We start from the raw sequence: 72089 nt of genomic DNA, 5'->3' as shown, positions 1-72089 counted from the left end.
GGACTGTCGTTTCTCTTTACTTTTTTGAGCTGTTCTTGCCATAATATGGACTTGGTATTTTAGCAAATAGGGCTATCTTCTGTATACCACCCCTACCTTGTCACAACACAACTGATTGGCTCAAACACATTAAGGGAAGAAATTCCACAAATTAAATTAACAAGGCACACCTGATAATTGAACTGCATTTCAGGTGACTACCTCAAGAATCTGGTTGTGAGAATGCCAAGTGTGCAAAGCTGTCATCAAGGAAAAGTTTTGAAGAAACTTTGAAGAATCTCAAATATGTTGATTTGTTTAACACTTTTTTGGTTACCACATGATTTCATATGTGTTATTTCATAGTTTTGATGTCTTCTCTATTATTCTACATTGTAGAAAATAGTACAAATAAATAAAAACCTTGAATTATTAGGTGTCCAAACTTTTGACTGGTACTGTGCATAATTTTAAAATTGAATTCCACAATGAACTTATATGCGTAATAAAGTAGGCACTTCATACAAAGGATTGTTACCCTTAAACAGGATTGGCATGACAACAACAAAAATACTTTTTGTGATTTATCCTATACTGTCTCTAACACCATTACCCCTTAGCCACAGATGTGGGAAACATACACACTCTCCCTACAAACAACCACAAACTCAGGTGGTCAACAGTTGTTCCATCCCCGAGCCCAACTCCAGAGAATACTTGATGTGCTAATGGTTATACGGTTGTAGCTGTTTGAGAAGGCATGCAAAAGTGATGGACTTGCTTTGACAGTCATTTCTGAAGATCATTTATTTCATGTGACGTCATTTACGGCGGTCCCTCATTTTAAGGTCAATCGTGTTTCATGAAATGAACTCTCATATTGAGTTAATTATTTTTTATAAAAGAAACATTGAACATAGTCATATCTCTGGTAAAGCAGGTGAGCTGGTTCTACTCTTTTTTAGCCATTTTCTGAGGTTTTGTGATGGGAAACTGAGCATGCCAAGAATAACATGTCAACCCCGTTACCCATAGCTAGAAGTGTTTTAAAAATACAACAATTGTTAAGCTTGCATTCAACTGCCCCTCTCCCTGCTGCACACAACAAGCTTCCATTCCCCCTGTCACAAGGGGATTCATGGCTGATTTAAGATGAAAAACTCAACCCTGTTACTTTAATGTCACTTACTATATCCATTTTATTCTTTGCCCCTTGAGATGGTAAAATATAGTGTTTTATTAAGTTGAACATGTGCTCTTTATGGCAATGTTAAAATTAGGTGAATCGTTTATACTACCCAAAATATACTCTATTTGTGAAACGACCCCTGTATGACATCTCATTAATGCCGGTTGCCAGCTCTATGGTTCATACTGTTGTAAACAACAGTATCATTAAATGGAGTGTAAATGGAATGATGTACAGATTGCTCAAAAGCTGTATATATATGTACTATATATGACTCTGTACTGTTAATAGAGCTCTCTGTTACAACACCATTGCAGCATAAATACGAAAAGTTTGATCGGGCTACGACAGTAGGATTCCATGAGAGTTACAAATTATAACATTCACACTGCTTTGACTATTTGGATTATCTCTGTTTTACACTTACCAGAGGTACCTGACACCCACTGAAAAGGCAATATTGACCCTTGGTCCCCAGAGTCAACTTCGTCTGGGCTATTACCGCACAGCCAAACATCTGAGGGAGAGAAAGAGAGAGGGACGGAATGGGGATAGAGGAGAAAGGGCGGGAGAGGCATGGGGGAGAGCAATGTTCCACGGTCAAGTTAGTACAGTCAACATGCATGCTAGATAAACGTCTTCGATAGAAAGCACACTGATAAGGGAATGAAGATGGAAGAGAAAAAGACGGAGATTGCAACAAGGTTGGCGAGAACTAAAAGCAGCATGTAGAGACTTGCAATGGAGGTGATGGAAGAGTAAAGTACTTTCTAATCGAGAACATTCCATTTGAACCCAGGGTTGCTCTGTTCAGTTGAATGTTTCTGGATCGCACTCCAACTCTCAAGTCTCGACTACCATGTCAAAACAAATCTTTCACTGACTTGCCAAGTTAAATAAAGGTTCAATAAAAATAAAGGGTCAATGGATTCTTTCGGTAACAGCTACTCTGTAGAGCATTTCGATTATGCTCAACATTGTGGTGAGGTAGTTTTTGCTCCCAAGCACTTTCAAACACAGAATAAACAAATTCCTAGGAGATGTAAGAATGCATAAAACATTAACAACCCTTGAGAAAGAAATACATTTTGGGATAAAGTACTCACCATAAGGACAAACGTAGCAAAGGTCTTAACAGCGTATTCCTCACCCGTCTCTTCAGTCCCTCCATCCTTTCTACCCATCTGTACTAACTAAATCAATTGTTTCTTTTTCTAAGTCTCCCAATTGTTCTCTATCAATATTACCCTCTTAGATATCCGATTGTCTCGTCCTGGTAGTCCTGCGTCAAACCCAAAATACTTACAACTAAAGTGGTCATCGGTGGTTAAACTATCTGTTTGCAGAGGCTCTGTCCAGGTAACTCAGCTTGTCCGTCCTGTATGACCCCTCTATTAACGCAATAAGTATGTCACGGGGAGTAGGACAAACGAGCAACTACTGTATGTTTGGAACAACAGTCTACAACCATGTTAGATAAACTGCCTCCAGTAGGACAATAGACACTACAGTAGCCAAGCAAGTGAGAATGAGGTCAAAAACAAACTGCCGATACATTTCATTCATGTTTATTTCTTAAAACAGTTTAGTCTCTGACAATATATATACACAGCTCAAAAAAATAAAGGGAACACTTAAACAACACAATGTAACCCAAGTCAATCACACTTCTGTGAAATCAAACTGTCTACTTAAGAAGCAACATTGATTGACAATAAAGTCCACATGCTGTTGTGCAAATGGAATAGACAACAGGTGGAAATTATAGGTAATTAGCAAGACACCCCCAATAAAGGAGTGGTTCTGCAGGTGGTGACCACAGACCACTTCTCAGTTCCTATGTTTCCTGGCTGATGTTTTGGTCACTTTTGAATGCTTGCGGTGCTTTCACTCTAGTGGTAGCATGAGACGGAGTCTACAATCCACACAAGTGGCTCAGGTAGTGCAGCTCATCCAGGATGGCACATCAATGCGAGCTGTGGCAAGGTTTGCTGTGTCTGTCAGCGTAGTGTCCAGAGCATGGAGGCGCTACCAGGAGACAGGCCAGTACATCAGGAGACGTGGAGGAGGCCGTAGTAGGGCAACAACCCAGCAGCAGGACCACTACCTCCGCCTTTGTGCAAGGTGGAGCAGGAGGAGCACTGCCAGAGCCCTGCAGAATGACCTCCAGCAGGCCACAAATGTGCATGTGTCTGCTCAAACGATCAGAAACAGACTCCATGAGGGTGGTATGAGGGCCCGACGTCCACAGGTGGGGGTTGTGCTTACAGCCCAACACCGTGCAGGACGTTTGGCATTTGCCAGAGAACACCAAGATTGGCAAATTCGCCACTGGCGCCCTGTGCTCTTCACAGATGAAAGCAGGTTCACACTGAGCACATGTGACAGACGTGACAGAGTCTGGAGATGCCGTGGAGAACGTTCTGCTGCCTGCAACATCCTCCAGCATAACCGGTTTGGCGGTGGGTCAGTCATGGTGTGGGGTGGCATTTCTTTGGGGGGCCGCACAGCCCTCCATGTGCTCGCCAGAGGTAGCCTGACTGCCATTAGGTACCGAGATGAGATCCTCAGACCCCTTGTGAGACCATATGCTGGTGCGGTTGGCCCTGGGTTCCTCCTGATGCAAGACAATGCTAGACCTCATGTGGCTGGAGTGTGTCAGCAGTTCCTGCAAGAGGAAGGCATTGATGCTATGAACTGGCCCGCCAATTCCCCAGACCTGAATCTAATTGAGCACATCTGGGACATCATGTCTTGCTCCATCCACCAACGCCACGTTGCACCACAGACTGTCCAGGAGTTGGCGGATGCTTTAGTCCAGGTCTGGGAGGAGATCCCTCAGGAGACCATCCGCCACCTCATCAGGAGCATGCCCAGGCGTTGTAGGGAGGTCATACAGGCACGTGGAGGCCACACACACTACTGAGCCTCATTTTGACTTGTTTTAAGGACATTACATCAAAGTTGGATCAGCCTGTAGTGTGGTTTTCCACTTTAATTTTGAGTGTGACTCCAAATCCTTGACCTCCATGGGTTGATCAATTTGATTTCCATTGATAATTTTTGTGTGATTTTGTTGTCAGCACATTCAACTATGTAAAGAAAAAAGTATTTAATAAGAATATTTCATTCATTCAGATCTAGGATGTGTTATTTTAGTGTTCCCTTTATTATTTTTGAGCAGTGTATTAGAACAGATGAGGCCAGAGGTAAGCGTTTAGCTCAATTATGATAAGATATCCATGCTCTCTCTATTGCATCTCAAGAAATAAGTATGACATGAAGTACATTTTAAAATCAGAAGCCTTGGACTGTTGCTACACAGGCCATTAACACCACACCTACAGAAGTATCTGGCAATCATGAAGATCACATGAAAGTTAACCCATATTTTAGAGTACATGTAGCAATGCTTTAGTGCAGGGCTGGTCAACAATCTTCAAAATTACTTCAGTTTGTCCTCGTGCAGCAGCAAAAACGTAGGCGTTACACTTGTTTTCTGGACAGACCATTTAATTGTTGCGAGAAGTAGCCTACTTCTTTTGTACTTCATCTTAGTTCATAGAAATGGCATCAAAAGCTTCTTAGTGTGATACTTATTGAGGCAAAAGGGGTACAGAGTTCCTCTTGTGAGTGTGACTTCATCCCAAATGGCACCCTATTCCTTATATAGTGCACAAATTTTGACCAGGGCCCTCGACAGGTTGTTTTTCATATTCAAAGCATCACAATTTCATAAAACACTATCACACCTCTATTGTTCAGTCATAAATTCACATTGCAGAATCTGAAAAGGACTTTCAAAATATATATATATATACATTGAGAATTTGCTGGTGCCTGATTTAAGCTGAGCTCTTTCTGCAAACAAACTTGCTATTCACAAAAGGGTTACTTGACTTAAGTTTAGTCCATACCGTTTCCTGCCTAGCTTATCAGTGGTCGATTAAGAATCACACTGCCATGCTATATGTTTTACAATACATAAATACTCAGGTTTTTTGGTCATCAAAGTTGGTTCTAGCCTGAGTGCCAGTCTGTTGCACCATCATGCCAACTCAATGGCATTGGCAAGAGCACCATCAGATCTGGAACCAGGCTAAGTTGATCCAGCCTGCCCATAGATCGAGGCAATATAAACAGGCTTCATTAAATCCTTACCGAATATACAACCAACCCTAAACATTACTTTACTGCCATGTGCCACAATACAGTGAAATAATGTCTAAAAATGATGACCATCTTCCGAGCTCCAAATCAATAGGTATATCTCCAGCATCCAAAGAATTTGTGCATGTCCAAAAATGTGTTTTGCCACCTGGGGAAAACATTTGCTTAAAATACTGGTAAGTCCGTTGCACAAAGTTCTGTTGGAGGTTGATAAGGTATTTTACGTATCACATAATATACAGTTCTCCCCCATATTCAGTGATAAATACATGGCTGCCAACTTTGACCTAAACCGTGACCATGTACAGTTCTCAGCTTCAGGTTATTTTCACATACAGACCTATGATTTGACACAATTGTATGCAAATTAATACGATTGCAGTCCTAAATATGATCTGCCATAATAAGGCACCTATCCCCTATGTAGTGAATGGCTCTGGTCAAATGTAGTGCACTATATAGGGAATTGGGTGTCATTTGGGACATATATTTGAGTTTCTCCATGTTGAACATCTTGGGGAAAAACAGGGAGCACTTTATTGTGGACCAAGATACAACTTTCAAAAATAAGTAGACTAATTTCTACTGTCTATCATTTTGAGGTGAACTGTGCCTCAGGCTTCACAACTTCGGAAGAAAGAGCTTGTTTTTGGCTGAGTGGGAGACCGAGCAGGTGGAGCTAGAATCTGATCCAGCCCTCAAGCGGAGACTTGCGAGTCCAGATCTGAGGAGATGGTGTTTGGGAAATGATTATGGAAATCCAACAAAGAACAAGACTATCTACCTTTGTTACAACATCTTTATCAAACTGGAGCGTTGCAAAGTTTGCTATTTGCTAATATGAGGAGTTATATTTGAACCCAACCCTGAAGCACTTACAGGACCTTACGTCTAAATCTAAATAACTTGGCCATTTGACAATTCCATGCCCATACCTCTGTACACTTTTGGCCCCTGCTCTTGACCTCTTGACGCCTTTGTAACCCTTCTCTCCAAATATCATTGAACCAGAGAAAAGAAAGAATCAAAGGACATGATTACTGAAGAGAAGAGATTGAAGAAAGTATATATGCAAGAATGTATAATGCTGTAATTTGAGAATGATGACTGGGCAAGACCCCCCCCCCCCCCCCCCCCCCCCCCCCCCCCTTATACCTTAGAAAAACGTGTCCAGCGATCAAAGGGTGTGTTGGGGGAAACATGGGTCACCAGATGAAGGTCCCGATGGTCCTGAGGGTGGCCCAGTCGGCCCCTTTCAACATGAAGTCCCTCAAGGAGTTTCCACTGGACCCTCCGCCACCTCTCTCCGGCCTGACCTGGGGAGAGGGCACCTCAATACTGGGAACACCTGGCATGAGGGAGAGGTCACAGAAATTAATACAGTGTTACAACATTAAACAGTAATTACAATAAATGTTATTAGACCAGTCTATTACAGAGATGATGCTCAGTTGGTTATGGCAATTGGCAAGCATCAGTCAACAACTATGGAATCTGCCTCAGTTAAATACCTAAACCAGTAGTAATGGCATGGCTCATCTATAACCATATATTTTTTTAACCAGGGAATTTCATTCACACTACACATTAGAATCAGCACTGCCCTGTCAATATCAACTTTGTATTGGTATGTCCGAGGGTTGTGTTGTGTTTTTGCCATCATACAAACACCTTGTCATGCCAAAGAAAAAAGGCCAGTGACCAGGCCAAGGATGGCTGAGTGCTCCTACCCAACTGTCCTGGTCAAAACTGGCCATCGAATCAGCCTAGCGGTGAGAAGAACTCTTACATCTCTTTGAAAACCTGGCCAAATACCTCAGACTCCTGGATCATCACTCAGTTTGGGCCCAAGCTGAACCCAAACCCCCACTGATCATCAAACGGGTCCTGCTGGCCACCGCCACCTTAAGAACCATCAAAGTACATTCCATCCTACTTTTCATCTTCATCATGTGTCATGCCATCAAAGAAGTGGTCTCTGAGCAAGATTAGGAGAAGTGAGCAAGGAGAAACTTTAAGGATATGTTATTTTGCATCTAAGCAGTTATGCTTGTACAAGGAAGTAATAGCATTTTGCTTGTTTTGGGGGGACACAGCTACATCACAACCTACCCTTTAGCCCCACCTTCTGGTCAAAATCTTCTAGCACGAAATACTTATTTTGTGGTAGAAGACAAACCAATAAAATACTTATCATTAAATAGCTTGCTAAACATATAGCTAGTCATCTCAACTAGTTAGGGTGCTGGTTTAATTGGCTTCAAGACAGATTATTAACAGGGGTTATGCAGTGCCATTCATGTTATTAGCAATCTACACTGAACAATAATATAAAATGCAACAATTTCAAAGGTTTTACTGAGTTATATAAGAAAATCAGTAAAGGAAATCAGTAAATTGAAAAAAATGATTAGTACTGATCAATGGATTTCACAACTGGAAATACAGATATGCATATGTTTGTAACAGTATTTTTATTGGAATTTCACAATTTTCACCCATATTAAGAGATACAACAGAGACAAAGCACACAGAAAAAAAAAACAAGAAAAACAGCACCCACTTACACATATCTACACGTGTATACATATACATACATATATATGTATGTATATACATATTTACGTATATATATATACATATATGTATACATATATATGTATGTATATATACATATATATATATGAATATATACATATATATGTATATATATATACATATATATGTATGTGTATATATATATATACACATATACATGTATGTATATATATATACATATACATGTATGTATATATATATACATATATATGTATGTATATATATATATACATATACATGTATGTATATATATACATATATATATATATGTATGTATATATATACATACATATGTATATATATACATATATACGTGTATATATATATATATATACATACATATATATACATATACACACATATATATATATATATATACATATACACACATATACATACACCCATACATATACATACACTCATGCATATACACACATATACGCGTACGCACACACACACACACATACACACCCATACATACGTACACCATTTTCCTCTTCCCGCTCTGTGCTTCTCTCACCCCATCACCATCATTGCGTCTCTCAATACATACATTTTAAACAAACTTACAAACAGAAATTAAACAAAAAAGCTCAGTTTAAACCAAGAGGTTAGGTTCCACACATGGAACGTACAGTATAGTTCTGAAATACATATATCCCCGCCATTCTACGAGAATCCTTGCAGCATAATAGCTGATACCTCAGGTTCTAGGTCATTTAGATAAGGTTCCCATACTTTGTAGAACTGGTCTGTTTTAGAATGCAATGTACATGTCAGATATTCCAGAGGCACCCATTCAAATAGTATCTTATGCCAATCTTTAATAGAAGGAACCTTATCACTAATCCACTGTAAAAGGATGTTTTTCCTCGCTGCGAAGGTAAGGATGTTGTAAAGCCTCCTTTTACCCACAGAAGTAACATGCCTACTAGGGAGACCTAACAGTAAAGAAACTGGGTCCAATTCTAGATCAACACCTAGGATCTTTTCAATTTCTTGCAGAACACCAGACCAGTAATCTTTGTATTTTGGTACATGACCATAAACAATGTGTTAGGGTGCCTGTATCAGTTTTGCATTTAAGACACTGAGGGGAAGAGGAAGTGGGGCTAAAAGCATGTCTGCGATTTGGGGATATATGCAATCTGTGTATTATTCTTAATTGGATTGCTCTAGTACGATTACATATAGATATTGTTTTTGCATATCTCCAAATGTCCTCCCACATCTCTTCGTCAATAGTAACAGACAATTCTTTCTCCCACACTTGTTTCACCCTCTGTGTGTTGACAGCAGAAAAGGACCTTAAAGTATCATAAAACAGACTTACAGACATTTTCCTTTGTGGGAAAAAAAGCATTCTTTCAATAACAGACACATCAGGGTTACCAATTAAGGTGGTGCTCTTCAGAATATAATGTCTTACTTGTAGGAAGCGGAAAAAGTCCTGCTTTGGGAGTCAATATTTCTCGACCATCTGCTCAAATGACAACAAAATCTTATCAGCAAATAAGTCATTTAGCCTGCGTATGCTCTTATTAAGCCAAAAGTTAAAGCCAGCATCCAGCAATCCTGGACTGAAATCTGGGTTGTTAAGAATTGGGGTAAGAGCAGAGGTTAGTTTGGACCTTCCCAGGAAGCGTTGAACTGACCTCCATACTTTGAGTGTGTTAAGTGTAACGGGATTATTGCAGTGATCTTCTACAGACTTGAAACTTCTGAAAAATAAAAGATCCTGTAAGGGGTATTTTGAAAGAGAAGTCTCAATGTCTAACCAGATAGAGGAGTCATCATTTGTGATCCAGTCAGAAATATAACAAAGGTGGGCACACCATTGATAGAACCTGATATTGGGCAGGTCCAAGCCGCCCATAGAACTTGGCAGCTGCAATATTGCCATCTTAAGTCTTGGCTTGCGTTTACTCCATATAAAGGAACTTAGCCATCCATTTACATCCTTTATTACCTTATTGGAGAGTAGTACTGGGACCATTTGGATTGGGTAAAGTAGTCTAGGTAAAATGTTCATTTTCAAGAGGGATATTCTACCCAACCAAGAAATCGGGAGAGTTCCAGCGCTCCAGATCCTGTCTTATTGTATCAAACAAGGGAACAAAATTGGCTTTGTACATTTGCTGGAATTTAGGAGTTACAAATATACCCAGATACATGAAACCTGAGGGAGACCATTTAAAAGGGAAGGGGGGAGAAGTATTAGGTACAGAGTGTAGGCTACCAAGTGGCATAGCCTCTGACTTAGTTAGGTTAATCTTGTAGCCTGAGAATTCGCTGAATAATTCAATAATATTAATAAGAGCCGTAATTGAAGTCTCGGGACTAGAGATGAATATCAGGACATCATCCATTTTATAAAGTTGTCACCCAGACCAAATTTATTTAGAGCAAATAGGTAAGACCACTCCACACGATCAAATGCTTTCTCAGCATCTAGGGAGAGCACAAGACCATCCACAGCACTTTGTTGGTAAGCTTGAATTACATTAAGAAGCCGCCTGACATTGTTGCATGACTTACGGCCCTTAATGAAGCCAGTTTGGTCTCCTTTCACAATTAGTGGCAGTGAGTCCTCTAATCTTGTGGCTAGAATTTTAGAAAGCAATTTTCTATCCACATTCAGAAGGGAAATTGGTCTGTACGAGGAACAAGACTCTAGACATTTTCCCTTTTTGAGAATAAGTGAAATGTTGGCTTCTCTCAGCGTTTGAGGGAGTTGGTCATTTGAAAATGAGTGGTTAAACATATCACGCAGTGGCTCAAGGATCAGGCCATGGAACTCTTTATAGAACTCACTACAAAACCCGTCTGGTCCTGGGGCCTTACCATTTTGCAGATTCTTAATTGCGAACATTATCTCTTCCTTGGTAATACAGGCATTAAGGAGAGACCTCTGTTCTTCGGAGATACTAGGGAGCTCAATCTTACAAAAGAAGTTCTCCATTAATTTGGGTGCATCCTTTGGCAGTTCTGAGGCATAAAGGTTTGTATAAAATTTCTTAAATGAGTCACTTATCAATTTATGTTCATATAAATGATTACCATCAGAATCAGTAATAGTAGCAATTGACTGAGAGTCAGCTCTCTTTTTAGCTAGGTATGCCAAGTACTTTCCTGGCTTATCGCCATGTTCATATAGCTTTTGCCTGACAAATCTCATTTTCTTTTCAGCGTCCTGTGTTAGGAGAGAGTCTAACGTTGATCTAATGACTGATATTTCCTTTAATAGGGCAGGAGTGGGAGTTTTAATGTAGTCCTCTTTAGTTCCTAATTCACCCTCTAACATTTTTTGCTTTTCATGCTTTTTCCATCTCTTAGTAGCTGTGTATGACATAATCAGACCCCTGGCATATGCTTTACAGGTCTCCCAAAGGAGCGAGGGGTTATCTGTTGATTGAGAGTTAATTGAGAAAAATGCTTTAAACTCTGTAATAAAATATGATGTGAATGTATGGTCTTTAAGAATGGTTGTAATTCAACCTCTAATGTCTTGACCGTTGAGTTTTATGTCCAGGATCACCTCAGCATGATCAGATATGACTATGCTTCCTATCCTAGCGGATAAAACAGACTGCAAAGACGTACTTTGTAATCTATTCTAGTCTGACATCCATGAGGTGCAGAGAAAAAAGTGAACTCTCTGTTGGAGGGATGAGAAGCTCTCCAGACATCCGCATACCCCAGATCATCACAAATAGCTTTAAGTGACTTAGCTTGAGGAGAGAGTGAAGCTATACCGCTGGGAAACTTATCAATAAGGGGGTTCAACAAGCAGTTAAAATCTCCTCCAACCACTGCAGTGTCCGAGTTTAATTCTGAAAAGTCTAGAAATACCTTAGTGAGGAAATCAGGGGGGTGAGCAGAGGGGATGTAAATATTCATTATGGAAATGTTCTGCCCTTGTAAAGTACCATTAATTATAACAAAGCGACCAAATTTATCTTTCACACAATTCAAGACCTTAAGTGGTAAGTTATTTTTCACCAGAATTGCTACCCCTCTACTTCTGGATGTAAATGATGAGAAAAACACTCCATGACGCGCTGCTTGTCGGTGAAGTTGTGGAACTTTATAACCACCGGCCGTGGGCGCTGATTGGGACCGGGTATCGGTGCTTGAGAGCGATGGGCTCTATCCAGCTTCACACGACCAGCCTTAGTGTCCATTTGTAGGTAGCCAGGGATCCATTCCTCAAAGAATTTTACTGAACGTGTCCCTTCAGAATTTCCCGGGAGTCCCACAACACGAATATTGCATCTGCGTCCTCGATTATCCAAGTCGTCAATGTGCTCCGCCATTTCGCGCACCTGTTTCTCAAGTGCTTTTATCTTAGCGTCCATAGATGTAGTTGAAGTTTCCACTGCATCAATTCTTCCTTCCGCCTCAACAACACGTTCCACAACCCTCTGTAGTTCAGCTGAATGGCCTGCTATTGCTTCCAAGACCGTTCTTATCTTAGCATCGATCACTTTAGTAATGTTATCAGTCATCTTTTGAATCACCAGGTCCATTGTGCCTGGATCTGCAATGGTGCTAGCCTCGCTAACGTTAGCTAGCTCCTCATGCACATCCACGGGGGTGGTGGTTTTGGTCGACTTCTTAGTAGTTCTGTTGGGCATGTTGTCGGAGATTTTTGCGAAATAGCCGTCAAGACTCATTATATGGTAACTTATTTAGCCAATTCTACCACTTTTTCAAGCTAGGAGATTAATGTAAAAATATAAATTTACGAATGCCACGAGAGCTCGCTGAAACACCGTGTTCTCTCTACGGCGCCATTTTCCTCCTGCATATATGCATATGTTGATCACAGCTACCTTAAAAAAAAGTTAAGGGCCTGGATCAGAAAACCAATCAGTATCTGGTGACCACCATTTGCCTCATTCAGCACAACACATCTCCTTTGCATAGAGTTGATCAGGCTGTTGATTGTGGCCGGTGGAATGTTGTCCCACTCCTCTTCAATGGCTATGCGAGGTTTCTGGATATTGGCTGGAACTGGAACACGCTGTCGTGCATGTCGATCCAGAGCATCCTAAATATGCTCAATGGGTGACATGTCTGGTGAGTATGCAGGACATGGAAGAACTGGGACATTTTCATCTTCCAGAAATTGTGTTCAGATCCTTGTGACATTATCATGCTGAAACATGCGATGGCGGCGAATGAATGGCACGACAACGGGCCTCAGGATCTCATCACGGTATTTCTGCATTCAAATTGCCATAGGTCAAATGGAATTGTGTTAGTTGTCCGTAGCTTATGCCTGCCATACCATAACGGCATCATGGGGAATTTGGTTAAGAAAGTTGACACCTGGAAACCGCTGGCCAATATGATGCTGTCTGCCATCTGCCCGGTACAGTTGAAACCATGAAGAGTACACTTCTCCAGCGTGACAGTGGCCATCGAAATTGAGCATTTGCCCACTGAAGTCGGTTACCACCCCGAACTGCAGTCAGGTCAAGACCCTGGTGAGGACAACCAACTTCCTTGATGTACTGGACATCCTGCCAAATTCTCTAAAATGACTTCTGGTAGAGAAATTAACATTCATTAACAGCTCTGGTGGACATGTTTGCAGTCAGCATCCCAATAGCATTCTCCCTCAATAGTTTAGACATCGGTGGCATGTGTTGACAAAACTGCACATTTTAGGCCTTTTAATGTCCCCCAGCACAAGGTGCACCTGTGTAAAGATCGTCCTTCTAATCAGTTTTGTTGATATGCCACACCTGTCAGATGGATGGATTAGATTGGCAAAGGAGAAATGCTCACTAACAGATTTGTGCTCAAAATTTGAAAAAATCTTTTTCATATGTAAAGTTTGTAAGATCTATTATTTCAGCACATGAAACACTGGCCCAAGACTTTACATGTTCAGTTTATATTTGTGTTCATTATAGTTAGCTAGCCAAGTGGGAAGGTATATCACCTTCGGCCCTCCAGGTACCACGAAACAGATCAAATACGCTCATTTAAATCAAACGTTAGATGTATAACTTGGCTACAACCACTAGCATAAAAAACTAATTTACGCAATGAGGCTGACAACAGATCAGAACGTTTAGCTTAAAAAGTGTTGATAGTTTATTTCTTCACATTATAAGCGCTTGAATGCGCACATGGAAGTAGGCTATAAACTCGAATGTTCCAAAACGCAACAATTAGCGGGAGAACTCATTGCTCAAGTGATCGCAAATGCAATTATGTTTGTAATTCTTTGATTATAATGGTGCATTTTTAAAATGGTGAAAATTCTCTTCCCCAAATTTGAAACTCGCGTACACGCATGCCAGTTAAAGCTCTACACCCATTGGAGAGCGTATTAATGCGTTTAATTTTAAGCTGTTATTTGGCCACTTTAGTTGTGATAAACCTTAACAAAACATAGTCCTATGGGCTAGGCTACATGAGGTGTGCGACTGATTGAATAAGGTCGCATCATTCACAAGTGATAGGATAACATTGTCACCCATCAGACTTCGATTTAATCTAGTCTTTACATATACGAAATTATGTGTTCTGATTTAGAATGTACCATTTCCATACACCGGTCTTGAAACAAGGGCAGGAGAAAAAATAAAGGGAACACTAAAATATCACATCCTAGATCTGAATGAATGAAATATTCTTATTAAATACTTTTTTCTTTACATAGTTGAATGTGCTGACAACAAAATCACACAAAAATTATCAATGGAAATCAAATTTATCAACCCATGGAGGTCTGGATTTGGAGTCACACTCAAAATTAAAGTGGAAAACCACACTACAGGCTGATCCAACTTTGATGTAATGTCCTTAAAACAAGTCAAAATGAGGCTCGGTAGTGGTTGTGGCCTCCACGTGCCTGTATGACCTCCCTACAATGCCTGGTCATGCTCCTGATGAGGTGGCGGATGGTCTCCTGAGGGATCTCCTCCCAGAACTGGACTAAAGCACCCGCCAACTCCTGGACAGTCTGTGGTGCAACGTGGCGTTGGTGGATGGAGCAAGACATGATGTCCCAGATGTGCTCAATTGGATTCAGGTCTGGGGAAAGGGCGGGCCAGTCCATAGCATCAATGCCTTCCTCTTGCAGGAACTGCTGACACACTCCAGCCACATGGGGTCTAGCATTGTCTTGCATTAGGAGGAACCCAGGGCCAACCGCACCAGCATATGGTCTCACAAGGGGTCTGAGGATCTCATCTCGGTACCTAATGGCAGTCAGGCTACCTCTGGCGAGCACATGGAGGGCTGTGCGGCCCCCAAAAGAAATTCCACCCCACACCATGACTGACCCACCACCACTCCTTTATTGAGGGTGTCTTGCTAATTGCCTATAATTTCCACCTGTTGTCTATTCCATTTGCACAACAGCATGTGAAATTTATTGTCAGTGTTGCTTCCTAAGTGGACAGTTTGATTTCACAGAAGTGTGATTGACTTGGAGTTACATTGTGTTTTTTAAGTGTTCCCTTTATTTTTTTGAGCAGTGTTATATATATATATATATATATATATATATATATATATACATATATATACACATACATATATATACACATACACACACACACACGCACTTAAACAGCGAATGGACAACGCTTTTCCCGTGCTTCATTTTCATGCCAGCCAGGTAGGCAGGCTATACCCGTTGCAAAGAGAAGCAATGTGCTTAATATTAGGAAAGTTGATCAATAAATATAGTACGCCTAGCCTATACAAAGCTGATGCGATCCTCTTTTTGAGGCCATCACGGTTCTCACGCAATTGCATAGCCTATAAAAATGTTTCTCAACATGAGCTCGCTCTCATTATTCGATTTTCGATTACATTTGCATTGCTGTTAGAGGGATTAGACACAACAGTGCTGAGTACCAAATAGCAAGTGTGGTAGGCTACTAATGACCATCAGCAGCATCCGAGCTTGGAGAAGCCAAATTATCGTGACTAAAATGTCACGTGGAATTTGACAACAGTCATGACTCGTGACCGCCGGTGTGGCGGTAATAAGGTCACCATAACAGCCGTAGCACCAAGTATGCACCATGCAGAGTTCTACAGAGAAATGTTTTATTTGATACTGCTGTAACAACCCAGCCCTGCACACCCCCTTGATTGGACATCTCTGCTCTGTAGTCATCCCTGTTAATTTAAGGCTGTCCTTGAGGGTTCCCTTCAATTCATGTCTTTTGAACTAAGTACTGTATTCAACCAAATTATACAAAAAATAAATAGGAGTTAAAAAGGGAAACTTGCAGAATGACAGCCCCAAGACCAAGGCTGTGTTCAGCTGACTAAATTGAAAGACACTACTGTATTTAAAAGCCACACGATACAAGCCAAAATGATGAAAATGCATTTTTCCTGTTTATTTAATTAATATTTATATATTTTTTACAAAATAAAAAACATTAAACAAAAAAGCTAACAAGTCTGATTTGAGAAGGGGGAAAGCCATTGAACAAACAAGGACTACAGTACTTGTGTGTGATATACACTACATGGCCAAAAGTATGTGTGGACACCTGCTCGAACATCTCATTCCAAAATCATGGGCATTCATATGGAGTTGGTCGCACCTTTGCTGCTACAACAGCCTTCACTCTTCTGGGAAGGTTTTTCTCCACATTCTAGAACATTGCTGAGGAGACTTACTTCCATTCAGCCACAAGAGCATTAGTGAGGTCGGGCATTGATGTTGGGCAATTTGGCCTGGCTCGCAGTCGGTATTCCAATTCATCCAAAAAAGGTGTTCGATGGGGTTGAGGTCAGGGCTCTGTGCAGGCCAGTCAAATTCTTCCACACCGATCTCAACAAACCATTCATTTCTGTATGGACCTCGCTTTGTGTACAGGGGCATTGTCATGCTGAAACAGGAAAGGGGCTTCCCCAAACTGTTGCCACAAAGTTGGAAGCACAGAAACATCTAGAATGTCATTGTATGCTGTAGCGTTAACATTTCCCTTCACTGGAACCAAGGGGCCGGAACCATGAACAACAGCCCCAGACCATTATTTCTCCGCCAAACTTTATAAATGGCACTATGCATTTGGGCAGGTAGCATTCGCCTGGCAGCCGCCAAACATAGATTCGTCCGTCAGACTGCCAGAGACCAAAGTGTAATTCATCACTCCAGAGAACACGTTTCCACTGCTCCGGAGTCCAATGGTGGCGAGCTTAACACCACTCCAGCCGACACTTGGCATTGCGCATGGTGATCTTAGGCTTGTGTGCGGCTGCTCGAGCATGGAAACCCATTTCATGATGCACCGACGAACAGTTCTGCTGACGTTGCTTCCAAAGGCAGTTTGGAACTCCGTAGTGAGTGTGGGAACTGAGGACAGACGATTTTTACGTGCTACAGCACTCTGTGGTCCCGTCCCGTGAGCTTGTGAGGCCTCCTACTTTGCGGCTGAGCCGTTGTTGCTCCTAAACGTTTCCACGTCACAATAACAGCACTTAGTTGACTGGGGCTGCTCTATCTGGGCAGAAATTTTATGAATTGACTTGTTGGAAAGGTGACATCCTACGACGGTGCCACTTTGAAAGTCAATGAGCTCTTCAGTACAGGCCATTCTACGGTCAATGTTTATGGAGTGATGGCTGTGTGCTCAATTTTATACACCTGAAATAGCTAAATAGACTAATATGAATAGGTGTCCACATACTTTTGGCCATGTAGTGTATAGGTAGGTACACACTCATCCATCCATTTAAAAAACACAGTACAAAAAGAAAAATCAATGACAAAAAAAACATTTTGTCCATCAGTAATCATTGCTGCAGGTTTCCTAATAATATATTGGGGGGGACAGGTGGTGGAGTGAGCGTGTAGGGGATTAGAAAAATAACTCGAACACATAGGTAAGGGTGTGCCCTGGCCTCCCGTACAACAATTTTGTACTGCAGAATCTACAAAATGTTTAAAAAAATTAAATCACGGGTAAAGCTAATTTGCAACATAAAATAATGGGAAATCAATTCAATTTATATCAGTTTGAGGGACCACCAGTGTACACACACAATATAGATATCTATATCTAGATTGATCTATATATATATATCTATGGTAAAAAATAAACTTCACAACTCCTCTGTCAATTTAGAGAAACCATTAGTGAAACTAAAATGTTGTAAAAACCAAATGGGAAACCAAGGAAAAGTTCATCTGCGTTTGGGTTTAGGGTGGGAACAGTACATTTTGACCAAGTATAAGGGGGTGAGGGGAGAAATAGAAAGCCAGCCTGTCCCCCACCTTCAGATTTTTCTTTGTTCCTCCCATCAGTAAAAACAAAAACATTATTTCTTTTAGAAAACAGTTCTATGGTACATACAGAGTGAAAGGGGGGGGTTGAACACGATACAAAATTCCAAACACTCAATAATCAGCTCTTAACAAACTGTTATTATAACCATTTAACTCCACCCTGCTCTCTTTTTAAGACTGCCCCCATGCTCTCCTCGCCACACTAGTGCTTTCCCTCAGCACATCGCCACCCGTGGCAGTGGTGAGTACTGCCGGTGTGCTGAGCCAAGAGAATGGGATCACTGTAGGAGAGAGGGGGTTATATGGAGACCATTTGTTGGGAAGGATGCCCCCCTTTGTCAGACTTCGGGACAGGGGGCTGGATGATGGGCGGGTGTTAGTTGGCCCCCCAGTTGTAGCTGTTGTATGCAGACTTGTTGATCTGGGTCTTCTGTTGAAGCGAAGCATTCTGGCTGCGCTGTCCAGTGCCACCACTCTGTTAGAAGGAGAGAGGATAGGAAAAGACCATAGGGAAAGTATTCTGTGCCAACTATTTCTCTCCAAGATAGTGTGACACACATGCCGTCTCACACACACACACACACAGTACCTGTCCGTCTTGCTGCAGATGGTGGTGCAGGATCTGCGAGTGGGGCTGCTGGTGCGGTGCCAGGATGTGCATGAAGGGGGCTGGAGCATAACCAGCTGCAGCTGGGGGGTTGATGGGACCCCCGCCGCCCAGGGCCGAGGGCAGGCTGAAGGAAGCTGCCGGTGTACCAGCGTGGAAACCCTGCTGCTTCTCATAAGACTGCTGCTGAAGGGATTAACACAACAAAGTCGGACGCCCGTCTTTTCTAGTCTGCAGATTTTACACTTGTTTTCCTGCATACAGACACTGGTTTTCATAACCTTTCCGTAAGTTTCAGAACATAATATTTTATTCTAGTGTTTATAGCATTATTCTCACCTGCTGTGTCTTTGTGTAAACAGACCCTGAAATATCTGGGACCCCAGTGTTGCTTGATGTCACAGAGACTCCTGCAGAGGAAACAAAGGGGTTTGGACACATTTACTTCATCATGTTCACCAGGTTACAACCCCTGCAGGAGAGGCAAGAAAACCCCTGGGAGTCAGATCCAGAGTGGTCCAGGATTAAGGCAGCAGTTTCAAATAAATTGTCAAACATGCATCACATTCTAATTAGGTGCAGGGTGAGAAACTCCACACAGAAACATTAAGGCTTGTACATGATTTGCTCTTATACCATTCCTATAGCAATAATGCCTTTTACATGATTTGCTCCTACACCATTCCTATAGCAATAATGCCTTTTACATGATTTGCTCCTACACCATTATCGATCCTATAGGACTCCTAGTACATGGTTTGATTTGCTCCTACACCATTATCGATCCTATAGGACTCCTAGTACATGGTTTGATTTGCTCCTACACCATTATCGATCCTATAGGACTCCTAGTACATGGTTTGATTTGCTCCTACACCATTATCGATCCTATAGGACTCCTTGTAGGAGGAAATCAAACCATGTACAACTCAGAATGCCCCATTGAAGCATGCGCATTGATTTTGTGACGTTGTCAGGTAACCCATCTCTATCTATACACCTTGGATCAAAACTCAGTACAAGGCTGTATAGGAGCAATACAGGACTTTCAAGAAGATGGTCACTAGATGCTAATACACAGTATCAGATGCATCAATGTAAGAGGAGAGTGAAAAAAAAAAGGCAGCAGGAGAATGAAAGAATGAGATGTAAAAAAATAAATTTAAAAAAAGAGGATGCAAAGAAAGATGTGGCAGTGTATCAGTTCCAGTCAGGCATGGCGATGAGGGTCTGACTATCTGGTGGCAGCTACGTATTGTTCTGGCACACCACTGTCCCACTGCACTCGGAGGTCGGAAGCATCCATTTCAAGGGAAAAGCCAGAGAAGAGGCAAAGCCTGAAAACCCGATGCTTCCAGTTTCTTCCAACCTGCTCAGGCGTTTCTTTTACGTTTGCTGTGTTAGGTTAGTCCCCCTGTATTGCCATGGAGACGCAGGACAGGGTCAACAAATGTGCGGCACAGAGAACAGACTAAAAGCCGAGATTCTAACCTCCGGCGGTCACTCAAACGACAACTCCAGTTTACCGTTACCTAGCATCAAACTCAGGAAATTCACTTTAACTACATAAAAAACCACATTCCCTTTTATCTGCTATAGTTGAGACAAAATATACATAGAGTTTGAGGGAGAGTATCACTTTGTAAACATGATACCGTCACACCCTAGTCTCCTGTCCCCATTTGAGAGCATGGCAGTTCAACAGGCAGGGCCTCCATTTTGTCACTCGTTCACCACCCTTGGTGTGTGTATCCTGTGTCAACCACACAGGACAACGGGCAGAGAGGTACTGCTGACACATACATTTAAGCAAGCACACGTTGGTGGAAAGCTGGCAGCAGAGTGTGCATGGACCAGGGCTACTCAACTGTTAAGTCGTAGTATTGGGGCATGGAGGCAGAGGGTGGCGGTTGACTGCATAACGGGCATTTGTGTGGTGCAGACGGTAAGCAGCGATGAGTGAGAGGATGGAGGTGATGACGGCGCGAGGAAGTGAGGGTTGGCATGTGGCGGCACTCACCGACTCCAGGCCCGCTGACAGAGCTGGCTTGCTTGTTTTGTGCAGAAGCGGCGGCGGCCACGGCAGTGCCGTATCCACCCTTACAGAAATCCCCACTCCCTGAAGCCTGGCCCATATCCTCATAGCCTGAAACAGTCAGACGCAGCCCACAGCGTTAGACACACCAGGCAGGGTTAGGGGGTGTCAGGCGGGGCGGGGTGGAGGCAGGAAGCAGAAGGTGGTGCAGATAGCAGAAGGTGCTGTGTGACCAAGCGGATAGAGGGAGATAGGATGATGGAAGGATAGAGGTGGAGAGAGGTGAAGTTAAGATGACCTCCATGTGGGAGGGGGTGGAAGGTGGAGGGTGTAGCCGGAAGACCAACTCCAGTTGTTGAATGAGCAGAGGCAAGCAATGACAGGCAAAAGCAACAGAACACCCACCACCCCACCCCACTCCCCCGAAATATATGTAGTATCGATACAGTCCACTTTTCAACTCCAAAACTACTAAAATAGAACAAATGAACGTACTAACAAAAAAAGTACAAGGGTAAACTATATATCCTTCCCTTCCCCATTCAAAATAATAATGTAAGTTGCAGAATCATACAACTCCCATTTCAGAAAAGTGTTAGAAACTTTTGAAGTCTTACAAACGCATACCCGGCAAAAAAAAAAAGGACAAACCACAAAGAGCCTCGAACTAATAATCAATATTGGTCCCAGATCACTATAGCTGGCCCATACCAGACAGCACTCAGGGTTGGTGTCGGTCGAATGGTTTGATGGTTACCATCAGCAGGCAGTTTGTCTCCAAGTAACAGAAACAACTCCATACCAGCTGGTCAACAACAGTGACTGTGGCTCAGCGTTTCCGTTATGAAAATACGGTGCCGGACATTTGACCAGGAGCATTTTAAATTTACCAGACATTTGAGAAATTCAGATGGCCACGTATGCATTGGGTGCATAACCTGATTAGGCATCCACCAACAGTGGGGGGGGGGGGGGGTCTTGGAGGTTTCGGGTTTCACAAGGTTGTGATCATGAAAAAGGAAACTGACATACACTGCTCAAAAAAAAATAAAGGGAATACTAAAATAACACATCCTAGATCTGAATGAAATATTGTTATTAAATACTTTTTTCTTTACATAGTTGAATGTGCTGACAACAAAATCACAAATTATCAATGGATATCAAATTTATCAACCCATGGAGGTCTGGATTTGGAGTCACATTCAAAATTAAAGTGGAAAACCACACTACAGGCTGATCCAACTTTGATGTAATGTCCTTAAAACAAGTCAAAATGAGGCTCGGTAGTGGTTGTGGCCTCCACGTGCCTGTATGACCTCCCTACAACACCTGGGCATGCTCCTGATGAGGTGACGGATGGTCTCCTGAGGGATCTCCTCCCAGACCTGGACTAAAGCATGCAACGTGGCATTGGTGGATGGAGCAAGACATGATGTCCCAGATGGGCTCAATTGGATTCAGGTCTGGGGAATTGGCGGGCCAGTTCATAGCATCAAGGCCTTCCTCTTGCAGGAACTGCTTGACACACTCCAGCCACATGAGGTCTAGCATTGTCTTGCATCAGGAGGAACCCAGGGCCAATTGCACCAGCATATGTTCTTACAAGGGGTCTGAGGATTTCATCCCGGTACCTAATGGCAGTCAGGCTACCTCTGGCGAGCACATGGAGGGCTGTGCGGCCCCCCAAAGAAATGCCACCCCACACCATGACTGACCCACCGCCAAACCTGTCATGCTGGAGGATGTTGCAGGCAGCAGAACGTTCTCTACGGCGTCTCCAGACTGTGTCACGTCTGTCACATGTGCTCAGTGTGAACCTGCTTTCATCTGTGAAGAGCACAGGGCGCCAGTGGCGAATTTGCCAATCTTGGTGTTCTCTGGCAAATGCCAAACATCCTGCATGGTGTTGGGCTTTAGTAAGAACAACCCCCACCTGTGGACATCGGGCCCTCATACCACCCTCATGGAGTCTGTTTCTGACCGTTTGAGCAGACACATGCACATTTGTGGCCTGCTGGAGGTCATTTTGCAGGGCTCTGACAGTGCTCCTTCTTGCACAAAGGCGGAGGTAGCGGTCCTGCTGCTGGGATGTTGGCCTCCTACGGCCTCCTCCACGTCTCCTGATGTACTGGCCGGTCTCCTGGTAGCGCCTCCATGCTCTGGACACTACGCTGACAGACACAGCAAACCTTCTTGCCACATCCTGGATGAGCTGCACTACCTGAGCCACTTGTGTGGGTTGTAGACTCCGTCTCATGCTACCACTAGAGTAAAAGCACCGCCAGCATTCAAAAGTGACCAAAACATCAGCCAGGAAGCATAGGAACTGAGAAGTGGTCTGTGGTCACCACCTGCAGAACCACTCCTTTATTGGGGGTGTCTTGCTAATTACCTATAATTTCCACCTGTTGTCTATTCCATTTGCACAACAGCATGTGAAATGTATTATCAGTGTTGCTTCCAAAGTGGACAGTTTGATTTCACAGAAGTGTGATTGACTTGGAGTTACATTGTGTTGTTTAAGTGTTCCCTTTATTTTTTTGAGCAGTGTATATTTTATATCACTATCATGCACACGCACCCTCACACTGTTGCGGAAAGATTGAAGCATGTTTTGATAGTGTTTTGATGCTGTATTGTTTGTCCTTCATGTTCTAATACCTTAATGTTACCCCTTCCTTGTGTTTTTCGTTTTATATATATATATATTTTTTTAAAGTGCTCAAAATGACAAAATCAAACAGATTATGCCAAATAATCTCAACATAACATTCAAGTCAAAGACGCGTGTCCTTACCGCGCACTTTGAACATGTTAGAACAACTGTCCACAATTACTTTTCCTCAGCCAACGAACAGCAAAATCACTAGCCTATGCATAGGTGCGCGTGAGTTCCAAGTTCCAATGCACCTTTAATAAAGCATTCCATGCATCATCGTATTTACAGACTTATGTAAGATGGCCTACTATTCGTAATGTAGATTGGACAGTCATTATTTTGGCTAATAACATAACTCACTGTTCTCAAAAAAAGACTGCTCAATGAATGCATGGCTGAACATGTGCTATAGCAGATGTTCCTTTCTTTGCACAGGAAACACATTTCATGCAATTCTCCTACACTGAGACATTCAAAATATTTTTTAATACGACAAATGAAAGGATAGCCTACTCTGCTAACACTGGAAAACATAACAATTAGCACAACTTTGACCATATAATTGGCCTACGCGGAGAAGATAAATAGAATATGACATCCATCTGAACTGGAGGAAATGATTGTTCCCCCCCCCCAAAAAAAACATTAGTTGAACAAGAATGCTCTCCACTGGTGCCATTAAGGTGTTGTTCGCTCAATTAAGTTGAGACTTTTCCCTTAGGTTTATGGACGTGCCGCTTAAGAGCATATGTCTAACTACTATCCCCCATAGTAGTAAAGTGTACTTATTCTATCAGTCAGCTTGTCTAGAAAGAAATAGCCCAGACAGACCCTGGGACAATTCGTACAACCAGTAGGCCAAGGCAACATATATTTTCTTTAAAGCAATGAATCTGATGCAACAGATCAGAACTATTAGCTTAAAATGTTGATCAACTATTTCTTAACATTATTAGAGCAGCAATGCGCACATGGCAGTAGGCAACGTACAAATGTGCATTTGGTTACCAGACAATGAAAGAAAGTTGAAAACCAGTAGAACATGAGAAATAGGCTACTGGTTTCAATAGCATATGGAAGTATTGAAATAAATTGCCTCTACAGATATGGCTTGATTTTGGATTTGCTACTTTGAAGGGAGGTAAAACATACCTCATAATTTGCAGCAAAATGTTCACATTTCAAACAATTAAGTAGCTATATGTTTTCAAAATGCATACGGCCTCCAGCTCAATGCTAAGTGGTTGCCTATGCATTTTAATGGTGAATGAAAAGTGTTTCAATTGCCAGTTGAGAAATAAAAATAGCTCTTAAATCGTGGACCATAATGAATATACACTGACATGCCAATTTAATTCCACATACTTAAGCAAATTAACACAGACCGAAAAGCATGACCGGTCAAATTTACATCAACTGACATTTCCATCAATGAATAGGCAAAAAAAAAAAAAAAACACACGTTACTTCAGTGGGATTTTTCTTCTCCCGAACAATTGGGCGGCGCTAATTTTATTCATCAGCTTCTCCATTTATTAACAGCCTAAAGCCGGGTATTACTGGCTAACGGAAACCCTGCTGTGGCTATGCATGCTTGATTAGAAAGGTTGGAGTTCATGCCGTTTCATCCACTAGCCATGTTGAAGAACATTTGATGTTGACCGGTAATGTGGGCAATGTCAGCCGTAGCAGGCTTAGGCACAACAGGCAAGTGTTGCATCAAACCCAACAAACCTTTGAATGTGAGAGGCCTAATAAATATAAAAGTGAAAGCACACATTGTCAACTAAACTGACTTTCAGTTGCATGTAGTGTAGATAGCCATTATATCAGCATGTACAGTGTACTGAATAAGCCCTGGACAGATGCCGTTACACAGGGTGAGTCTTACCAGTGTTGTAACCATGGGTACCGTAGCCGCTGGCCTGCTGGAAGGCAGTTGCCGAGGCATTGACTCCAACGTTCACACCGTGCTGCTTCGACGAGGTAGGAGCCACCTAGAAACCAACACAGGTTAAAGGTGAAGCTAATATAATTCATTAACTAACATATGTTAAAAAAAAATTAAGTCTGCTTTTTCAGGGGCGTAACACTAACACATGCCATTTAAAATTCCTTTTACAGCATACTGGATTCTCTCAATTAAAGCGAGGAACTGTTTACAGTATTTGTGTCCCGATTATAAATTAGGACAGTTCACAATTCATATTACAAAATGCATTTGTACATGTATCAGGAGAACATGCTCTCGTTGACTTATAAACTTCACAATATTTTTTTTAAAACATCCAAAACAACATCCAGACAAATCATGTGAAGCCTCACCGGGAACATAGCGGGGCCATACTGGAAGGTGTTGGGCAGGCCTGGCACGCCAGTGTAATAGGGCAGGCTGGTGTAGCTGTAGCCTGGGGGCAGCGCTGGGTTGAGGAAAGGCTGCTGCGTGGTGTGGTGCGTCTGGCTCTGGTTCTGCTGCGTCTGCTGGGCCAAAGTGGTGGCCGGCGCCGGGGACGACGCATCACCTCGACCAAACTTTGATAAGTCACCTGCCCGGGGGGGCGGGGGGGGGAAGAGAGGATTGAGGAAAAAGTGACAACTTCCATTGTGTTCAAGCAATGGGCGGGTGAGTCATTGAGATCAGTTAGTCACGGCGATTAAGGTCCGACTATCTGGTGCCAGCTGCACACTGTTCTAGCACCACTGTCCCCCTTGCATAGACATGAGACACAGGTCAGGGTCAACTGATGCGTGTTTGTTCCCAACACCAAACCGCTCCCGTCACTGTGTTAGCACTCTGTACATTGACCGTAGAATAGGAAAGTAGAGTCAGACAGAGACGGAGGTTAGAACGGTGCTTTACCAGAGTAAGGGTTGTTGCTCAGGCTGCCATCTCTGCCAGTCAGTGCTGTGCTGGGGGTGGCAAACGGGATGCTGTAGTAATCCTGAGACGACAGAAGAGGCTCAGTTTTGACTTGTACGAAAGGATTATGAGACTATATATATATATATACACAGTGCCTTGCGAAAGTATTCGGCCCCCTTGAACTTTGCGACCTTTTGCCACATTTCAGGCTTCAAACATAAAGATATAAAACTGTATTTTTTGTGAAGAATCAACAACAAGTGGGACACAATTATGAAGTGGAACAACATTTATTGGATATTTCAAACTTTTTTAACAAATCAAAAACTGAAAAATTGGGCGTGCAAAATTATTCAGCCCCCCTTAAGTTAATACTTTGTAGCGCCACCTTTTGCTGCGATTACAGCTGTAAGTCGCTTGGGGTATGTCTCTATCAGTTTTGCACATCGAGAGACTGACATTTTTTCCCTTGCAAAACAGCTCGAGCTCAGTGAGGTTGGATGGAGAGCATTTGTGAACAGCAGTTTTCAGTTCTTTCCACAGATTCTCGATTGGATTCAGGTCTGGACTTTGACTTGGCCATTCTAACACCTGGATATGTTTATTTTTGAACCATTCCATTGTAGATTTTGCTTTATGTTTTGGATCATTGTCTTGTTGGAAGACAAATCTCCGTCCCAGTCTCAGGTCTTTTGCAGACTCCATCAGGTTCTCTTCCAGAATGGTCTTGTATTTGGCTCCATCCATCTTCCCATCAATTTTAACCATCTTCCCTGTCCCTGCTGAAGAAAAGCAGGCCCAAACCATGATGCTGCCACCACCATGTTTGACAGTGGGGATGGTGTGTTCAGCTGTGTTGCTTTTACGCCAAACATAACGTTTTGCATTGTTGCCAAAAAGTTCAATTTTGGTTTCATCTGACCAGAGCACCTTCTTCCACATGTTTGGTGTGTCTCCCAGGTGGCTTGTGGCTAACTTTAAACAACACTTTTTATGGATATCTTTAAGAAATTGCTTTCTTCTTGCCACTCTTCCATAAAGGCCAGATTTGTGCAATATACGACTGATTGTTGTCCTATGGACAGAGTCTCCCACCTCAGCTGTAGATCTCTGCAGTTCATCCAGAGTGATCATGGGCCTCTTGGCTGCATCTCTGATCAGTCTTCTCCTTGTATGAGCTGAAAGTTTAGAGGAACGGCCAGGTCTTGGTAGATTTGCAGTGGTCTGATACTCCTTCCATTTCAATATTATCGCTTGCACAGTGCTCCTTGGGATGTTTAAAGCTTGGGAAATCTTTTTGTATCCAAATCCGGCTTTAAACTTCTTCACAACAGTATCTCGGACCTGCCTGGTGTGTTCCTTGTTCTTCACGATGCTCTCTGCGCTTTTAACGGACCTCTGAGACTATCACAGTGCAGGTGCATTTATACGGAGACTTGATTACACACAGGTGGATTGTATTTATCATCATTAGTCATTTAGGTCAACATTGGATCATTCAGAGATCCTCACTGAACTTCTGGAGAGAGTTTGCTGCACTGAAAGTAAAGGGGCTGAATAATATTGCACGCCCAATTTTTCAGTTTTTGATTTGTTAAAAAAGTTTGAAATATCCAATAAATGTCGTTCCACTTCATGATTGTGTCCCACTTGTTGTTGATTCTTCACAAAAAAATACAGTTTTATATCTTTATGTTTGAAGCCTGAAATGTGGCAAAAGGTCGCAAAGTTCAAGGGGGCCGAATACTTTCGCAAGGCACTGTGTATCCAATTGCATCACATCGCAAAGTTCCTGGAAACAAATGAGTTCCAAGAACAGTTGTTCACGTCTTTAAATAACCAGCGGTTGCTAGAGTTACTAGCAAAGTCATATTTGGCCAGTCCACGCATGGATGGGTTATATCCAGATAGCTTAAACTCACCAATGGTATTCTTGTCTGGAGCATCTGTAGGTCATCATAGCCATACACCTGAGGCTGAGAAACAAGACAAAAAGGGGGGGGGGGGGGGGGGGGGGGGGGGGGGGGGGGGGGGGGGGGGGGGGGGGAATTACTTTGGGAATTACCCTCCAATTGCAGTATACCATTATGAAGCACTAAATCTGAACTTTTAGAAAGTGTAAAAAAAACAGAACATAGAATGACGATATGCGCAGATATAAGCAGTCGGTCACACTTCGATAGAACTCATGATTTCCATGACCTAAAGGCAGGTTTAGTTGACAGAGACCGTGAGGAGTACTTACAGGGTAAGCATGCAGTAGTCCGGGGGCCATAATGTATGGGTTGGGAAGCAGAGGAGGCACTCCAGGAGGCAGGTTAGGAGGTGCTTTCCCTGTAAAGAGACCAGCAAAAACAAGACAAAAAACATGTGAAATAATAGGATGGAAATAGTATTAGAAAGAAAAAACAACATACAACACACTTCAAGTTAACACACCCCATCACAACTCAAATCTAAACCAGACCCCATTTACATCCCAAATGGCAACCTATTCCCTATATAGTGCACTACATTAGAACAAGGCCCATAGGGCTCCAGTCAAAAGTAGTGCACTATATAGGAAACAGTGCCATTTGTGACGCACCCCTTTACCAACAATCCATGTCTAACCTGAGGAGACTGCAGAGCTGCGTGAGGAGGCGGAGGAAGCGATAGCCTGGGCTGGTGCTCCTGTGGACATGGCTGCGGAGGCAACGGCTGGAGGTCCCATGGAGGCTACTGTGTGGAGGCCCATGGCCGCTAGGTTGCTCACAGGGGCCAAGCCCGATGGGGCTGACTGAGACACTGTGTTTACTGAAGAGGGCTGAGGGGCCCCCATGGAGACCTGCTGAGCTGCTGCAACCACCGACGAGGAAGAGAGGACAGAGGAAGAGGGGACCGCCGAGACAGAGGAAGTGAAGGAGGAAGAGTGCAAGCTAGAGTCCTCTATGCTCTGGTGCTGTAAGGATGGATGAATGGAGAGAAGAGGAAATGGTTATGATAAACATGATTAAATACCCACTAGGTTAGATTAAGAAGTATTTGATGCATCCAAAGGAAATGCAATCTCTTCTCTCACACACTCACCATTAGACTGGTGTTGGATGTGCGGACTTGGGATGGCGCGAGACTTTTCTGCTGTGTAGAAAGGGAACTGAAAGAACAAACGATCATCCATCAATTTAGTTGAATAAAGAACCATTATCCACTGGCACTCCTACAATCCAAACTCTTCAAATTACTCAAGCCCTTCAAGAGTGGCATCTTACTTGCTGTGCTGAGGCATGGTATTCGGGGGCAGGTCTTCATTGTGCCCCAGAGCGCTGTGCGACAACTGATTGGATGTGGTCAACAAGGACACGGGCCCTGAGCCACCGTCTGTCAATGTAGCTATGGAGACTGACGCAGGCGTGGCCGAATCAGAGGCCGACTTCACAGACACTGCAGAGCCTGCTGCAGCTGGACAGAAACAGAAAGTACAGAGAGGGAGAGAAAGAGTCTGGGATTAGTGTCAACCCAGATAGACGACAGCTCTAGAACACACCGTCTAATAGGGCAGATTGCCATTCTAAACGGTATTAACTTTTAGGGACACTGGGCGAATAGCTGTAAAATACTAATAGAGGACCACAAAATAACAGGCATGGTTCCCGAGTACTTAACCTACATCCAGGAAATGCATTATAATGCATGTTAGCGGATTACCACTCACACGGTTTCCACGCCGGCCATAAACACCACATAGACTTCCTTCACTGCAAACCCTCTACCAAATTCACTCACCTTCCACAGAATGCGTCTGTATTGAATTGAATCCATTCTGAAAAAACAAGTTCAGGTGGGCTTGTTAGGGTACACAAATTTAGGGGAGTCGTTTCCATAGCAACAGGCTATTCAATAACAGAGGAGCCAATCAAAGAAAAGTGAAAAACAGAAATTGCTTTATTTTGTATTTCTCTAAGAATCAAAGCAATATGAAGAGGAATTCATCTCAAGGAGGCAGAGCAATAGGAATGGAGGCTCACCTCTTTCTGCGGGGAGGAGACAGGGGTGGGGAAGCGCCGGGCCTGGGGAGCCCTCTGGTCGTACATGTCAATCTGACTGGGGTTGGAGGGAATCGCCTCACTGGAGGACAAGAAGCAGAGAGATTAGATAAAGCCATGGGTTACTTTGAGAAAAGAGAAGGGGTCCAGCATCAAAGTGGGCCCACTTTGACGCTGGTGCCCCACACATGCGTGTGTGGTGTTATAGCGGTATACAACTCATATCGTACACCAATTTTGCAGTGTCTGGTATGACCGGTGTGCTCACCAGCTGGGGCTTGTGTAGAGGCTGTTTTGAACCTGGCTTCCTGGTGTGGTGGTGGTGGTGGTGTTGGCGCTGTCATACTCCTGGAGCACAGGTTCAGAGCCAAACTGCAGTGCGCCAAACTGCAGGTTCAGCCCAGAGATGTCTGCCGAGCCAGGCATCTCCACCGCCATTGCTGGGATCTGGAATAAAATATAATAAAGATATGGTTGACGTCTGGGAAAGCAAGGTAATTATTTATGAAAAGGTAAGCAGAGGTAGGGAGGGAAACAATGGTTAGGCTAACAGTAAAGTGAATGTGTGCACACTGTTGGCTGTGAGTGAGCAACCTATCGAAAATAATTAGAAATTAGGCGCAGCATGACCAGCCATTTTACATTGTCCTTATATCAGTGTTGAGCTGTTACCTTGGTGGTGATGGAGGTCCTCTTCTTCTGTTGCTTGAGCTTGTGCTGCTGCAGTGGCAGAGGGCTGGAACCCTGAGCATCCGATGAGTCAGGGGACACCTGGTGTCCCAAGGGGGGCACCACCATCTTGGGGAGGACAGACACAGGGGGCGCCATGTGGGACGAGGGGCTGCTCTGTGAGGGCAAGGAGGAGGAAACTGAGGAAGGGGGGAGGAAAGCGTCCAACACGGAGGTGGTGGGCTGGTAGGGATGACGCTTGGTGAAGGGGCTGTGGACTGGAGGCTCTGGCTGGGCCTTGATGTCTGGGGGGAGAGAAGGATGGGAGAAAGGAATATAGGGGCTGCACCTGACCGCTATAAAACATCCAATTCTGAACCATGCATAGGGCATTTAAGATGTCTTCTCTTCATAACCAGTCATGTAGGCATTTTTCAAAATCTCTGTAAACCCAAGTAAATCTAACCACTATGTACACCCCCTGCTTTTCTTAACCATACCCACTGTCCCTATATATCTCCTCTTACCATAGTGGCCCAGCTCTGCGGAGTTGGTGTCCCAGGAAGAGGGGGTGGGGTTGGGCTGTCCTGTCTGGGACTGCTGGGCAGCCAGCTGGGCCAAGGCTTGTGCAGTCTTAAACTGCTCCAAGAACTGGGAGCCGCTGGTCGTCCCTGTGCTGCCTCCTTTAGGGTCCCCCACCTCCCCAAAGCCCTTCCGCAGCATGTTCACCTGCAATGGGAACAAAAGAGGAACTGAAATCCTGCAAGTTTCAGGAATGAGCGTTGAACAGAATATAACAGCTGTGCTGGTTATTGCAAGAACTAGTGCTGTCACGATACCAAGATTTTACTAACGAGGACATGCAAACATTCGTAAGGTTGTGGCAGTGATGGTGGACTGAAGATGGCGGTGTAAAATGAGTTATGCGAAATCAATATTCATTGTCTCTAAAAACAGACTAAATAGTAGCACTACACCGATTTATATAATTGTGGGCAATAACATTCTAGCTGAATAATAACACCAAAAAACACGAGGCCAGAGAAGTTAATTGATAAATATTACAAACACAGTCAAGGCCAAAACATGTCGGAAAGGAACCGGGACGAAAAATGGAGAACCAAACTCCAAGACAATGCTACAAGATTCCTCGACAGACAGATGATTTATGCTTTTCGCCACCTGGTACGCCAAGAGTAGAAACCGTTCTGCTAAAAATCAGCGAATGATAAATTGGGTGTACTTGAACTAAAGTAAAGAAATAAAAGGATATGAAGGGGAGACTCGAAATGAGTGACGAAAAAGCTGTGACCATGGATAAAGAAACAAGCTAAAAGATAATCAATACTGTTGAAATGGATGTTAAAGAACATGTTTCTGAGAGAAGCCTTACTTGGAATACGGATATTATTCATCCTAATCAGACAGGTTTTTCTGCATGGACGATACATTAGAGATAATATAAGACGAGTATGGGAAACAATAGAACACCGAGAATTCTGGGAAACCAGGCCTGATATTCATAGCCAACTTTGAAAAGTATGACAGGAACTTACATATAAATGCCTGGAATACTTCAATTTTGGAGAATCTCTGTTACACAATGGGTTAAAGTTATGGTAAATAATTGCAACTTCTCAGAAAGCATTAAAACAATGGTTTTCCACGATCAGCATGTCAATTTATTATGGCCTTAAACATTAGCTGTTCAAATAAGATCCAACAATAATATCAAAGGTCTAGAAATCTAGGTGTTAACAATTCATGATTGTTCATATTTTCTTTTAAATCCACAATTTGGATCGCTCCACAGCCTCTATACATTTTCTAACCTCTGGATTACAACCAAATTATGATAAATATTACGTATTGATCACTAATAAAAACAACTTTTACATTACCATGTAGTTTACCAATTAAATGGTCCGACGGTGAAGTGACAAACTCGCTATTCACATCCCAAAAGAAAGAAATTCTCACAACAATGAAACATTAGAAAGTTACCTTTGCTAAGATCTTGCTACCGTGGAAAGGAAAATAGCTGTCAATTAGTGGAATTGTTTTTCCCTGATTAACTCTTTAGTCATATCCCAGTTTACCCATTTGCTAATGGCCTTGCCTACACCTATCAACTTGTTTTTTTTAGGTTATATGAGCAAAAAAGTCCATTTTATTTAGAATTGCAAGCCAGACAATTTAAAAAACGGGCTTATTTATATAATGAATATGAATTCAGAGAGCAGAGATTATTAAAAACAAAAAAGCATTATACTCTTCCTACAGGCTTAGGTCATACGAAAGTTATACTTAAATCCAAACTGGTTCTAGCAGATAAGAATGTCTCACCCCATGTTCAAGAATGGCCCAGGGTCCCTGCTCATCTGCGTGAACGTGCTTAAGGCATGCTGCAAGGAGGCATGAGAACTGCAAATGTGGCCACGGCAATAAATTGCAATGTCCGTACTGTGAGACGCCTAAGACAGCGCTACAGGGAGACAGGACAGACAGCTGATCGTTCTCGCAGAGGCAGACCACGTGTAACACCTGCACAGGATCTGTACAGCCGAACATCACACCTCTAGGACAGGTACAGGATGGCATTAACAGCCCGAGTTACACCAGGAATGCACAATCCCTCCATCAGTGCTCAGACTGTCCGCAATAAGCTGAGAGGTGCTGGACTGAGGGTTGTAGGCCTGTTGTAAGGCAGGTCCTCACCGGCAATAACATTGCTTATGGAAACAAACCCACCGTCACTGTACCAGACTGGACTGGCAAAAGTGCTCTTCACTGACAAGTCACGGTTCTGTCTCAACCGGGGTGATGGTTGGATTCGCGTTTATCGTCGAAGGAATGAGCGTTACACCGAGGCCTGTACTCTGGAGCAGGAGCAATTTGGAGGTGGAGGGTCCGTCATGATCTGGAGCAGTGTGTCACAGTATCATCGGACTGAGCTTGTCATTGCAGGCAATCTCAACACTGTGCATAACAGGGAAGACATCCTCCTCACTCAAGTGGTACCCTTCCTGCAGGCTCATTCTGACACGACCCTCCAGCATGACAATGCCACCATACTGCTCGTTCTGTGTGCGATTTCCTGCAAGACAGGAATGTCAGTGTTCTGCCATGGCGGGCGAAGAGCCCGGATCTCAATCACGTCTGGGACCTGTTGGATCGGAGGGTGAGGGCTAGGGCCATTCCACCCAGAAATGTCAGGGAACTTGCAGGTGCCTTGGTGGAAGAGTGGGATAACATCTCACAGCAAGAACTGGAAAATCTGGTACAGTCCATGAGGTGGAGATGCACTGCAGTACTTAAAATGCAGCTCGTGGCCACACCAGATACTGACTTACTTTTGAACCCCCCCCCCCCCTTGTTCAAGGACACATTATTCTACTTCTGTTAGACAAACTTAACAAGTTCCACAGACCTGTCTTGTTATATTCATGCAAATATTAACACGTTAAGTTTGCTGAAAATAAACGCAGTTGACAGTGATAGGAAGTTTCTTTTTTGATAGATAGAACTGGAAATGCAGACAATTACATTGATGGAAACCACAATATATCTGCAATAGTAAAGCTGATCTACCGCCTAAAAAAAATGAAACACTTCACATACCAGGCCAAGTAACACGATACCGAGCAGTATTGCAATAACGCGTGGAGATTTTGAGTGGCCTAGCGTCCCGTTTGCGCGTTCCCCCCAACGTTATGTGCCACACAAAAAACTTGTCACTGATATTCACACGTCTACTCAATGCAACATATAGAATTTAACTTCACACTGTATAATAGAATACATCATATAAATGCTGCTTCACTCATATTTGTAAATGCCTACCTGTGATATGGCTGGAGGAATGAGGGGAAGGGATATACATGCATAATGATCTGCATGTCATTGTGGCGGTAAGGGGAAAACACTGCATGAAACCTTTACTCTTCAGTAAACAAACCCACAGACACGCACTGTTACCAACTTTAAAAAACAGGTACCAGAAAAAAAAAAATCTAGTTTAGGCTTACATTAGGCCTATATGAATCCTACCTTTGAAGCACATCTAATTAGTGAAGCAGACAGTTTTCCTTTCTTCAGCCAATCAAATCTGCTTAGACCTACTGCAGGTTAGCTAGGAACGTAACTTTCATGATCAAACCAATAATGACCAAAAACAGGATTATTTTAAAACAGCCCGCGACATGGTTTGTGAAGTTATATAAAATGTGTGCGAAATCCCACTGGGGAAAAAAATAGTGTTGAGAATAAGGGTCCTTTATTTTTACAGTTTGAGCTATAGACAAGCCGTTATCTTTGCTGTAAAGCTGCAAGCATGCCTGTCACACTGCTGTACTCTATTTGTCCTCCCTGGCACTCCAAGGCCGTGTGACAGCGTACTTGCAAAGCCTACTAAAACTGGCCTGTATTCTTGGTAATGTCAGAGAAGAAATTACGCAATGCATTAACTTTGCTCGCTCTGCACGCTGCTCTAATGTATCAAATACACAAATGTAACAGAAGACTCAATGACTGCATCCCCTCTCACCACCCTGGCTAAATTAGAGTTGAAAAACTGATTGAGGAACAGATGTGCAGGAAGAGAGGATGGGGAGAAGCAGGTGAGTGATGGCTGGAAGAGGATGCTGGATGGCTGATTACAGCTCCCACACGTGATATGATATGCGTGTGTAAGTGAAGTGGATATTACTGGACCGGCATACAAGACTCGTGGCTTTTTCTTAAAATGTAACTGAATATATAAACAAAACTGACTTTATTAACATTTTATAACAGGTGTTCTTTGGATTGGTAGGGCTGGAAAATGTTGGTGGTATCATAACGTTTTGATACAATACTTTAGTCACTAAAACTGTAGAATAGGGTGAAGGCAGTTGTGTGTCCTGTGGGCTCACCATGCTGTGCTGGGTGTAGGAGGTGCTGCTGGAGGTGGTTTGAGACAGCGGCTGCTTGGAGTTGCTGAACACAAGTGACTGAGGGAGGGAGGGGGGCTGGCTGGCCTCTATGGGGCCTGGGGCCTCTGAGGACGGGGAAGTCTTCCCCAGCAGCACTGCCAGATCAATCCTGCAGGGGACAGAGGTCAGAGTTAGTAATTAGCTTTGTCCGAGCCAGAACAGCCCATAGAGCAGGAGCCCATCTCCTGCTTCTGTAGCGTGAGGCAGCTTTATGTACAAGTACAACCCCTAGACAGGACACTAGCCTATCACAGGGTCTGAGAAATGGATGTTGTTCTGAGTCACAATAGCTAATTGATTGGAAATGTGATAGTACGTTTTGGGGTGGATGAAACATAATACAGAGCTGAAAATCATAGTCAACACCAGAAGTGCTTGAATTACAAATGTTAATGTTCTACACTCAGTAAAGGTGAAAAAACATTGGATATTTGACTAGACTGCAGAGTTTGGTGATGTTGAAGACAAGTGTTTTACATGGACATGAGTCAGGATACACAACGCATATCTTTCAGTGAGTGGAAAAGTGGATGCATGTATTTGGGTCTTCCTATAAACTAAGGTACCAGTGAGGGTTTCTTACAAGGGACAACTTGTTACATTACATCATTGATAATAATCTGCAGATTTTTTTTATGTGATTGCATTAAGATTTAAGGGGGAACGTCGCTATATTCAATACAATTCACAAGTCGATTTAAAACCTGTTTAACGCTTTATCATGGTGGTGTCTTGACAGAGCTGTTCAAATTGTGACAAAAAAAACACTTCTCTGTCATTGCATTTATGGCAATCTAAGTTGTCGTTATAATACAAACTGAACAAAAATATAAAAACGCAACACGTTGATCCCATGTTGCATAAGGTGAAATAAAAGATCCCTGAAATGTCTATGTTTACAACCCTGTTTGTGAGTATTTCTCCTTTGCCAATATATTCCATCCACCTGACAGGTGTGGCATATATTAAACAGCATAATTATGACACAAGTGCAACTTGTGCTGGGGACAATAAAAGGCCACTAAAATGTGCAGTTTTGTCACAACAATGCTACAGATGTCTAAACTATTGAGGGAGTGTGCAATTGGCATGCTGACTACAGGATTGTCCCAGAGCTGTTGCCAGAGTATTGAATGTTAATTTCTCTACCATAAACTTTTTATCGTTTTAGATTTAGCAGTATGTCCCACCGGCCTCACAACCGCAGAGCACGTGTACGGCGTCGTGTGGGCGAGCGGTTTGCTGATGTCAACGTTGTGAACCGAGTGCCCTATGGTGGCAGTGGGGTTATGGTATGGGCAGGCATAAGCCAAACAACGAACACAACTGCATTTTATCTACGGCAATTTGAATGCACAGAGATACCGTGACAAGCTCCTGAGGCCCATTGTCTCAGTTCTTCCATGGCCTGCATACTCATACATATCACCCATTGAGCATGTTTGGGTTACTCTGGATCGACATGTATGACAGCGTGTTCCAGTTACTGCCAATATCCAGCAACCTCGCATAGCCATTGAAAAGGAGTGGGACAACATTCAACAGCCTGATCAACTGTGCGAAAGAGATGTGGCACACTGCATGAAGCAAATGGTGGTCACACTAGATAGTGACTGATACTTTTCTTATCCAAACATATTTTTTTAAAGCTATCTGTGACTAACAGACACATATCAGTGTTCCCAGTCATGTGAAATCCAGAGATTAGGGCCTAACGCATTTATTTAAAATCGACTGATTTCTTGTGAATGGCTGTGGGTGTGTGCATTACGCGTCAGGCCCACCCACCTCTGTCCTGCAGTGATGGTGACATTCTCCTGGGGAAGTGGCATGGAGACCACATTGGAGGCTGTGAAGATCTTGGTCTCTGACAGCTAGAAGAGAAAGAGAGAGCAAGATGAGTGATTTATTTTATATATATATATATATATATATATATATATATATATATATATATATATATATATATATATATATTTATTTCAAAGAAAACAGAAAAATCAAATAGACAAACTCTCGTATCTGTTAGGTGTGTGACCTATTCCGTTAAGGTTAACTAGTGGAGCACAAATACCAATAGAAATAGAACCTAGGCCTAGATTTCTGTTCATCTTCCCTTGACATTTATACTTACTTTCACACACACCAGCTTGCTGAGCAGGCCCTAGGAGAGCCAGCAACTTGTGTAAGGTGCGAGTAGTTAAATTCTTCCACAAGATATTTTATATTCATTTACAGACCATTTTACATTTTATTTAGAGTGTATAGACAGACGGACTGTAGAGGTCCGGACCAACAAATTTGCTTTCTTATTGTAGAGAAAAATGAGTGGGTGCGAGACTTAGAAAAAAATGCCCATCTGACGCTGTCGGGAATTTATCAGCCTCCATATGTGGTCTTAGCAAATTGTCTGACCTGCTGTATAATTATGCTCAATCTGAATTACTGATCGTGATTTTAAATCTAGATTGGTTATTGCTAGTATCGGATGGGCTGAAAGATATTTGTACTGAGCTAAATCTAACTCGGCTAAACACTGAAAAATCCTCTTAGATATTATTCTAACAAAATCTCAATTTTACAGACAATTGGATATTTGCCAATGAGATTAGTGAGCATTGTCCCATTGCACATATAAGAGACTTTTTATGCAGTTTTTTATGTCTGAGCTGGGGTTAAGTGACTGAGGGATTGTCAGCTAGCATCGACTCAGATCATGCCCATAATTGTTTTATTTCCCTGTTTAACTCTGTTGCAGATAAACATGTGTCAAAAAAACAACTAAGGGTTAAAGATGGATGTAATCCTAGGTTAACACATGAATTGTGATAACATCCTTTTGTTCACCAGACCTAGAATACCTCAAATGCCGACCGTATTACCTCCCAAGAGAATTCGCTTCGGTTATATTTACAGCCGTGTATATTCCCCCTCAAGCCAATACCACGAAGGCCCTCAAACTTCATGCAAACTGGAAACCACATATCCTGAGGCAGCATTTATTGTAGCTAGGGATTGAAGCAAAGCAAATCTGAGGAAAAAGGATGCCAAAATTCTAACACATTGACTGTAGTACTCACACTAGAAAAACATTGGACCACTGCTACTCAACTTTTCGAAATGTCTACAAGTCCCTCCCTTTGGCAAATCTGACCACGAGTCCATTTTACTCCTCCCTTCCTATAGGCATAAACTCAAACAGGAAATACCCATGCTAAAGTCTATTCAACTCTGATCTGACCAATCGGAATCCACGCTTCAAGATTGTTTTGACCACGCAGACTGGGATATGTTCTGGGTAGGCTCCGAGAATAAAACCTACCCAAAACAGAAACCATGGCCAAATGGTAGCAAAACTGAATTATTGTGTAATTATTCCCTCCATATGGGAATCAAACATGCAAAACATCAGTACAGAGACAAAGTGGAGTCGCAATTCAACAGCTCAGACATGACGTATGTGGCAGGGTCGACAGAGACTACAAAATGAAAAACCAGCCATGTCGCAGACACCGACAAATTTCCTTTGCCCGCTTTGATAACCGCTACTACCAAGGACTGTGGGCTCTCCTCCGTGGCTGACATGAGTAAGACATTTAAGGGCGTAAACCCTCGCAAGGCTGCCGGCCCAGACGGCATTCCTAGCCTCATCATCAGAGCATGTGTAGACCAGCTGGCTGGAGTGTTTCATATTCAATCTCTCCTTATTCCAGTCTGCTGTTCCCACTTCCACCATTGTTCCTGTACCAAAGAAAGCAAATGTAACGGAACTAAAATTACTATCGCCCCGTAGCACTCACTTCTGTCACCATGAAGTGCTTTGAGAGGCTATTCAAGGATTATACTACCTCTACCGTACATGACACCCTAGACCCACTTAAATTTGCTTACTGCGCCAAGAGCCACAGATGATGCAATCGCCATCGCACTGTTCGATCCAATCTGGACAAGAGGAATACCCATGTAAGAATACTGTTCATTGAATATAGCTCAGCATTCAACACCATAGTACCCTCCAAGATCATCACTAGGCTCGGGGCCCTGGGTCTGAACCCGGCCGTGTGCAACTGGGACTTCCTGACAGGCCGCACCCAGGTGTTGAAGGTTGACGGACATGACGGACCCTCCACCTCGAGCCCGCTCCAGAGTATAGACCTCGGAGTAACGCTCATTCCTTCGAAAATACACACGAATCAGATCATCACCCTTGGTGAGATAAAACCGCGACTCGTCAGTGAAGAGCCCATTTTGCCAGTCCTGTCTGGTCCAGCGACGGTGGGTTTGTGCCCACAGGCATCGTTGTTGCCGGTGAGGTCTGGTGAGGACCTGCCTTACAACAGGCCTACAAGCCCTCAGTCCAGCCTCCATCAGTCTGAGCACTGATGGAGGGATTGTGTGTTCCTGGTGTAACTCAGGCAGTTGTCGTTGCCATCCTGTACCTGTCCGCAGGTGTGATGTTCAGATGTACAGATCCTGTGCAGGTGTGGTTACAAGTGGGCTGCCACTGCGAGGGCGATCAGCTGTCCATCCTGTCTCAGTACGGACATTGCAATTTATTGCCGTGGCCACATCGGCAGTCCTCATGCCTCCTTGCAGCATGCCTAAGGCACGTTCACGCAGATAAGCAGGGAACCCTGGGCATCTTTTGTGTTTTTCAGAGTCAGTAGAACAGCATCTTTGGTGTCCCACGTTTTCAGGACTGTGACCTTAATTTCCTACTGTCTGTAAGTTGTTAGCGTCTTAACGACCGTTCCACAGGTGCATGTTTATTAATTGTTTATGGTTCATTGAACTGTTTAACCAGTTGAGTCTATGGGGGCGCTATTTCATTATTGGATAAAAAACGTTCCCGTTTTAAGCGCAATATTTTGTCACGAAAAGATGCTCGACTATGCATATTATTGACAGTTTTGGAAAGAAAACACTCTGAAGTTTCAGAATCTGCAAAGATATTGTCTGTGAGTGCCCCAGAACTCATTCTACAGGCAAAACCAAGATGAAACGTCAAACAGGAAATGAGCAGAATTTCTGAAGCTCTGTTTTCTAATGTCTCCTTATATGGCTGTGAATGCGACAGGAATAAGCTTAGACCTTCTGCTGTTCCCCCAAGATGTCGGCAGCATTGACGTATTTGTAGGCATATCATTGGAAGATTGACCATAAGAGACTACATTTTCCAAGTGTCCGCCTGGTGTCCTGCGTCGAAATTGGTGCGCAACGCCAGGTGCAAGTATTTTTCCATTTGATAGAGGAGAAGCCAGGCTTCCACGAACGATATATCATCGAAGAGATATGTGAAAAACACCTTGAGGATTGATTCTAAACAACGTTTGCCATGTTTTCAGTCGATATTATGGAGTTAATTTGGAAAAAAGTTTGCGTTTTGAGGACTGAATTTTCAGGTTTTTTTTGGTAGCCAAATGTGATGTACAAAACGGAGCTATTTCTAATACACAAAGAATATTTTTGGAAAAACTGAGCATTTGCTATCTAACTGAGAGTCTCATTGAAAACATCCGAAGTTCTTCAAAGGTAAATTATTTTATTTGAAGGCTTTTGTTTTTTGTTGAAATGTTGCCTGCTGGATGCTAACGCTAATGCTAACGCTAAATGCTACGCTAGCTAGCTACTGTTACACAAATGATTGTTTTCCTATGGTTGAGAAGCATATTTTGAAAATCTGAGATGACAGTGTTGTTTACAAACGACTAAGCTTGATGGCATATTTATTTCATTTGCGATTTTCATGAATAGTTAACGTTGCGTTATGGTAATGAGCTTGAGTCTGTATTCACGATCCCGGATCCGGGATGGCTAAGTGCTAGAGGTTAAACTCTTTACAATGAAGTTCTGTGACGTTATTTGGATTTTTACGAATTCTTTGAAAGATAGGGCCCTGAAAAAGGGACGTTTATTTTTTGCCGAGTTTAGAAAGCCCTGGTTGGTTTAACGTAATGGGGATAAGACTGAATACATTATGTTCTCTGGTTCTCGCAAGAACATTTCAGGTGGACTACATATTTATTAATTGGATGGATCTTCCATTGATTGGGTTCCCACCTACAAGTATCTGGGCATTTGGATTGATAGACTTAATGTTTTAAAAACATACGGATGAGCTAGTTAAAAAGCTAAGATTTAAAAGTGGGCTTTTTTAGAAACAGATCTTTCCTCTACCTATATAGCAGGAAACAGTCAACTTTCCTGCCAGTTATTGATTATGGTGACACCATTTACCAGATTTCAGCAGCCACTACTCATAAACCTCTGGATGTGGTCTACCATAGCGCTATTCGTATTATCCCTGGTGACAGTTTAATACTCACCACTGCATCCTGTACCAAAAGGGTGGCTGGTCCTCATTAAAGTCCCGTAAATCAATTCATTACTCTTTGATTACGAAGCCATAACACACAAGCTTCCAAATGACTTAACTTTGTTGCTAACGTATAAAATGAGCTACCAAACCCACTCACAGGACTGGTTAACTCGAGGTCCCTCTGGTCTCAACCAATTAAAGTAGATCCTCCTTTAGTTTTAGTGCCCCCCACTGTTGGAATAACCTACAAAAGTCCTTGCATCTTGATTCCTTGGTTAAGGCAGTTTAGGACTCTGGTATTTAATGAATTCATTGAGGATTGCAGTTTGAGTGTATACCTGGGCGATATGGCCAAAATATGGTATTTTGACAGTTTGACATGATTTTGATTAATAAATGTTCTAAATTTGCTTATTTCAATGGGTCTTTCTCCATTCAGATGGTTTTATACTGTTCAATTCAACTTCCAACTTAAAATAATTTCCTGCATTTCCATCAATTTCTGCTTTTCCTGCACCCATTTGAGATCATTTCCACAATACGGGCAAAAATACTAGGCCTTATTTTTAACCAAATGTTGCAATTGCAATTTAGATCAAAATACGTGTTGACTTTTGGAATCACGGAAATTGAATGATTATTATAATTCTATAGTTAGAATATAAATAGTGGGCACTTTGAATACAGTGTTTGACATGACAACGAATGAAAATGCCATGGATGAGTTGTGACAGGGTAGGAGCCAAAGTTATGTTCAGTGTTTCCTAGGGGATCCTATAATCTTTGGCTACATTAAATCTTTATTCATGCTTCACCTATTCCTCTGATTTAGAAGATACTGTTGCACAAACAACATGCTGAAGTAGTGGAGTAAACTATTTTTTATTTTTTTTTAAATGGACATTACACAGTGCATCAAATTTAACAAACCAAACATAAAATACCGTTACAGAAGGTAAAGTGAAAACCCTAACCGGTCCGTGCATAAATACTGGTATATAGTAAAATACGGTATACCACCCAGCCCTAATTGAGTGTAGTGTTTTATTGTTGAAATTGTGCATTTTTTTTCATTCTTGTTTTAATTTTAATGTAAATCGTTCTTCCTGTTGTGAAACATTTTTGGTACTCAGGGCACCATTGGGAATGAGACCCTGGTCTCAATTAGGCTACAAGGCACTAAATACTGAAAAAAATGTGGCAAAGTGTTAGGGACAAATTCAATACAACACATTACGGAGTACCACTCTCCATATTTTCAAGCATAGTGGTGGCTGCATCATGTTATGGGTATGCATGTGATCATTAAGGACTGGGGTGTTTTTCCAGGATAAAAAAAGAAAATGGAATGGCCCTAAACACATGCAAAATCCTACAGGAAATCCTGGTTCAGTCTGCTTGCCACCAGGCACTGGGGAGATTAATTCACTACTCAGTAGGTCAAGAACCTCAACACAAGGCTACATCTACACTGGAGTTGCTTACCAAGACAGTGAATGTTCCTGAGTGGCTGAGATACAGTTTGGACGTAAATCTACACCAAGACCTGAACATGGTTGTCTAGCAATGATCAACAACCAATTTGACAAAGCTTGAAGAATTTTAAAAATAATTAAAAAAAATGGGCAAATGTTGCACAATCCTGCTGTGGAAAGCTCTTAGTTACCCAGAAAGACTCAGCTGTAATTGCTACCAAAGGAGTTCTACCAAGTATTGACTCAGGGGGATGAATACTTGTGAGATATTTCTGTATTTCCTTTTCAGGCTGTAACAAAAAGACTGAAATAAGTCTAGGTGTATGAATACTTTGAGGGTGCTATATGCAGAAACATAATGTGATTTGTCATTATTTTTTCATTCAAAAAGATGAGATCTGTCAAAATACAGAGTACATCAATAAGTCATACATCAAATAGGCACACCACCAAATCAATGAATAGGCATAGTAAAAATGTACTCACGTCCTCATTCCAGTCCTCAGTACCCCACTCTTCCGTCGCACTCCTCCAGGCACCTATAGGAATGTAGAGGAAAAAAATACTGAGTAATAGGTTTCAAACCAACCAGGCATCAAACAAAAAAAAGGATGGAGGTTCAATCTTACAAGGGGCAGAGTCAAACTTGGGTTGGTAATTTGTTCCCTCTCCTCCTGCAGAGTACTCAATCCCTACAAAAAGCAGAAGTGAAAGGTGAGACATGTAAGTTTAGAGGGGTACACTGCGTACCGGGTTTGAGGCGTTAGCGAGTTGACCAAAGTTTAACTCGGGATAACCTGGACCATGAAAATAGCTCACCTTTAAGCAAAGTACATTTCTATGGCAATGAATCCTTCAGAACTAACCTGCTCCAGTGCAGACTAACTTCATTTATTTAGAATGAAGCGTGAGCTGCGAGTTGAGCAATGAAATCAGATTCCCTCCACTTGTTAAGAATTTGTCATCATCCCCTTCATTTGAGAAAGACATATTCAATATTTTATTACCCAAATGTAAAAATTGTTTTATTTTTTTTAAATAGCGTTAAAATAGTGTACCGGTACACGTATTCGTACCAAACAGTTTGATAAGGGGACTTTGGTTCAGCCTGTGAACCCAAATGAACACATAAAAAAGATATACCCCCTTTATAAGTCATAAGTGCACAATTGACACTTGACACTTGTGTCATGGTGCGTTCGTAACCAAGTGGAAATTTACCACATATGACATGAGAAAGAGCCACTTGAACAGCCCTCAAACTGATAATTACTAGTGGGAAACTAGGCTATCATCCACTTCTCCCACATGGTGACCTCTGAAGTCACCTAAGGAAATGGCCTCCAGAAGAGCAGTTTTGGCAGTTAATACAACAAAATATTTATAACAATCTATTAATGTCTTTTAACTAATTTGTTTACACATATAGCTGTACTTTTAGTTTATCGTTGACGCCAAATGGTTTCTCAACGAGTTCAAATCATATGAATGCATTCAACTTGTATTTACGACTTCACAACCATTTTGAAAGCTGAACATTGTGAATGGCCTGTAAATTTTCCCGCTGTACCAAAACGTGACCCTAAAACCGCATTTCATACAGAACCGTTACACCCCTATTAAAATACCACATTACACATTTAGTAATAATAGAACACACTTGAAACTTCACAGTAAAACTTGACTTAAATGATTTAAATCGATAGGAGTGGGGAAAAGGTGCTTCTGCATTGATAAGTACACCAAAGACTATGAACGAAAAGTCATAAAATAAAGACACTTCTAAAAGCCTATTTCACACCATAGCCAGAATGGTCTCAATTAAGAGTTTGGAGTTCAACTAGCCACATGCACGCCCATTACAAGCCTGCTAGAGTTAGCAGTCTGAGCTGGAATGTTAAGCTAACTTCCACCTAACCCTTTGGTAGGCCAGCTGGGTTTTCTACCATCTTGCCTACACCTATCTTTCTGATTATTTTAGGTCTACAAGAAGTGTAAAGGTTTTGTGTTTTTGGACTAGGCACTAGCTTGGTTTCTTAATGGTTCCTTCCTTTGGCTCTAGATAAACTAGATGGACTTTCCATCATCTTGCAGAGATATATGAAGGGTCTAGGCTGGGTGGTTTTTGAATGGGGCTGAGCAGTAGCTGGGCTCCTTACTGGGTCCTTCCTCTGGCTCCAGGTTTCCTGTGTTGTTCCAGGTGCTTCCCCCGCTGTAGCTCTCCTCTGTCTGGGTCGGCTCAGCGTAGTCCGCCGGGTTGAACGTTCTACAAAAGAGAAGAAGCCGTGGTTTTGAGCACAACCCCTTCCTATGAGTCTACCAACTGGAATATTTGACTGGGGTGAGATATACTGTAAAGGAGGAAGTAAGCAGCGAGATCGAGGAAGTGATTGAGGTGATCTGATGTGTAGGAGTTAGACAACATTCATCTGAGAAATCTCAGGATGACAGATTCAAAAATACTGGAGGACAACCAAGGAATGGGAATAATCCAGGCAGTGCCTTATTTTTCCTCAACTCTTTCTCTGGCACTGTGCGGTGGCAAAAAACATAACGTCTTTCAACGCATCATTTCACAGCAACGCTTCAGAGACAATTATAGAAAAGCACACATCCTTAAAATAACTATTCTCTTGCTTCTTTAAGGCTCAGGCACACAAGTTGTACAGTGCAGTACAACCTAGTGCAGTACAGTAGACGGACTTCAGTCATTTTCAGGATCTGACTGGAATTCAGACTATTCATGTTTGACTAGCTCCCGGTGAGAACCAACGATAACAGGAGTGCTGTAGATTGGCAGGGAGGGACTTTTGATTGAACCACTGGTCACGCCCATTTAACAGAATTGAAATACTGTATCCCTGACATAGAACTATTAGAATAAGCTACTACTGTAGATTGTATTTTAGTTTAGCATGTGTAAATTCCCCAGTGTAGAGATGTACAGATTCAATTCTGATACTGCTACAGTGCTATTTGGGTTATTAATTGGATTCGTCCTGCCCTTCTTGATTTATTGCATCCTCCCTACACATTGATATTTAACTGCATTGTTAAGATAAGCATTTCAACGCACCGCTATAACACCTGCCAAACTGTGTAAGCAACCAATAAACATTCATGTGATTTATGGGGCTTGGGTGAACAGGTTTACCCTCGATGTTCAATAGACAGCTGTCATTTAACCCCATATCGTGTTACCAGGGTGCACGACATTGGTTTCATCTGCCCTGATACCCTGTGTGTCTAGCTCCATCCTTCCCTCTCTCGTGGCATTTGGCAGAATGATCCCCCCAACAGATAGCAAGATTGACACACTGACACACCAGTGGCGGTGCACTCACCTCTCATCTCCTGAAAAATCATATCTGGGCCCCTTATCAATCTGGCTTTAGAGGAAAAACAACAGCAACGATTACAAGCAGCACAACGGGGACAGATGGGGATGCAGTGTGTGGTTTTAGACTTCATTATTTTACAGAGGAATGTAGGGAAATCACATGCATGGACAAGTCACTACACTCACACTTCTGCAACACACATCTGTCAACACTGCATTGTTGGGGCAGTGTCACTTTCTATAGGTGTAGTTGGTAGACTAAAAAAGGGGAAAACATGGCTGCCAAACAAACACTCAAACTGAAGACTGTGTTCCATAAGTAACAATAATTGCATTATGATCAGGAGAGGAAGCACAGTTAAAACCAACAGAACACACTCATGCAAACACAGGCGCCCAAAGGCCACAAGAGCAGCAGCGGAAGCAACACATCCTAAGAGGGACATGTTGGGGACAACGCAACACAAACTGCCTGGCTGTCAGTCTATGTAAGCCTATGGCGCTGGCTCACTCACGCTCCAGGTTAGTCACCATCAGAACAAGCCAAACTTGCGCACACATACACGCCGGCTGACTGGAGCCGTTCTGCCACAGCCAACGCATTGGCCCTCTCCTCTAACGTATCCCTATACACTGTAGAATAACATTAAAAGATAATTTCAACTTGTTAAAATGAAAGCACTGATGCAGTTGAAGTAGCCATTAAAACACAATTTTCGCATTTTATGATCAGTTAATCTTATGTTCCACAAACCAGGTGATTCAGACATAAAAATCACCATTAATTATGTCAAAGGGATGAAATGAACATGCAGGTTCATCTTTGAGGAAGCGTTTTAACCTGCTGCACCCCTAGGAAAGAGCCCACACTAGCAGCGCCCACTCACCTAAACCCCACAAAGCCTGGTCTTTGACAACCCTAGAAATAGTAGTCATCTCACTGGAGCTTAAATGCTAGCCCTGACACCTAGGAGGAATTATATAGCCAACTAAGTGTTAATTATAATTAAATACAAAGTGACATTCAAGATAGACATATGTCTAATGTAGAATGAATTTGATACTACTCATTATCAAAGCCTGTATAAAGGACCGTTTACAATCTCGTCACTGTGAGCCTCGTCAAAACAATCAAAAATATATTGTATATAAACATCTAGGGTGCTCAATGACCAGGATTGGGTAAGAGGCAATGCATACACAGACAGACAATACAAACACACAAACCGGTGCTCCATTCAACCCAAAAGGGAAAGACAAGGAACAAGAACACCATGTCAGAGACACCGAGAGCAGAACCCTATGTGCAACAGTCTCAATGCCCACCTGTTGAGTTACATGTATGGTGTGGGGTCTACCAATATCGGATTTGAATGCAAATCCCATATTCACAGACAAGTGTACAGAGGTGGTCATATTGAGTTACATAAGGGTTTATGTACAGCCCATTTCAACTTGATTTGGCCGATGTATATTCTTAAAATGGGCCAGGTCCTGCTCTCTGGTGACCATGGCAAAAGGGAACAGACATTTTTCTCTGTGAGCAGCACAGGTGTTCACTTACCCCATGCCCTGCGCAGAAAACCGTCCCCCTCGCCTGCCTCGCTCCCGTTCTCCCCCTAGAGGGACAGACAAGTTACACCATTGACCCAAAAATACTACAAAAAATAGAATGCATTGTCCCTTGAGGAACATTTGCCCTCTTGAATGCACATTAAAATGGTATTGAGCGCGCTACAGAGAACGCATGGCTCTATAATGCAACCATTCAGCCGCATTTTGCGACCCTTTGACTTGGCTGAGTGTAAAACATTTAATTTGTCTAATTGGTGCAAGCTTCACATTGAGTGCATATAGGACTCAAGTTTACTGTTAGATTGGTAATACATGGCTATTAGCAGTAGGTATTATATTTAGTGTTAGCAATCTAACATGTGTTTTGAGTTTCTACTTCCTCAGGTAGTTAAATTAGCCCATGTGATATTAGTACACAGATGTATGCAAAGCCAACAAGAAAAAGTGACAATTTTAGAGCTCTATTTTGACAGTAACCACCTAATTGTCAACCCAACATTTATGACAATCACTAGAATAGGGTGCACATCAAAATATCTTGATTCATGCATTCCTGACAAAATCATGGACTGGTGGCACCAACTGAAAAGGTTAGTAGCACCAGGGTAAAAGGTTCATCCGGAGCACTGGAATGCTATGACATCTGACACACTTAGGAGGGGGCATTAGCCTTAGTTTGTGTTGGGAACTTGTATCAGGAGTCCAACCAACAGCTCTTGCCAATGATCGAGGGACTTACCTCTTCCTCTGCCCCTCACCCTGTGGCCTCGCTCTGTGCCCCTGCCTGCTATCCCAGCAGCCTTTCCTCCATCCAGACCATTCTCCTGTACACGGACTGAGAGGAGATGGCGAGCGCATTAGAGGTAGGGAGGAAAAACAGACACGTGTGTGTGTGTGTGTGTGGAGTCAGAAATTACGTTTGAAGTTAGACATGTCTGTTAAGTCGCTACAATGGCAATTTTTCTTCCAGAAATCTAAGGAGAGAATGTTGGTAGCACACACTGTCCCCTCCATAACAAGGGCAGGAGCTACAAAGAGCCTATTTGTATGCCAGTGTCACGTCCCACGACCCTAAAGCAAAAGGCATGTGCTTTCTACTCACACTCTCGTCCCCTACTAGCCCCTCTACCCCTGCGTGGGGCTCCACCTCGACGACGTGCCACATCCCTCTCTGCTCCCCTCTCCCGGTTCTCCTTTCCTTCCTCTCCGGTCTCAGCATGGCCAGGCTCCTTCTGACCAGACACTCCTTTCTTCTTCCCCACCATCTCCCAAGAGTCCTGAGGAGAGGTGAGGTGACAGGGTTCAGTTTGATTATATTAGGGGAGAATCTTAACTTCCACTTAAAGTGGAATTTTCACTTTGGTATGCATTCATGTCAGTGGGAGACTAAGCGGAAGTTAGGATTCTCCCTGTAATGAGCTGGATGGGTAACTTGGTTTACTCCCTCCCTTTGCCAACAACTAAGCCCGGACACAAAGGCCAAACTCACAGTATCTGGGCTACCTTCCAGCAACACGTTGATGGCTCTGTTGACATCCCCGTTGCAGTCATGCAATGCAATCATAGACTCATCCTGGTCCTTGCCTGTGATGTCAATCAGCTGGACAGGGAAATGGATAAGAAACTTTGATGAGTATATTGCAACGTAGCCCTTCACCCACATAAGTGTTAAAAACAGCATATTTGGGCACTAATAAGCACTTGAAATTGGAACACAGTGGCTGTAAAGTAACATGATATAAAATGTCAGCTCAGTCTCTGCGCTTTATAGCACTGCATGGGTTGAGACTGACCCTTTTTAACACCTCCCACACACAAAACAAGAAGTTGCAAACATCCCTCCCACTAAAATGGACAACTATGGTACATTTGGCTGCCTGAGTAGCACAGCGGTCCAAGGCACAGCAGTGCTTGAAGCGTCACTACAGAGTCGGGTCTCCCCCCATGAGGCGATGTACAATTGGCCCAGCATCGTCCGGGTTAGGGGAGGGTTTGGCTGGCCGGCCGGCATGTTTTTGTCCCATCGCACTCCAGCGACTCCTTGTGGTGGGCTGGGTGCATGCAAGCTGACACGTCGCCAGTTGTATAGTGTTTCCTCCGACACATTGGTGCGGCTGGCTTCTGGGTTAAGTGAACATAGTGTAACAAAGCAGTGCGGCTTGGCAGGGTCGTGCTTCGGAGAATGCATGGCTCTCGACCTTCACCTCTCCTGAATCCGTACGGGAGCTGCAGCGATGGCACAAGACTAATTACCAATAGGAAATCACAAAATTGGGGGTACATTTGAGACTACGTATTTTGAAAGATGAGATGTTGAGGATTATAATAAATGTGACTGAAGTCATACAAGCAAGTCAAACACCTGTGAAAGCCTAAAACCCAAAGACTATTGTATAACTTAGTAAGTCATGCTGGCAATAGAACAACCCTTCAAATGATGCCCACCTGAACCAGATAGATGTTTTTTTTTAAATGGGCCATTTTTGGATTGTGTAAATAGTAAGTGTTGGCTGGGATGTAGGGTTGTCCCCCAAACAAAACTACAAGCGCATGCTCTAGTTTCAATGGCACAGCTAGGAGAGCTAAACATTTTTATATTTAGTCATAAGTGTTTTGTAATTACTTAGGAGAGGTGTATGGCCAACTTGAGACAGCAGTTAGTCCTCATTCAAACCATTGCAATTTTATTTGTCTTACGTTGCACTTAACCCACATTCTCCAGGAATAACCGTATGGGCGGCCAGCTCTAGGAAGAGTCTTGGTGGTTCCAAACTTCTTCCATTTAAGAATGATGTAGGCCACTGTGTTCTTGAAGTCCTTCAACGCTACAGAAATTATTTGGTACCTTTCCCCAGATCTGTGACTCGACACAATCCTGTACTCGGAGCTCAACGGACAATTCCTTCGACCTCATGGCTTGGTTTGTGCGCTGACATGCACTGTCAACTGTGGAACCTTACAGACAGGCGTGTGCCTTTCCAAATCATGTCCAAGCAATTGGCCACAGGTGGACTCCAATCAAGTTGTAGAAACAAGGATGATCAATGGAAACAGGATGCACCAAAGCTCAATTTCGAGTATCATAGCTAAGGGTCTGAATACATCTCAAAAAACCCGTTTTCACTTTGTCAATATGGGGTATTGTGTGTAGACTGAAGACATTCTGTATTTAATTAATTTTAGAATAAGCATGTAACATCAAATGTGAAAATTCAAGTGGTCAGAATACTTCCAGAATGGAATGTATGCTTTTCATATTTATTCAGTGAGAAACGTTTCAATTTAGCCCTATCCAATTCCCACAAGTGTAAAGGGTTATGGAATATTTTTGACAATTCTACTTTAAGCTCTAGCTACCAGACCAGAGAAAGTGTCAAGAGAGGCTAAGACACTTCTAGATCTCTGTGAATTTACACTAATGTAACGGTTCTCCCTTCAGGCAGCAAAAAGGGTCTTAAAGGGCACTGGGATGCCATGTTCGCTCTCACCTGCTTAACTTTTTCTTCAAAATCAGCATCATTGTGGTCCGAAATCATCTGCGCGAGTCGGATCTGCTCAGCAGTGGCCTGTGTAGAGAAGGGTGGAACAACTTCTGAGTGACCACAAATAGCCTTTAAAAAAAAAAAAGTGTCTGTCGTCTCAATTATTATTTTTTAAAAATTTAACTAGGCAAGTCAGTCAAGAACAAATTATTATTTACAATGACAGCCTACCAGGGAACAGCGGGTTAACTGCCTTGTTCAGGGGCAGAAAGACAGCTTTTTACCTTGTCAGCACGAAGACTCGATCAAGCAACAAGTACTTTTTTTAACACATGTTTTCCTAATGACAATCAAATCAGCATTGAAAAAAAAAGGCAAGTATACGTTTGTTCCACCTGAGCAAGTCTGACCACAAGTCAGAGACCACTATGATGACATACCAAATAGGGTTGAAGGATCGCGGTAAAAGAGCAGGAATAAGCGGTCTTCCAATGGTGCGACTGCTGTCGGCATGCAAAGATTATTCAACTTAAATAAACGCTTGGAGTTAAGGATGTCAGCAGTGTAGTCCACGGTGATACGGAAATCACTTATTGATATCTACATAGCGCAATGATGTGAATCACACTGCTGCACTCTCCTTCAGCTATTTGCACCTTATGGATTGTGGTCGTTGTGGATGGCTGTTTACAAATCTAATTGTGTATTTCAACCCAATAATGGAGTTTAAGCTGCCTATCAATCATTGTTTTTGAAACCAGTGGACAGCCAGTGAAAAATGCACTATTGCAACAGCTGCATAGTGAGAATCTGAGCCTATGGAATTAAAGTGAGGCCTTTATTGTTGAATCTAATTCATGGTGATGTGAAAAATCCTTCGGCCTAACGGACACATGCTCAAACTTTCACACTATTGATAGACAAAGGGGCAATCTGTAGTTAATACATCAATTTTTGGACTTAAAACACACTACCATTCTAAAGTAGACACTGCATTTACGGTAAACGCTGAATGTTGATTCAATCAGAATTGGCAATCTAACGATTCAGTGTCATAAAATTCCACAGGTGGGTGATTCAGACAACATAAAATTGTCCAGAACTCAAGTGCCTTCCACTAGCGCTGAACAGCTGACTACTCACTTGCAGCCGGCTACTTTTTTCACTTAAATTAACTAGGCAATAATTTTCAATGCACTAATCAGAAAAGTCTGCAGAGCCCTCTCCTGCTAGAATGAACGATATGCATCTTCTAGTGATCTACTGATATGACAGGTGCCGCCCTGTCAGTCACAAAGAGAGCGATGACAGGGAAGCCATGCTGGTTTGACAGTCTGCCGTCTGTTCTGCCTCCCGGTACCCGTGGCTGGTTGTAGTCGAATTTCTTTACACAGAGGTGGGGGAGAGCATGATGCTTCATCAGCAAGTAAAATGTCAAGGCTTTACAGTGCAACAATTGTACTGTAATATGTACTGTACATATGTACCTAAAAATAGATGTGCGAACTGAAAAAATTGCGGGTTATGATTTGTAGCTACATTACATGACCAAAGGTATGTGGACACCTGCTCATTCCAAAATCATGGGCATTAATATAGAGTTGGTCCTCCCTATGCTGCTATAACAGCCTGTACTCTTCTGGGAAGGCGTTCCACTAAATGTTGGATCATTGCTGCGGGGACTTGCTTCCATTCAGCCACAAGAGCATTAGTGAGGTGAGGCACTGATGTTGGGCGATTAGTCATGGCTCATTAGGCATTCCAATTCATCCCAAAAGGTGTTCGATGAGGTTGAGGTCAGGGCTCTGTGCAGGCCAGTCAAGTTCTACACCAATCTCGACAAACCATTTCTGTATGGACCTCGCTTTGTGCACAGAGGTAATGTCATGCTGAAACAGGAAAGGGCCTTCCCTAAACTGCACAGAATTGTCTAGAATGTCATTGTATGCTTTAGCATTAATATTTCCCTTCACTGGGCCCAAACCATGAAACAGCCCCAAACATTTATTCCTCCTCCACCAAACGTTACAGTTGACACTATCCAGTCGGGCATCCACCAAACTCTGATTCATCCGTCAGACAGCCAGAGGGTGAAGCATAATTCATCACTCCAGAGAACACGTTTCCACTGATCCAGAGACCAATGGCGGCGAGCTTAACACCACTCCAGCCAACGCTTGGCATTGCGCACGGTGATTTTAGGCATGAGTGCGGCTGCTCATGAAAACCCACTTCATGAAGCTCCCGACGAACAGTTATCGTGTCAACGTTGCTTCCAGAGGCAGTTTGGAACTGGAAGCGAGTGTTGCAACCAAGAACCGATATTTTTTACGCGCTACATGCTTAAGCACTCATAGTTATGTGAGCTTGTGTGGCAGCCTACCAAGCTGCGGCTGAGCCTTGTTGCTCCTGACGTTTCCACTTCAAAATAACAGCACTTACAGTTGAGTGGGGCTCTAGCAGGGCATACATTTGATGAACTCACTTGTTGGAAAGATACGTAATATGACGGTACCACATTGAAAGTCACAGTTCTTCCATGTTGTCTATGAGGATTGCATGGCTGTGTGCTTGATTTTATACACATGGCAGCAACAGGTGTGGCTGAAACAGAAGAATCCAAATTTTGAAGGGGTGTCCACATACTTTTGTAAATAGTGTAGCAACATGAGGAAAGGCGCCAATCCAACGCGGGAGAAGGCTCATTTGTTATAAAATAATATTACATTTATTAGTGTAGCGATTATATTTTTTTTTTTACATAATAACCATATACAATTTTACTATCACATGCCTTCAAGTGATGGACTGTGCCATCCGTGGCCTCCGCAATGAATTAGTCCACTGAGACAGGCGCGAATCAGACAGGTGCACCATGAAAAGAAAAATAAATTGCGACTGCTTGACTAAAGAGATTCAGTCGACCAAATAGTCATCTCTAGTATTTACATTGTTTTGTTGACACGGTCGGTTGATTTTTAATGTTAGTTTGAATCTGCTGCTTTAACTGATAGTGAAGAGACGCTGTCTACTACTAGTCAGATCCAAAATATCACCACCACTTGACAACTTGAGTGGCACTGTTACCATGGTAACCTCCCGCCCTTAAAGTGGCAGGTATTTTAGTCAAGCGACTTGGGTAACAAATAGAGGAATATATCACATTACTTTCTACTAAAATATTTTGTTTTAGAAAAAATTAAAAATTAAGCATGCATTTTTGTAAAAACAAACGTAAATAAATATATCAAATAAATATTTTGGCTGGTAAAATAAATACAATTGGAGTGGCTGGTAGATTTCGCCATCTACTTGCCACAGTGGCTAGTGGACCAAAAAGTTCATTTTAGGCCCTGGAAACAAAGAATCAGCTGTTGGGTCTGTGTGTGTGGTAAGTAACATCCAGTGTGGGCAGAAGGGTCGAGGGCGAGGTACCAACCTGAGGTCTCTGCTTGTGCTGTGTCTGGCCTGTCTGCTGCTCCCAACTGCCGCAGGCTCGGTTTCCGCCCACAGACGTCATCATTTACAGTATATACAAATAACAGTATTTACAAAGGAATAACACCTGAGAAAGAGTTGGGAGAGAGGTTCAACGTCAAATTACCATTTGGAAAATCCAACCGACACTAAAACCATGCATTTTTGGTGGTTAGGTGAAACAAATTAGTAAGGTAGGGTTTGGGAACATCACCACGGATTTAAGTGCAAATTATTCACTAATTACAGAATGAATATTGTAAAGTACACCCAGGGTTAGTTAAAAAACTAGTTGGTAAGACTGCTTATGGCAGTTTTGCAGTTCCTGAGAATCAGTGGCTTAATTAACCTATAAATGAGTGTGGCCTGGTAACAATCTAGAAATAACCATTTTGATTTTCAATAGCAATTGTTAATGCGCATCTTTCACACGATGTTAGGGATCAAATGTACTACCTAGAAAAACAGTACCCCCCAAAAAACATGGAGTTTAACCCCAGAACTGGGAATAGAGCATAGATAGTGATATCGTAAAGGCCAAGGGCCCTGATCCCAGGAGCTTAAGTTAACATTAAAATGTTCTTAGGAGCATTGTTAAATATACTGGTTTACCAAAACCATAATTATTAACATTGCACTTAAATTGTAATCTAAAACGCCTGCCTCAGACCACTCGTAGAACAGCTAAGTGCATCAGATGCATTTTTGCCCTCCTGCGTCAATTACTTTAAAGACCAAGGTCTCTTTTACAAATTGCCCCTGTATACACACACGCATACAGTGCATTTCAAAAGTATTCAGACCCCTTCCTCCACATTGTTACATTACAGCCTTATTGTAAAATTATAATTTTTTATTCTCATCTACACAATAGTCCATAATGACAAAGTGAAAACCAGTTAAGAAAAGTTTGCAAATGTATAAAAAAACATTTAAAAATGTACATAAGTATTAAGACCCTTGCTATGCGACTCGAAATTGAGCTCAGGCGCATCCTGTTTACCGTCATTTCTGGACTATTAAGCGCACCTGAATATAAACCGCACCCACTGAATTAAAAAGAAATATGTATTTTGTACATAAATAAGCCGCACATGTCTATAAGCCGCAGGTGCCTACCGGTACATTGAAACAAATTAACTTTACACAGCCTTTACTACCGTAATCAGAATAATGGGAAGTTTGAGTGTGCTCGATTTACGTCACATTATGTGACGGTGCTCAGTTTTTTTGAAAGCAGGAAAAATCCATAAATTAGCCGCGTCATTGTATAAACCACGAGGTTCAAAGCCTGGGAATAAAGTACCGGTTTATAGTCCGGAAATTACTGTACATTGATTATCCTTGAGATGTTTCTACAACTTGGAGTCCACCTGTGGTAAATTCAACTGATTGGACATGATTTTGAAAGGCACACACCTGTCTGTATAAGGTCCCACAAATGACAGTACATTTCAGAGCAAAACCAAGCCACGAGGTCAAAATAATTGTCCGTAGAGCTCTGAGAGTAGTGTTGAGGCACAAATCTGGGTAAGGTACCAAATCTCTGCAGCAATGTCTGCAGTCCCCAACACAGTGGCCTCCATTTTTAAATGGAAGAAGTTTGGAACTACCAAGGCTCTTCCTAGTGCCTTGGTAGGCCAGTTGAGAACAAGTTCATTTACGACTGCGACCTGGCCAAGAAGGCTAAGCAGTGCGACACAAACAGCAGAGTTACACATGGAATAAACACACATACAGTCAATAACATTAGAAAGTCTATATACAGTGTGTGCAAACGGAGTAAGTTGTTAAGGCAATAAATAGGCCATAGTAGCAAAGTAATTACAATTTAGCAAATTAGCAATGGAGTGATAGATGTGCAGATGTGCAAGTAGAACTACTGGTGTGCAAGAGAGCAAAAAAGTATATAAATACAATGGGGATGAGGTAGGTAGCTGGATGGGCTATTTACAGATGGGCTGTGTACAGCTGCAGCGATCGGTAAGCTGCTCAGATAGCTGATGCTTAAAGTTAGTGAGGGTGATACAAGTCTCCAACTTCAGCGATTTCTGCAATTTGTTCCAGTCATTGGCAGCAGAGAAATGGAAGGAAAGGCAGCCAAAGGAGGTGTTGGCGTTTGCTGAGTAGTGTTGGAGGCTATTTTGTAAATAACAACGCCGAAGTCGAGGATCGTTAGGATGGTCAGTTTTACGAGGGTATGCTTGGCAGCGTGAGTGAAGATGGCTGTGTTGCAAAATAGGAAATTGATTCACAATTTAATTTTTGAGATGCTTAATATGAGTCTGGAGGGTTCACTCTAACCAGACACCTAGGTATTTGTAGTTGTCCACATATTCTAATTCAGAACCGTCCAGAGTAGTGATGGTGGGTGGGTGCGGGTAGCGATGGGTTGAAGAGCATGCATTTAGTTTTTTACTGCCGTTTAAAAGCAGTTGGAGACCACGGAAGGAGTGTTGTATGGCATTGAAGCTCGTTTGGAGGTTGGTTAACAGTGTCCAAAGAAGGGCCAGATGTATACAGAATGGTGTCGTCTGCGTAGAGGTGGATCAGGGAATCACCCGCAGCAAGAGCGACATCGTTGATATATACAGAGAAAAGAGTCAGCCCAAGAATTAAACCCTGTGGTACCCCCATAGAGACTGCCAGAGGTCCGGACAACAGGCCCTCCGATTTGACATACTGAACACTGAGAAGTAGTTGGTGAACCAGTCATTTGAGAAACCAAGGCTGTTGAGTCTGCCGATAAGAATGTGATTGACAGAGTCAAAAACCTTGGCCAGGTCGATGAAGAAGGCTGCACAGCAGAGAAGGTATGGTGGGATTCAAAATGGTCAGTGATCCGTTTGATAACTTGGCTTTCGAAGACTAGAAAGGCAGGGCAGGCCAAATATAAGTCTATAACAGTTTGGGTCTAGTGTCTCCCCCTTTGAAGAGGGAGATGACCGCGACAGCTTTCCAATCATTAGGGATCTCGGACAATACGAAAGAGAGGTTGAACAGACTGGTAATAGGAGTTGCAACAATTGAAGGGGATAATTTAAAAAAAGAGAGGGTTCAGATTGTCTAGCCCAGCTGATTTATACAGGTCCAGGTTTTGCAGCTCTTTCATAACATCAGCTATCTGGATTTGGGTGAAGGAGAAGCTGGGGAGGCTTGGGCAAGTAGCTGCGGGGGGTGCGGAGCGGTTGGCCGGGGTAGTCAGGAGGAAAGCATGACCAGAGAAATGCTTCTTGAAATTCTCGATTATTGTGGTTTTATCAGTGGTGACAGTCTTTCCTAGCCTCAGTGCAGTGGGGAGCTGGGAGGAGGTGCTCTTATTCTCCATGGACTTTAGTGTCCCAAAACTTTTTGGAGTTAAGGCTACAGGATGCAAATTTCTGTGAAAAAGCTAGCCTTTGCTTTCCTAACTGACTATGTGTATTGGTTCCTGACTTCCCTGGAAAGTGGTACATCTCAGGGACTATTCGATGCTAGTGTAGTCTGCCACAGGATGTTTTTGTGCTGGTCGAGGGCAGTCAGGTCTGGAATGAACCAAGGGCTATATCTGTTCTTAGTTCTACATTTTTGAAAGGGGCATGCTTATTTAAGATGGTGAGGAAATTACTTTTAATGAACGACCAGGCATCCTCTACTGACGGGATGGTCAATATTCTTCCAGCATACCCGGGCCAAGTCAATTACAAAGGCCTGCTCGCAGAATTGTTTTAGGGAGCGTTTGACAGTGATGAGGTGTGGTCATTTGACCACGGACCCTTAGCTGATGCAGGCAATGATCGCTGAGATCCAGATTGAAAACAGCAGAGGTGTATTTGGAGGGCAAGTTGGTCAGGATAATATCTATGACGGTGCCCATGTTTACAGATTTAGGGTTGTACCTGGTGGGTTCCTTGATAATTTGTGTGAGATTGAGGGCATCATGCTTAGATTGTAGGACTGCCGGGGTGTTATTTTTTTATGGCTGCAGGGGCAGTATTGAGTAGCTTGGATGAAAAGGTGCCCATATCAAAACGACCTGCTCCTCAGTCATAGTTGCTAATATTCGCATATTATTATTATTATTAGTATTGGATAGAAAACACTGAAGTTTCAAAAACTGTTTGAATGATGTCTGTGAGTATAACAGAACTCATATTGGCAGGCAAAATCCACAGTTGAAATCAAAACAGGAAGTCAGAAATCTGAGCTTGTATGTATTCACCAGAGTCCCCAATGAAATCCCGCTGAGATATGAATGATGTTGCACTGCCTATGGGTTCCATTAGATGTCAACCATCAATAGAAAGTATAATGAGGCTTCTATGTTGTTGTGGGAGTGAATGAGAGCAGAATATATCAGCTGTCCATCAAGCAGCCATTTTGTGATCCCACTTTTTCCTCATGGTAGTCATGAGGCCTTCCATTGCTCACGAAGACAAGAATACTCCGGTTGGAACTTTGAAGCTATATGTTAAAAACATCCTAATGATTGATTCTGTACTTAGTTTGAAATGTTTCTTCGACCGGTAATATCACTTTTTGAAGTTTGTCCGATATAACGCTGACCAGAATTAGCGTTTGGATATGTATACCAAACACTAATAAAAGAAGGTATTTGGAGATAAATAAGACATTTTCGAACAAAAACATGGGATTCCTGGAGTGCTTTCTGATGTAGATCAAAGGGAAAATGTATCATGTAATTTCTTGTTTAGACGCCATCTTTGCGGCTGTGGTGTTAAATTGAGCGCAGTCTCAGATTGCATGCATTTCTTTTTCCGTAAAGTTTTTTGAAACCTGACACAGCGGTCGCATTAAGGAGAGGTATATCTATAATTCCATGTGTATAACTATATCATCATCATCTACATTTATGATGAGTATTTCTGTTGAAACAATGTGGCTATGCAAAATCACTTGTTTTTGGAACTAGTGAATCTAAATAGCCAATGTATACTCAATTATTTTTATATAAATATGAACTTTATCAAACAAAACATGCATGTATTGTGTAACATGAAGTCCTATGACTGTCATCGGATGAAGATAATTCAAGGTTAGTGATTAATTTTCTTTATTTCTGGTTATGAAGGTTATATTTTGCTGGAAAATGGCTGTGCTTATTGTGGTTTGGTGGAGACCTAACAATCGTTTGTCGTGCTTTCGCTGAAAAGCCTATTTGAAATCGGACACTTTGGTGGGATTAACAAAGAAAATTGATTTAAAATGATATGACACATGTATGTTTTAGGAATTGTAATTATGAGATTTCTGTGGTTTGAATTTTGGTGCCCTCTATTTTCACTGGTAGTTGTCATATTGATCCCGGTATCGGGATTGCAGCCATAACCGGTTAAGCATATCCCAGTTTAGGTCACCTAACAGTGCAAGCGCTGAAGATAGATGGGGGGGCAATCAATTCACATATGGTGTCCAGGGTACAGCTGGGAGCTGAAGGGAGTCTATAACAGGCGGAGACTTATTTCTGGAGAGATTCATTTTTAAAATTAGAAGCTCGAACTGTTTGGGCATAGACTTGGAAAGTATGACAGAACTTTGCAGGCTAACTCCTCCCCCTTTGGTAGTTCTATCTTGACGGCTAATGTTTTAGTTGGGGATGGGAATCTCAGAATATTTGGTGGCCTTCCCAAGCCAGGATTCAGACACGTCAAGGACATCACGGTTGGCGGAGTGTGCTAAAGTACTGAGTCACAAACTTAGGGAGGAGGCTTCTGATGTTAACATGCATGAAACCAAGGCTTTTACGGTTACAGAGGTCAACAAATGAGAGCGACTGGGATCACACAGGGCCTGGGTTAACCTCCACATCAGCCGAGGAGGAGTATGATGAGGGTACAGCTAAAGACCATCAAAACTGGTCGTCTTATGGGTTGGGGACAGAATAAAAGGAGCAGATTTCTGGGCATGGTAGGATAGTCAGGGCATAATGTACAGACAGGGGTATAGTAGGGTGCGGGTACAGTGGAGGTAAACCTAGGCATTGAGTGACGATAAGAGGTTGCATCTCTGGACACACTAGTTAACGCGCTGAGCAGGCAGGCTGGCAAGTATTATCCAGGCTAAAAGCAGCTGGTATCTGTGCTAAAGGTAAAGGCTGCTAGCAGTGGCTAACAATGACTAAATAGCTAGTCGATAATTAGATAATTAGCTTCTGATGGATAGCTTCTGATGGATGTTCTGGTTATAAGGTCTACAAATAGCAGATCCGTATCACATTGGGTGAGGCGGGATGCCGGAAGGTGTATTTCATTTTAAAAATGTTGAGATTGAAAATATATAGAAATGTACACAAAAAAAAGACTAAATGTACACCTGAGACCGACAAACAACGTCTGCACTGCTACGCCATCTTGGAATCAACTGAGCAAATGGGAAAAAGAACTCTGGCCAGGGAGGTGAACAAGAACCCGAAGGTAACTGACAGAGCTCCAGAGTTCCTGTGTGGAGATGGGAGAATCTACCAGAAGGACAACCCATCTCTGCAGCACTCCACCAATCAGGCCTTTAAGGTAGAGTGTTCAGACAGAAGCCACTCAGTTAAAAGGCACATGACCGTCCTCTTGGAGTTTGCCCACGGGCACCTAAAGGACTCTTAGACCGTGAGAAAACAAGATTCTCTGGTCTGATGAAACCAAGATTTTGCCGAAATGCCCAGCCTCGCGTCTGGAGGAAACCTAGCACCATCTCTACTGTGAAGCACGGTTGTGGAAGCATCATGCTGTGGGGATGTTTTTCAGCAGCAAGGACTGGGAGATTAGTCAGGATCAAGGGAAAGATGAAAGGAGCAAAGTACAGAGAGAACCTTGATGAAAACCAGTTCCAGAGCACTCAAGACCTCAAACGGGGGCAAAGGTTCACCTTCCAACAAGACAACAACCCTAAGCATACAGCAAAGACAACGCAGGAGTGGCTTCGGGACAAGTCAATGGCATTGAGTGGTCCAGCCAGAGCCCGGACTTGAACCCAATCGAACATCTGGATAGACCTGAAAATAGCTGTGCAGCGACGCTCCCCATCCGACCTGACAGGGCTTGAGAAGATCTGCGGAGAAGAATTGGAGAAACTCCCCAAATACAGGTGTTCCAAGCTTGTATCATAACACCCAAGAAGACTTTAGGCTGTAATCGTTGCCAAAGGTGCTTAAACAAAGTACAGAGTAACAAAGGTCTAAATACAAAATTAGATAAATTGGCTAAGGATGCTACCAACCTTTTTTTGCTTTGTCATTAGTATGTGTAGATTGAGGGGAAAAAACAACCAATTTTAGAATAAGGCTGTAATGTAACAAAATGTGGAAAAAGTCAAGGAATCTGAATACTTTCCATAGGCACTGTATGTATGGAGCATTATGTATTTTTCAGTTTTATTCACGTTTTCAAGTACTGGTTACAAATAATGCATTCCGATTATTGCATAGATTGTGACGGACACCTATGATGTTTGTTAAATACTTATTTGAGCTAATGCTAAGCTATTTGCCAGCTATGCCATGTTTGTTGACATTATACAATGCATTCTGGATGTCACGTAAATGTCTGTCAGACCAATGCTGTTATGAGTAAACTCCTGGAAGGGAATGAAGTGAAGTGAATGATCGTAGATGACACACCCCCTAAAAACATGCATACTGCAAACAGACCAAACTCATCTCGTCTCCTCTTATCTTTGGTTGACACGAAAAAACATTTGAAGTCAGATTAATTTCGATTTCTAGAAAGTACTCAACAATATTGATCAATGGTAAGCTCACTTGCAATGTGATGAATTATAAATAATTAGTGCTATTAGCTAATTCATATTGTGGTCTGTCAGCCGAGTTATCTAAATATGACCGCTTGTGTTACGTGAACCTTTCCTCAGTGTGCGCTAGGGCAAAATATAGCCTACATTTTCTGGTTTGGATGATTGTGTATGCAGTCACTACTTCTGAGAATGTCTAATAATTGCATTCAAAAATAACATGGTCACATTCAGGACATAACTTCGTAGGGAATGTTTGTGGAAAATTTGTGGGAAAAAACACAGTGTGGCCAGCTCAAATGCTGACCGTTGCATCAATCAAAACTGGACATTCTAAATAAGTCTTCTAATCACACCGGTTTGAGTGTACGCTGCAGGGACCACTGTAGAATGATCACACCCGCATCCCGAGTGGCAGGGGTCGAAAAATAATTTTTGAAATCCATGTTATTCAATTATTGCACCCACTGCGCTCGCGAGCGTCTGCGTTGCCAAGGGCTAAAATAGAAGTCATTCCTATTTCTGATGCAAATCGCGCTGAACATCCTGCCTCTCCCATCTCCTCATTGGTTTATAGAAGCAGGTACCCACGTGCCATCTCATTGGTTATACCCACGTGGGTGATTGAAAGACGAACTTTGTTGCCGGTTGTTGTGGTAATACAATTAAAGTTTAGATGCGATCACCATATAAGTTCAAAGATGAAAAAGCCTGGAAGGAGGAGAGATGACTAGAAACAATTTGGTTGGCCGTTTTGTGTGGATTAATTGTTGGGGTAGAGGTCCTTGTGCATTTCAGGTAAAATAACAACTCAATGTTTATATTTCCTCAATGTTTATATCCCAGGAAAAATTAGCCAGCAACAGCAAACTAGCTAAATACGACAAATTAACGTTAGCTAGCAAGTGCAAGCTAACTAGCTAAATTGCCATACATGTTTAATGCTTTTCGACCTGTCCCAAAATTAATGTCATTGGTTCAGTTTGTTTTGATATTTTAACCTGCGTTTGGTATAGGGGGACAAAATACATTTATACACGATGGTGCAGCCAGTTTGGGTTCCGTGTAAGGCACTGCTAGAGGCGTCACTACAGACCCGGGTTTGATCCCAGGCTGTGCCGCAGCCGGCTGCGATCTGGAGAACCATCATCCGAGTAGGGGTCAGAGTAGGGGTCATCCGAGTAGGGGTGGGTTTGGCCAGCCGGGATGTCCTTGTCCCCATCGCGCTCCAGCGACTCCTTTTGGCAGGCCAGGCGCATGCATGCTGACCTCAGTCGCCAGTTATACAGTTCATAATGCCATTTAATTTGTGGTTATGTTAAGCCATACCTCGCCTTGTGTGTATCTATTTTAATTTGAGTTTTTGTAGAAATAGGCGGAGTTTCTGACTGTGGCTGTTGTAACGACCTATCCAAAGACATGGTTAACTAAGCTAACGTTACCTAATTTTAAACAACGGTCCTAGCTAGCTAATTGTCCAACTTAAATTCTATACCTAGTTAGGTAGTTAACGTTAGGTTTAGTATATCCAAATAGGGTCCAATGAAATTTGAGTTCGCGAACATTAGTTAGCTACTTTAGCTAATTGAGATCTGGCAAATTACATTTATTTGGCACACATTTGCTGGGAGGCTAACGAACAAGATAATATAGCTACTATGGTAGTTTGTTAGCTGAGGCTAGCTAACAAGCTACTGTAACTACTATGGTAACTTGTTTGCGAACTAATTTAGCAGATTGTAATGGCGTCCACTAGCGAACGATGCAATACACACATCGCTCTGGATTTGACATCCACAACATGGTTTTATTTAGCTAACGATAGCTAGCGATTCGTCTTTAGCTAAGCTACCCAACGTTACATAAACTCCATGAATATAATTTCACCACAACCATTAACTTGCTAACGTCAGGTCTTTCAATAAATACAATTTGCTTCATAAACATAACATTATTGTCCAAATGTTAGCGAGCTAAGATGTCATTTTTAGGGAACATCCATCCAGCCTGGCCGAAGATGTCGATGAGATTCCGTTCTTCTCAACCTCATGGCGAAGAGAAGATAGCTAGCTAGATTGTTGCAAATCATCACTTTTAGCCTAACTGGCAAACATGGTTACTAGTAAGGCATATTACTGAGCCCACAAACGCATAGGCCGCACATTAACGTGGTAACTAACTCACAAATCACATTACAAGTTGCACTATGCAGCACCAGCAAACGCGCCTCCGTTGAAAACGCTACCGATGTCTGTTTAAATAAACACGACACCGAGGCTCTAGGTAGGCCCGTAGGCCCAAAAATAAAGAAAATAAATAACAAGCGATACTGACCAGAAACCCAGATGAATGTCAGATATTCTGCTATAAAAACCGACCAAGCGGTCTCTCTGTCGACCTCCTAATCGGATTTCGACGAAATGAAACCTCAAAGCCCAAAAATAATACACTTATATGAGGAACTATGCCGAACCGACTCGCGCAGACAATAAGCGAGAGACTCGGCATTTACCTGTGTCTTTTCCACTTTGACACCGCAAATAGCTCCGTCACGTGGTTGACCGGGCGCTTCAACGTAACTAACCCCCGGACACGTGATCACCCATCTCTAAAAAAATGCATATCAAATAAATAAACAAACTTTAAAATATTTATAGTGATTTCCTATCCTAGATTGTCAGATTTGTCAGAGTGACTGGCTGTTCAGCAGGACCACTATTAGCTGCACTACAGTGACCGTGATGGTGTGTCTAAGGAGTGTGCCAGGTAACCTCAATCTTATCTAAAAAAAAAAAAAGATTGGCATGCCAGTCGCCCTGAATGCTATTAAGACAAGATTGTAATTATCTTGTAAACCTATTGAGGACCACTGTCCAATTCACAATATGTGATGAGTTGACATTACATGTGTTAATCAGTGCTCAGGTACCGGAACACATTGAGAAAAAAAGTGTCAAACACAACGTAGTGGAAAGTAGCCTACTATACATGGTGGTGAAACGGACAGCACTCTCCAAGGTGCTAATTCATTCAAAGAATTTTAGACGTCACTGCAGAATGCCTACAAGGCTTACAAGTCCGAATTTCTTATTGCCTCATTTTCTAGACATCAATGTTCAGCAACATTTTTAGACGACACTGCAGAGTAAACGCCACATGCACACATACTCAGCTGTGTGGCTTACAATACCCGAATTTCATATAATTTTTAAGACATCAAAGTAGGAATATAACAAATATCGGAATATAGCTTTAAATAAAATAAATCAACGTAGGCCACAGCAGAACACAAATATGAGAATATATAGGCCTCCTGCCTATTTGATAATATGAATCACATTTTCAGATTACAAACTTTTTCTGCTCTTAGATTTAACTTCATTCAACTTTCTAGAGTTTTCCCTCTTAGTTAACACTGTCAACGTTTCCCTTTACTGTGGAAATTGTGACAGAAGCCATTTTCAATGCAACATACTGAAACAAAACGTACTATGCAAGAGATTTTGTTGTAGGCCTATATGCAGATAGACTATTGCCATATATGGATCTGTGCCATTTACTTGGAACTGGACTGTGTTTACAGCTGTGGTCGAGTAGATGCGCTTGTTGTGAGAGCAAATCAAGAGCTGCATGTAGCCATCAATCAATCAATGTTTTTTTTATTTATAAAGCCCTTTTTACATCACCTAATGTCACAATTTGCTGCACAGAAACAGAGCCTAAAACCGCAAACAGCAAGCAATGCAGGTGTAGAAGCACAGTGGCTAGAAAAAGCTCCATAGAAAGGCCGGATCCTAGGAAGAAACCTAGAGAGGAACCAGGCTATGAGGGGTGGCCAGTCCTCTTCTGTGCCGGGTGGAGATTATAACAGAACATGGCCTTGGCCATGTTCATAGATGACCAGCAGGGTCAAATAATAAGTGGTTGTAGAGGGTGCAACAAGTCAGCACCTCAGGAGTAAATGTCAGTCTACTCCTGATGTCTCTAGAGAGTTGAAAGTAACAGGTCTGGGACAAGGTATCACGTGAACAGGTCAGGGTTCCTTAGCCGCAGGCAGAACAGTTGAAACTGGAGCAGCAGTACGACCAGGTGGACTGGGGGCAGCATGGAGTCATCAGGTCAGGTAGTCCCGAGGCATAGTCCTAGGGCTCAGGTCCTCCGAGAGAAAGAGAGTGAGAGTGAGAGTGAGAGAGAGAGACAGAGAGAGAGAGATAGAAAGAAAAAGAGAGAGAATTAGAGCAGGCATACTTAAATTCACACAGGACGCTGGATTTGGTGTTGGAGGGCCAGTAGGAGGCACTCTTTCCTCTGGTCTAAAAAAATTTCCCAAAGCCCCATGGCAGTGATTTGGGACACTGCCCTGTGTAGGGTGCCGTCTTTCGGATGGGATGTTAAACGGGTGTCCTGACTCTCTGAGGTCATTAAAGATCGCATGGCACTTATCGTAAGAGTAGGGGTGTTAACCCCGGTGTCCTGGCTAAATTCCCAATCTGGCCCTCAAACCATCACGGTCACCTAATAATCCCCAGGGTGAGGCGTAAAGCTAACAGACTGACCCTAGCCCCCCGACACATAAACCATTGCAGCATAAATACTGGAGGCTGAGACAGTAGGGGTTGGGAGACACTGTGGCCCCATCCAACGTTACCCCCGGACAGGGCCAAACAGGCAGGGTATAACCCCACCCACTTTGCCAAAGCACAGCCCCTACACCACTAGAGGGATATCTTCAACCACCAACTTACTATCCTGAGACAAGGCCGAGTATAGCCCACAAAGATCTCCCCCATGGCACGAACCCAGGAGGGGCGCCAACCGGGACAGGAAAATCACATCAGTGACTCAACCCACTCAAGTGATGCACCCCGCCTAGGGACGATATGGAAGAGCACCAGTAAGCCAGTGACTCAGCCCCTGTAATGGGGTTTGAGGCAGAGAATCCCAGTGGAGAGAGGGGAATTGTCAACTTCACATATGTGTATATATTTGTGTTGAATAATTATTTGTATAGAATAAGAAAATACATTTATATGAATTTCATGATTTATTTCAATTATGTTTCTTTCAATTATGTAGTGATGTGCTCTTGTGTTCTGATTAAAACATGGAATGGGACCAAATGGAATACACCAGTGGTGTGTTTTGATTCTTCCACTAGATGGCATTAGCATGTTGGGGAGCAACTTGGTCCACTGCATTTATTCAAGGAAAGGGGCTTATAAAGTACAGTATGCCGGGTGATCAATCAGTATGACACCTTATTCTTGGATTTTCAGCAAGGAAGAATCTATTTTTTTTTTTAAGTTCACAATTTTAATGCAGAAAATAGAGACAAATGGTATGGACAAATTATAGGCACCCTGGAGCTATTATAGTGCATTCATAAAGTATTCAGATCCCTTGACTTTTTCCACATTTTGTTACGTTACAGCCTTATTCTAAAATGGATTAAATTGTTTTTCCCCCTCAACAATCTACACACAGTACCACATAATGAAGAGCAAAAAACTGTTTTTTAGAAATGTTTGGTAATTTATAAAAAAAAATGTTTTAAATGAAATATCATTTATAATGAAATAACATATACATAAGTATTCAGACCCTTTACTCAGTACTTTGTTGAAGAACCTTTGGCAGCAATTACAGCCTCAAGTCTTTTTTGGTATGACGCTACAAACTTGGCACACCTGTATTTGGGGAGTTTCTCCCATTCTTCTCTGCAGATCCTCCCAAGCTCTATCAGGTTGAATGGGGAGCGTCACTGCACAGCTATTTTCAGGTCTCTCCAGAGATGTATGATCGGGTTGAAGTCCGGGCTCTGGCTGGGCCGCTCCCGGCTTTGTCTTGGCTGTGTGCTTAGGGTCGTTGTCCTGTTGGAAGGGGAACCTTCACCCTGGTCAGAGGTCCTGAGCGCTCTGGAGGAGATTTCATCAAGGATCTCTCTACACTTTGCTCCGTTCATCTTTCCCTCTATCCTGACTAGTCTCCCAGTCCCTGCCGCTGAAAAACATCCCCACTGCATGATGCTGCCACCACCATGCTTCACCGTCGTGATGGTGCTAGAAATCCTTCAGATGTGACGCTTGGCATTCAGGCCAAAGAGTTCAATCTTGGTTTCATCAGAACAGAGAATCTTGTTTCTCATTGCCTGATAGTCTTTAGGTGCCTCTTGGCAAACTCCAAGCGGGCTGTCATGTGCCTTTTACAGAGGAGTGGCATTAGTCTGGAGTGCTGCAGGGATGGTTGTCCTTCTGGAAGTTTCTCCAATCTCCACAGAGGAACTCTGGAGCTCTGTCAGAGTGACAATCCGGTTCTTGGTCACCTCCCTGACCAAGGCCATCCTCCCCCGATTGCACAGTTTTGCCGGGCAGCCAGCTCTAGGAAGAGTCTTGGTGGTTCCAAACTCTTGGTGGACCTTCAATGCTGTAGACATTTTTTAGTACCCTTCCCCAGATCTGTGCCTCGACACAATCATGTCTCGGAGCTCTACAGACAATTCCTTTGACCTTATGGCTTGGTTTTTGCTGACATGCACCGTCAACTGTGGGACCTTAGATAGACAGGTGTGTGCCTTTCCAAATCATGTCCATTCAATTGAATTTACCACAGGTGGACTCCAATCAAGTTGTAGAAACATCTCATGGGTGATTATCAGAAACAGGATGCACCTGAAATCAATTTAGAGTCTCATAGAAAAGGGTCTGAATACTTATGTAAATAAGGTATTTATGTTTTTTAAATTGTAATACATTTGCAAAAAAATTGCTTTGTCTTTATAGGGTATTGTGTGTTGAGTGATGAGGACCTTTTTTTATTTAATCAATTTTAGAAGAAGGCTGTAATAAAACAAAATGTGGAAAAGGGGAAGGGGTCTGAACTTTCAGAATGTACTGTACATATCCCAACCAGAAGCCATGGATTACAGGCAACATCTGCACTGAGTAAAATGTTAGAAAAAGAAAACCCAATTAGCATTGGCAAAATGTATAGAATTGCAGGAAATTAGCAGGAAATTACCCTAACCCTAACTGCAATATTTCCCCTCAACTCCATGGACACATTTGCATATGGCAGGAAATTGGCTTAAAATGTATCTACACTGCCAAAATGGGGGTCTCTAAAATGTTCTCTAAAATTCAGCTGCTGGTCGACCGCGCACATTGCCACGCCCACCACCTAAACCAGTTTTTAATCCAGAAAAAAACCCTGATGACCGACAGGGTTTGAATTACTGTCTTCTGCACATAAGAAGAGCACATTAGCCTGCTAAACCAAAGCCTATAGACAATGCAACTCTTCAGGTATCAGGCAAGGTTACTCATCATGCAAACAATTAACCAGGGAGAATTGGTTCGGTGACCATACACATGTGATGAGTAACTTTGCCTTGTGTTGACTAACTTTGCCTGAGACCAGAAAAATTGCTTTTGCTTACCAGTCTAATATGTTCTTCCATTTTAGATTTTCATTTTAACATTGCAATATCATTGTGCCAGGAATCGTGCGCCCTGATATGAAAATATACAGTACCAGTAAAAAGTTGACACACCTGCTCATTCCAGGGTTTTTCTTTATTTTTTACTATTTTCTACATTGTAGAATAATAGTGAAGACATCAACACTATGAAATAACACATGGAATCATGTAGTAACCAAAAGTGTTAAATAAATCAAAATATATTTTATATTTGAGATTCTTCAAAGTATCTAACATCTGGGATAGAAAAAGGAGGGAAACACTTTTTAAATAAGGTTTATTTTGACAAACAAAGACAGACTACAATGCTTCTATCTACAATAGACAGAGGGGCAGTTTTCACATTAAATATGCTTGGTTTGTAATTACTGTAACAGAAAAAGAACAGTTGTTACATAAAATAAGAGCTCTTAAACCAGACAAAATGGTTACTAATATATAGGATAATACCACACATTGGATGTGTCCATAATGGTACCATATTCCCTACATAGTGCACTACTTTTGACCAAGGCACAAAGGGGGAATAGGGTGCCATTTGGGGGACACCCCATAATCATCAGTAGTTATACAGTATACATGCAGGGTGTAATGATAATTTAACGCAATACCCCCTTTAAAATGATACCATCAAGGCCAAAGACTGAAAACGTCTAATCTTGGGAGGTGAAAGAACTGTAAGCAACTTGCATATTTATGCTTAGATGGCAGGTTAGATTCATACATATTTTTATTATTAATTGTATTGATACTGTACATCCGACAGCCACCACGTGCAGCATTATAACAGCATGTTGTATTTTTCAGTATAACCATTTATCTACTTGGTTAATAACTGACAGAGGTAAGCTAGGTATAAAGAGGACATTACGTTTCTGTACAATATTACATTTAGTAATAAACAAAAAAAATCATAACTCATAATTCTACGAATTTGAACTATGGATTTTTATCTCCATCTTATGTCAGAGAAAAACAAGTAGGTTAAATCAGAGAACATCTTAATGTTAACAAACAACTAAATGCCTCTGTGTGTAAGGTGCACTGCAAACACAGGAATGCGACCTACTGTATGGACCCTAAAACTGGTTAACTAAGCTACGGATCTGTGTGCTGAAAACTCCAAGTGTGTCTGAGTGACAACAGAGCTGCACTGCT

General features: G+C 42.5%; 1 protein-coding gene and 1 pseudogene across 12 annotated transcripts; both read right to left on the bottom strand.

Annotated features, from left to right (window-relative positions):
- Positions 1-5952: 5952 nt before the first annotated feature.
- Positions 5953-12573, bottom strand: LOC139391966 (uncharacterized; annotated as a pseudogene).
- A 3717-nt stretch (positions 12574-16290) lies between these two features.
- Positions 16291-66009, bottom strand: LOC139392443 (ubiquitin associated protein 2-like). 12 transcript variants are annotated; one of them, XM_071140422.1, is made up of 30 exons: positions 65967-66009; positions 55677-55802; positions 52244-52321; positions 50245-50355; positions 49858-50032; positions 49495-49590; positions 48745-48799; positions 47185-47229; positions 46000-46106; positions 44470-44532; positions 44327-44379; positions 37835-37920; positions 35987-36155; positions 31601-31802; positions 31077-31378; positions 30673-30851; positions 30387-30486; positions 30145-30181; positions 29631-29820; positions 29449-29515; positions 28994-29320; positions 28625-28726; positions 28302-28355; positions 26377-26458; positions 25842-26062; positions 25408-25513; positions 20840-20965; positions 19159-19229; positions 18802-19005; positions 16291-18687 (listed from the first exon to the last, which is right to left on the bottom strand). In XM_071140422.1, the coding sequence occupies exons 2-30, from the start codon at positions 55758-55760 to the stop codon at positions 18589-18591; spliced, it is 3591 nt and encodes a 1196-aa protein (XP_070996523.1). In that variant the 5' UTR covers positions 55761-55802; positions 65967-66009; the 3' UTR covers positions 16291-18588. The 12 variants fall into 12 exon arrangements, with proteins under 12 accessions (XP_070996523.1, XP_070996526.1, XP_070996527.1 ...); XM_071140425.1 differs by having other exon boundaries at positions 28625-28713; positions 28993-29320; positions 65789-65979; XM_071140426.1 differs by having other exon boundaries at positions 18802-19002; positions 28625-28713; positions 28993-29320; positions 65789-65979.
- Between the last annotated feature and the right edge of the window lie 6080 nt (positions 66010-72089).

Source organism: Oncorhynchus clarkii, chromosome 32 (assembly GCF_045791955.1).
Source record: "Oncorhynchus clarkii lewisi isolate Uvic-CL-2024 chromosome 32, UVic_Ocla_1.0, whole genome shotgun sequence".
NCBI lineage: Eukaryota > Metazoa > Chordata > Actinopteri > Salmoniformes > Salmonidae > Oncorhynchus > Oncorhynchus clarkii.
This window is presented reverse-complemented; position numbering and strand designations above follow the sequence as displayed.

Coding starts and splice junctions, on each gene's coding strand:
- LOC139392443 (XM_071140422.1), bottom strand. CDS start 55,760: ATGATGACGTCTGTGGGCGGAAACCGAGCCTGCGGCAGTTGGGAGCAG. Junction 30,852..31,076: donor GGACCTCCATCACCACCAAG/GTAACAGCTCAA, acceptor ATTTTATTCCAG/ATCCCAGCAATGGCGGTGGA. Junction 19,006..19,158: donor TTTACACAAAGACACAGCAG/GTGAGAATAATG, acceptor TAATCCCTTCAG/CAGCAGTCTTATGAGAAGCA.